Source organism: Eleutherodactylus coqui, chromosome 10 (genome assembly GCF_035609145.1).
Source record: "Eleutherodactylus coqui strain aEleCoq1 chromosome 10, aEleCoq1.hap1, whole genome shotgun sequence".
In the NCBI taxonomy this organism is placed as follows: Eukaryota; Metazoa; Chordata; class Amphibia; order Anura; family Eleutherodactylidae; genus Eleutherodactylus; species Eleutherodactylus coqui.
In genome coordinates this window covers 743,223-813,736 of record NC_089846.1, presented here as the reverse complement: position 1 = coordinate 813,736, position 70,514 = coordinate 743,223, and the positions used below count along the sequence as shown (strand labels likewise).

Genomic DNA, 70,514 nt, shown 5'->3' with positions numbered 1-70,514 from the left:
GGGGGGGTGTCTTTATGAATAAAGTTAGTTTTTGTCCAAGTCATCCTTGTGTAAATAGACCAGCCTCTCTTCCCGCGCTGCAGCATACTGCTTACAGGCTACAGCAGCCAATCCCGGAGCTCAGGACTCCATCCTCGCAGCCCCCAATGTTTGAGGATCCTGGTGGCGCCATACACTCAGCAGTGACAAATAATGGGACTGAAGGAAGTGGCCGCAGTCACAGGCCAAGGTTTACGGGTCCGACGGTCATCCAGGGCCAGACCGCGGGGTCGACTTACTTCCAGCTTCCTGGGTCCTGCACTCATGCAAGATGGAGCCCAACTCGCACCCCTCGGTGCCTCCACTGACCGGCAGGTCCACCACCTCGGTCTCCACCAGCCGGCACACAACTAACACACTTCAGCGTTATGGATCGCTCAAAGTATTAAAGGACGACTGATAAAGTTTTAAGCCTTATTCTAAGACCGCTCTCACAGACGCGCTGTTATACCGTGGCGCTTTCAACGCTCCCAGTGTGGTCAATGTGGCTCCGGGCATGCGACCAAACACTGCGTTTTCTAATGCGATTTTTGAGTGCTGTCTGCTCTATTTTACAATGCGTGAGCGGCCTGAGGGTCAGCAGCGATTAGAGAGACCTACAGAAGGGGGAGGAGCTGCAAATACACAAAACTGTATAAAAGACAAAAAAAGGGGGAAAATATGGGCCTTGGGGCTCATTCACGTGAGACAAGCTCAGGGGGTTCGTGTGTTGCCAGATACACAAAATTTGCATGAACAGGACTTTTAATTGGAGTTATTCACATGAGGATAAAAACCGCGGCTGGTTCTCTGTTTTGGCGCTCTCTTAGAACTCCTCGTCCATTGCTTTTAATGGGACCTGCATGATGCTGGCATGAGCAGTGTAGAGGCGAGGGCAGTAGCTACAACACAGTAAAGCACTAGCGGCTGCAGCACCGCCTGCGAGTCCTTCCTCCCTGTCCACATACTCTTTGGGCGCCAGAGCCCAACATCCCCCTCCTGTTATCTCTTTTTACTACAGACTTCATGGACAATGGGCAGTGAACAGCAACCTGGAGTGAGCCCCCGAGCGGTCAGCGCCAGACAGGGGTTTCCCACCTAAGTGCCATCCTTCGGTAAAGAGTCATTTGCACACTAGCCGACGTGTTCAGCACATTTTCAGTTACCGTGTTTAATGTTTCCAACCTGCAGCCATAAATTCAGGGGGCTTGGATGCGTCGGACGGTAGATGTATAAACACAGTCACTCCTTGCGGGCGTACATGAGCCGAGCCACCGCGGAGCCCGGGCCTGCAGAAGGAAGGCTGGAATTAACCCTTCCCAATCCACTGTCTGCCGTCTAAAGACATTCTGATTGAAGGCTGGAGAGCTCCGATGTCCGAAGACGTCCGGCAGGGTATTGTTACTGTATATTACTGGTTGTTCTGTTGTCAGGGGCCTCCCCAGCATGTCACATACTGCAGTACTGACTCTAGCCAGCAGATGGCACCATTGTATAATAGCAGAAAGAGAAAACCCCCGAGGAAACCCTGAATCCAAAATTGGATTGCAAAGGGTTAAAGGGGTTGTACCAAGATATCCCCTACCACGGGATATCCATAGCAGAGGGGTAACTTGCTGAGACCCTTGCCAATCTCCAGATGCAGGTGGTCCCATGTCCCTCGCCCTCCTCCCTATAGGGTCACTGCCCCCACCCTCACCCGCACAGCCAGCGCTGCCTTCCGGCTGCCGTCACTGTGGCAGAGATGCGACCCTGCAGTGACAGGTAGGAGTCATGGGAGACCCAGTTCTGTTCGCAGTGGTGCCCCCTATGGATAAGGAATAACTGCACACTTTGTACCCCTTTGACAAGGTAAATCTGGATTAGTTCTTTACAAACTGGGATCATTAAAGCATCTTTTTTCAGAAGCAGTGCCCCATCTGTCCATGGGCTGCGACTGGTACTGCATCTCATCTCCACAGAGGACAGTTTCCTTGCTCTCACATCCGGTACAAACCTCTGTAATAAACTGGGAACGCTTTCATTGAGGAAACCTCTTCCCTTCTGGGAGACCCCCTCAGTATTACTCTGTCAAGGCTCCCTGTAATGACGCCATTCCCACAAGGAGGTGTAAGTAGAGGAGAGGGCTGCGGGCAGGGCGGTGGCTGCGGGCAGGGCGGTGGCTGCGGGCAGGGCGAGGGCTGCGGGCAGGGCGAGGGCTGCGGGCAGGGCGAGGGCTGCGGGCAGGGCGAGGGCTGCGGGCAGGGCGGTGCCTGCGGGCAGGGCGAGGGCTGCGGGCAGGGCGAGGGCTGCGGGCAGGGCGAGGGCTGCGGGCAGGGCGAGGGCTGCGGGCAGGGCGAGGGCTGCGGGCAGGGCGGTGCCTGCGGGCAGTTGCTGAAGCTCAGCCTTGCACAGAGAGCGGCCGCCCAGTTCTGCAGAAAGTAGAAGGAGATTTATTGAAGCCATATATGGAAGCAGAGTGTTCATGGAGCTTTGGATCCTGGAGCCATGGGTGATGCCGAGCAGGCAAGCAGCCCCGTGTGTTGTACCCAGGGTCGGTCCTCATGGGCTCCGGGGGTCTCATCAGCTACTGGTGCAGATATTCCAGCCAGTCACGCAGAGACGGGTTCTCAGCAGGGGGCTAAATGACAGAGACAGAACATTAACTCCAATTCCGCGGCCACCATTGCGCTCCGTCCGCAGAGAAGCATCTGCAGCCTTGTACCTTAAGGTTGTCGGAGACGCTGCACGGTTCTGCTGGCAGCGGCCGGACGCCTCCGCTCGCAGGGTATCCCGGCTCAATCAGCAGGCTGTGGTGCTTGTTCCCTTTCAAAACCACAAGTCGTCTCTCCGTAGGGAGCCAGTCAATGGTGTAACTAGAATATGGCAGAAGGGTGCGGTAGTTTACACACGTTTCAGTAGGAAAGGCGCTACAGAAGCGTCACCGGCTACGCCTACCGCCACTCTCCATGTGTGTGCGCCGCGCTCCAGGCACTCAGGTACAACGTGCATCACTCACTCTAAATAGGTTTCCACCTCAGACACCGCATAGAATTAGGGGAGATGATGGGACCAGTCAGATCATGGCAGTGGGTCAGAACCCTACAAAGATCAGGCCTACCCATGTAACACAGAACAGGCAGCATATGACGAGATTCATGTAACGTTACCGCTCACGCAGCTCGCTCAGCTCCTCCAGCAGTCGGCCATGACTCTGATACCAGCACTGCAGCTCCAGGATGGTGGCAGCGATATGAGACGTAGAGCCACGCTGCAGCTCTGGCGGTGGTCGGGGCATGCAGGCTTCAATCTGCAGAAACATCACATATTTGGCCTTCAGTGTCCCCATTCTGAGCTGCCAGGAGTCGTGTGCAGCTACAGGTACGCCTTACAGCCAAGGAGCTCTAGGTGTGCGCGGTCTGGAATAGAATGGCTCCCCAGCAGCAGCGCACGCTAGGAGGAGAGAAACTGCCATCTGTGGCAGGATCCTCCGGGACAAGCCCTAAATCACTGATGGCATCTCTCATCGCGGGTCGGCCGCTGCAAACAGGCGGTCACGCATCTATGAGCTACTGGAGGCGAACGGCTGCAATGAGCTCCGCCGCCCCCACTCACTGAGCTGCCACGGTCGGCCCACGTAAAAGGGGCTACAGCTACTTCTAGAGTCCACAGGTCACCTTTAGTCACTTGTCAGTTACAGTTCATTTCCTGGACAGTTTTCGCTCACCTCCACCTGAAATTCTCCCTCAGACGTCCAATGCAGGTTAACCCTTAGTGGCGCGATCTCTGTCTTCTCACTGACATGTATATCTAGAACAAGTTCCTTATCCCCAACCGACACCAAGGACACTCCCTGCAGATGACTTAGGAGACCCGCGAGGCTGGAAGACCTGCAATAGGAAGAGACGGGTCACACTTCCTGGGCTTAGCCTCATGTGGCCTGAGAACGCCCCCCTCCCAGGGCAGAGCAAGGCCTGCCATCAGTGTTTTGGGGCCGTCGCTCACCTGTTGGCAGCGTGGATCCAGCGATCTGCCGCCTGCTCCAGGTTCCGGATCTCCTCCTTCAGCTGCTCCATCTGAAGCTGACATTTCTCTACCACCAGCTGCTGCTTTTGGAAAACTTCCTGCAAATGGCGCTCCGTCTCCTTGGCCTGGAACACAAGAAGGAGTGACGAGAAGATGAAAACTAGCGGCGCGTTCTCCGAGGACTGGAAAGAGTGCATGTAGAGGAGACGTTACCTTCTCATCCGCCATCACTGTCTGAAAGAGAACACAGAGGAGCCGTTAGTGGAATAGACAGACGAACGTCCAGCAGGGTCCTGCGTACCAAGTAGAGGCACGTGCGGCCAACCTGCTGCGGCGCCTCCATTCACCCTACATATATGAAGCCCATCCATCAGAGTAAGGGCTCATTCACACGGGCGTATTGTCACCGCATATTAAGCAATGTCTGTGCCATCCGTCCCCAGGCAGGCGCGGTATCTGCCGGTGGAGTGCATGGGCTGTGAGGTCTTGTACGCCTACGCCCGTGTGAACGAGCCCTGAGGCTGCACTCCTCACCCCTTCAGTTTGAATTAAATGTGTAAAGTCAGCGCCGTGTGAGCGCCCCCCGCAGTCTCCACACGGGACATATTTGCTGCAGAATGCCTGCAGTAGAAATCCACCTCAAAAACCATATTATGCAGAACGCAATCCGCACAAAATCGAAGGAGACAACCAGCATGCTCAAGGTTTGATAGTCTCATGCACCTAGCTGCCACCCAAATGCGGCGCCCGCGACCCTCAGCCTCCTCCCCCGAGCGTGGCACCCAAACCCCCCCCCCCGAGCGTGGCACCCAAACACCACACACCCCCCCCCCCCCGAGCGCGGCACCCAAACCCCCCCCCCCCCGAGCGCAGCACCCAAACCCCCCCCCCCCCGAGCGCAGCGCCCGCAGCCTCCTCCCCCGCGCCCACAGCCTCCTCCCCCGCGCGCACAGCCTCCTCCCCCGAGCGCGGCGCCCGTGCAGAGCCTCCTCACCTGAGCGCGGTGCCTGTGCAGAGCCTCCTCCAGCTGCGTCTTCTTCTCTTGCAGGAGCTGGAGCTTCTCCAGGAGTTGTGGGATCAGCTCCTCCACCTCCATCACCTTCTCCTGGTATTCAGATTTTAGAGACTTCCACTTCATCTTCACCTCTTCTACCTCTTGATCTGATAAGAGAAGTCTACAGGTGATGTGCTCCCTCACAGCCCCTCGTTCTTCTACACCTCCCATGCTTGTCCTCTCCCCCATACACCGTTATCAGATCTACCGCCCACCAGGTGCCCTCGTTATGCCCCATACAGACCCATGCCCAGATCACATGAGATCCAACATGTCTGATTCAGCTGTAATAAATGCCTCCGAGACTGAGTAAGTCATCCCTCTCTGGCTGCGCACCGGATGACCAGGACCCCGCCGGGGCACTCACTCAGCGTCTCCGGGCTCGTCTCCTCCCAGCTGGCACTGTCCGCTTCTTGGAGGAACTCCAGGAGGAAGCGCAGGACTTGCAGTTGGCTGCGCAGCATTTTCTGCTTTCTGCGTCTTTCCTGAAAAACAGCAGAACATTACTAGCGGTGGGGGCATGCCGTAGACCGCCGTCAGCCATGCCCGTCAACCCCTGCGATACTAGGGAGGGTGAACAGGCCGCTGCCCTCTAGTGGCCACTTCTCTCCACGTGGCCCCTTACTGCACACACGGGCTGCTGGCATGTCAGTGCGTGGACAAGCCTCCGTGTGCCATCTAAAGGCCTGGCGTACACAAGTTATAGGCAGGATGTTGTAAGACAAGAGCCTCATTGAACGGTCTAATATGATGCGAGAGCGCCGCTGAACCGACAGAACTAAGTGGGCAATGAGGAAGCTGGACTGTCACACATCCCTCCGAGGATTGCCCAACAGCGTCCCACTGTAACAAACGCTCGACTGTGGGCCAAGGGATTATTAACGCATGACAGCGCTACACCTCTCCGTGGGCTGTCCGAGGTATTGCAGCCGATTCCCATTCATTTCAGAGAAGACCTGCAATACCATAAAGAACCCACAGAGAGGTGTGGCGCTGTTTTTGGAAGAGCTGCCATGCGTTTCTAATCCCATACAATCACTTTTACAGGAAGCGTGTCGGTCCCTAAGGGCCCCGGCGGTGGGCTCGGCCACCACTTCTACATGTCATTGCCTGGTTTGGGGAAACATACTTGAGACTTGGCAGCAGCCGGCAGCGAAGAGCCTCAGTAATGGTCACTGCATGTACGCAGCGCCATCAGGGACCAGACAGGTCCTACAACCAGAGGTGTCCTCGATAACTGACAGTAATCAGAGATATGGACCATGGGCAGTAATCCAGATGACCGCAGACCGGGCACTCACCATGGAGTAATCCACCAAGACTTTAGTGGGGACCTCGCCATCGCCCTCCTCCTTCTGCCGCACGTCCAGACGAGCGCTGCTTGAGAGGGAGTCCAAAAGCCTGCAGAGCAGAAATCAGTGAATGCTTGGGAACACAAGGAACACACGGGGCTGCAAGTCCTCCATTTAGAATAGTACATATTAAAGAGCGCCACCTAAACCTGAAGTCAATTAAGTCACGCCCTATGGTCGCCTCACCAAACTCTACCATACTGAGGGGGGAAGGGCAGTAGAGCGTGCCAGGGAGCGGTGGAGACGCCCAAGGATGCGGGAAGAAAGACCATCACGTTCTACTGCCTTCCTGTTAGCTCTCAGGCTGCAGAATCATCGTCCTACAGCACTGCAGAACGGGAAAAGCAACCCTCGCCAGTCCGCACGCTCCGACACAGGGGGCCACGCAAGCTACCCCCCCCCCCCCCAGTCCGCGCGCTCCGACACAGGGGGCCACGCAAGCTACCCCCCCCCCCCCCCCATTCCACACACTCCGACACAGGGGGCCGCGCAAGCCCGCCCCCCCCCAGTCTGCGCGCTCCGACACAGGGGGGCCACGCAACCCCTCCCCCAGTCAATGCGCTCTGACACTGGGGGCCGCGCAAGCCTCCCCCCCATCTACGCGCTCTGACACAGGGGGCCGCGCAAGCCTTCCCCCCCCAGCCCGCGCGCTCCGACACAAGGGGCCGCGCAAGCCTCCCCACCCCCAGTCCACGCGCTCCGACACAAGGGGCCGCGCAAGCCACCCCCCCCAGTCCGGGCGCTCCGACACAAGGGGCCGCGCAAGCTACCCCCCCCCCAGTCTGCGCGCAACCCCCCCCCCCCAGTCAATGCGCTCTGACACAGGGGGCCGCGCAAGCCTCCCCCCCATCTACGCGCTCTGACACAGGGGGCCGCACAAGCCTCTCCCCCCCCCAGTCCACGCGCTCTGACACACGGGGCCGCGCAAGCCTTCCCCCCAGCCTGCGCGCTCCGACACAAGGGGCCGCGCACGCCTCCCCACCCCCAGTCCACGCGCTCCGACACAAGGGGCCGCGCAAGCCTCCCCACCCCCAGTCCGCGCGCTCCGACACAAGGGGCCGCGCAAGCCTCCCCACCCCCAGTCCGCGCGCTCCGACACAAGGGGCCGCGCAAGCCTCCCCACCCCCAGTCCGCGCGCTCCGACACAAGGGGCCGCACAAGCTACCCCCCCCCCCCAAGTCCGCGCACTCCGACACAAGGGGCCGCGCAAGCTACCCCCCCCCAGTCTGCGCGCAATACACAGCATATTAACACACACACACAAATAATATACTCCTTCTAGGGATGGCGGTGTTACTGACAGTGAGTGTATATATCAAAGACTCCTAGAATGGTAGAGTTGAAAGGGTCCTCCGGGGTCATCGGGTCCAACCCCCTGCTCAGTGCAGGATCACTAAATCATCCCAGACAGATGTCTGTCCAGCCTCTGAAGACTTTCATTGAAGGAGAACTCCCCACCTCCCGTGGTAACCTGTTCCACTCATTGATCCCCCTCACTGTCTAATATCTAATCTGTGTCTCCTCCCTTTCAGTTTCATCCAAGATGTTGAGAAAGCCAAACTGTTAAATTCCTATTTTGTATCTGTTTTCTCTCAGAAAGTAGATGTAGCATCAACTGATCTTCCCTGTGCCATTGGGGAAATTCAAGAATGCAGGCTATCTGCAAGCAGAGAGATGGTGAGGGAACACTTAGCTAACTTACATGAACCCAAGTCTCTAGGTCCAGATGAATTACATCCTAGGATACTAAAGGAAGCAGCGGAGGTAACTGCTGAACCACACGCCATAATCTGTGAGAATTCCTGGAGAACAGGAGAAGTCCCAGAAGATTGGAGAAGGGCAAATGTTGTCCCCATCTTCAAAAAAGGGAAGAAGGTGGATCCAGGAAACTACAGGCCTGTGAGCCTGACTTCTATACTGGGAAAGATCTCTGACCAAATTATTAAACAACATATATACAAGTACTTGGATGAGAATGGAGTAATTAACCAGAGCCAGCATGGGTTTGTAACAAATAAGTCATGCCAGACAAATCTGATTTCCTTCTATGACAGAATCACCGACCGGGTTGACCAGGGAAATGCGGTGGATATAGTATATCTTGGCTTTAGTAAAGCATTTGACAAAGTATCTCATACCAGACTTATTGATGAAATGACCAAATCTGGGATTGACAAGGCAACTGTTAGGTGGATTCACAACTGGCTGAGTGATCGTACTCAAAGAGTGGTCATAAATGGCTGCACATCCAAGGGGAAGAATGTATCAAGTGGGGACCACAAGGCTCTGTCCTAGGCCCAGTGTTGGTCAGCATGGTTATAAATGATCTGGAGGAGGGAATTGTGGGAAACTGATCAAATGTGCCGACGACACAAAGCTAGGGAGGGATAGCCAACACTAGGGAAGAGAGAGGATTCAAAAAGATCTAGAAAAGCCTGAACAGTGGTCGGCGACTAACAGAATGGTATTTAACAAGGAGAAATGCAAAGTCCTACATCTGGGCAAGAAAAATGAAGAAAGCACATACAGAATGTGAGGAATTGGGCTAAGCAGCAGCACATGTGAAAAAGACTTGGGGATACTAATAGATCATAGACTGAACATGAGTCAACAATGTGATGCAGCAGCCAAAAAGGCAAAACACAATTCTGGGATGTATTAAGAGAAGCATAGAGTCTAGATCACATGAGGTCATTATCCCCTCTACTCTTCCTTAGTCAGACCTCATCTGGAATACTGGGGCCAGTTCTGGGCACCCCACTTTATATTAGACATAGACAAACTGGTTCAAGTTCAGAGAAGAGTCACCAAGATGGTGAGCGGTCTGCAAATCATGTCCTATGAGGAACGGGTAAAGGATCTGGGGATGTTTAGCAGAAGAGAAGGCTGAGAGGAGACTTAATAGCCGTCTACAAATATCTGAAGGGCTGTCACAGTGCAGAGGGATCAGCCCTATTCTCATCTGTACAAGGAAAGACTAGAAGCAATGGGAGGAAACTGAAAGGGAGAAGACACAGATTAGATATTAGACAGTGAGAGGATCAATGAGTGGAACAGGTTACCACAGGAGGTGGGGAGTTCTCCTTCAATGGAAGTGTTCAGAGGCCGGACAGACATCTGTCTGGGATGATTTAGTGAATCCTGCACTAAGCAGGGGGTTGGACCTGATGACCCCGGAGGACCCGATGACCCCGGAGGTCCCTTCCAACTCTACCTTTCTAGGATTTTATGTGTGTGGCACGAGTCTAGGGAAATTTGACATTGTGAAACACAAAGTGACAAGACTTAGCATTGCTATTCTTGGGTTTAGTGTTTTTTATTGCACCGGATGGGTAATGGATATTTTCAGTCCGATGACATCACATTGCGCTATGCCGTACACGAGGAAATCAGGAGGAATGGATTTGCCTTTATTACAAATAAGCGGACTTCAAAGGGAGTATAAAGTTCTAAAACAATCAGCGACAGTATCATTGCTATCCGGATACGGGGTAAGCCAGTGAACATCTCCATCTTTTGTTCTATGCCCCAACGACGGATGCTGATGGGGAAACCATTGAAGGTTTTTATGCTGAAGTCCAGAAAACGCTAAACGACGAACCAAAGAAGGACATCATTGACATCATGACCGACTTCAATTCCAGAGTCGGCAGCCAGAAGCAACCAGCACAGGAATAGTTGGGCTTGGTGAAAAATGAAGCCGGTGATCGCCTGGTACTGCCAAGAAAATCAGCTCAGGACAGCCAACACATGGTTTATGCCACCTGAACGCCGACTGCCCACGCGGACACCCCCAATGGCCTCCATCAAAGTCAGACGGATTACATCTGGTGTCATAATTGTTGGTGAAGTTCAGTCATCGCTGATCAGGAACTCCTTGCAGCTAAGATCAAGAGCAAGTCCCATAGCATTAAGAAAGTCGCTCCATTGAGAAAATGTGACTCCTGTAAAATCCCCCAATCACACAGCATGGAGGTAGCAAACCGATGGGAACTGCGTGACCCATCAGAGGAGCTCCGGCCTGATATACATATGGAAACAGTCAGCAAGCATCTCACCTACAAGAAGCAGGACACACAACGCTACTGGTTGTCCGAGTGAACCCTGAGATAGCCGATAACAGAAGAGCAGTGAAGGCGGCCGGCAACAAACATGGAGATCGGCAACCAAATGCTGATGTTCAGCGAGAGGCAAGGAAATGGACTGCCAGGAGCGCTGGGAACCGGAAGCAGAAGCCATGAAGGCCGTATGTCAGGCCGATTCTCACAGGTCAAGATGGCCCGAAAACCCTTCATGGCATCAGCACAATCAGAGGCAAACATGGGCATGAACTGAATGACCAACAGAGCATCCAGGATGGGTGGAGGGAATACTCAGAGGAACTAGATGCCTGCAGCCACATACCTAGACCATCGTGTGTGGCGGAGCCGGTGGACTCAGAGCCTCCATTATGGAGTCACAAGTGGCTATGGCAATGAAGCAACAGGGCAACAATAAAAAGCACGGGGCATAGATAACATACCGGCAGAGCTGGTGCTGCCATCACAGTGCTGTGCCAGGCAGTATGGGCATGCACACCATGGCCACAGGACTGGGAAGGATCTGTCTTCACCCCTCCACCAAATACCAGTGACTCCCAGGATATCTCCAACTACCGAACCATCGCCCTCACTCCGCATGCAGGATTCTCCTCAGCATTACACAGGCAGACTGAGATCAGCAGTGGGAGCGGCGCCCCCTGAGGCCCAGGCAGCACCAGCGAGGGCGCGGCACCCAACGCCATATGGGTCATTCCGTGTCAGTTCAACCAACGCTCCCGGTCGACCATCTCAGATTTCAATGAAACTTTGCACAAAGATAGACCCTGACCCTAAACTAAGATAGCCAGAATATTAGGCTTCAGAGTGCTTTGGTTCACGAGCTACAGGTCTTAATCTAGGGGGTTGTCATGTGATTACAGCCTACAGGTCTTAATCTAGGGGGTTGTCATGTGATTACAGCCTACAGGTCTTAATCTAGCGGGTTGTCATGTGATTACAGCCTACAGGTCTTAATCTAGGGGGTTGTCATGTGATTACAGCCTACAGGTCCTAATCTAGGGGGTTGTCATGTGATTACAGCCTACAGGTCTTAATCTAGGGGGTTGTCATGTGATTACAGCCTACAGGTCTTAATCTAGGGGGTTGTTATGTGATTACAGCCTACAGGTCTTAATCTAGGGGGTTGTCATGTGATTACAGCCTACAGGTCTTAATCTAGGGGGTTGTCATGTGATTACAGCCTACAGGTCTTAATCTAGGGGGTTGTCATGTGATTACAGCCTACAGGTCTTAATCTAGGGGGTTGTCATGTGATTACAGCCTACAGGTCTTAATCTAGGGGGTTGTCATGTGATTACAGCCTACAGGTCTTAATCTAGGGGGTTGTCATGTGATTACAGCCTACAGGTCTTAATCTAGGGGGTTGTCATGTGATTACAGCCTACAGGTCTTAATCTAGGGGGTTGTCATGTGATTACAGCCTACAGGTCTTAATCTAGGGGGTTGTCATGTGATTACAGCGCGCAACCTGAAAAAAGTGGCGATTTCAATCCATTGCCAAGCCAGTTCCAATGACTCTAGAGCAATGAACCTTCACACACTAGGAGACCTTTTGGTGCTGAATCCAGCTAAGCTCCTCAGACTGCCCCTCTTATCATCATTCTGCCCCTCTTATCATCATTCTGCCCCTCTTATCATCATTCTGCCCCTCGTATCATCATTCTGCCCCTCGTATCATCATTCTGCCCCTCGTATCATCATTCTGCCCCTCTTACCATCATTCTGCCCCTCTTACCATCATTCTGCCCCTCTTACCATCATTCTGCCCCTCTTATCATCATTCTGCCCCTCTTATCATCATTCTGCCCCTCTTATCATCATTCCGCCCCTCTTATCATCATTCTGCCCCTCTTATCATCATTCTGCCCCTCTTATCATCATTCTGCCCCTCTTATCATCATTCTGCCCCTCTTATCATCATTCTGCCCCTCATCATCATTCTGCCCCTCTTATCATCATTCTGCCCCTCTTATCATCATTCTGCCCCTCGTATCATCATTCTGCCCCTCTTATCATCATTCTGCCCCTCTTATCATCATTCTGCCCCTCTTATCATCATTCTGCCCCTCTTATCATCATTCTGCCCCTCTTATCATCATTCTGCCCCCATCGCATGTCAAAGGAGCTGAAAAATTCTATTGCGCCAAATAAAACTCCTATTTTAGGCAGTAATAACTCCTAATCAATGCGATCCGACTCGGCTCTGAATGTATCAATGTGCACTCCATAGAAATGGTCCTCATTATTCACATTAGGGACCCAAAAGGATGCAGAGCTCTTAACATACAAGGAGTCAAAAATGGCAAAAAACACTTTTAGGCAAATTTTTACCTTTTTTCAGAGGCAAAAATCGGAATGTACTCCATTTTTATTTTCATTTTTGTTCTATTTGGAAGAGAATTTTTTGCTCTACAAGATTCGATGTTTTTCATTTTGTTCCCAGACCTTCTAGATGGGAGAATATCAATGCCTGTGAAGGTCCTATGCACTCGGAGGTCAAATAATAAAAGAAGTGGAAGTTTGGCATGGATGTATAATTAGTTTAGAAATCATGAGAAGGTAAATTATTTTTGGAATGAGACAACTTTTTGTGCTCAAGAAACTTATGTGATCACAAATTGCCTGACGAGTTCAGGTGAGCCCCAAGCTTTGGCCTAAGATGGTCAGAATATCATTGATTGTGGTATATTACAGTGATCACTGGGCTTATTTAGCACTCTATCCATATTGGATACTGAGATTATCTAAGGCTACAACTATAGTTTACAAGTGACTGATTGTGAAAAATGAGCAGAAAGGAAGCGCAACTGCTGGATGCCATGTCAAGCTGGAGCATGCCGGCTGATCAACAGCTTCATGACAAAACGCAAAACAAAAATCTCCCATCTAGAAGGTCTGGGAACAAAATGAAAAACATCGAATCTTGTAGACCAAAAAATTCTCTTCCAAATAGAACAAAAATGGGAAAAAAATAAAAATGAGTACATTCCGATTTTTGCCTCTGAAAAAAGGTAAAAATTTGCCTAAAAGTGTTTTTTGCCATTTTTGACTCCTTGTATCTTAAGAGCTCTGCATCCTTTTGGGTCCATAATGTGAATAATGAGGACCATTTCTATGGAGTACACATTGATACATTCAGAGCCGAGTCGGATCGCATTGATTAGGAGTTATTACTGCCTAAAATAGGAGTTTTATTTTGCGCGATAGAATTTTTCAGCTCCTTTGACATGCAATGGTGGCAGAATGATGATAAGAGGGGCAGAATGATGATAAGAGGGGCAGAATGATGATAAGAGGGGCAGAATGATGATAAGAGGGGCAGAATGATGATAAGAGGGGCAGAATGATGATAAGAGGGGCAGAATGATGGTAAGAGGGGCAGAATGATGGTAAGAGGGGCAGAATGATGGTAAGAGGGGCAGAATGATGATACGAGGGGCAGAATGATGATACGAGGGGCAGAATGATGATAAGAGGGGCAGAATGATGATAAGAGGGGCAGAATGATGATAAGAGGGGCAGAATGATGATAAGAGGGGCAGTCTGAGGAGCTTAGCTGGATTCAGCACCAAAAGGTCTCCTAGTGTGTGAAGGTTCATTGCTCTAGAGTCATTGGAACTGGCTTGGCAATGGATTGAAATCGCCCCTTTTTTCAGGCTGCGCGCTGTTATCACATGACAACCACCTAGATTAAGACCTGTAGGCTGTAATCACATGACAACCCCCTAGATTAAGACCTGTAGGCTGTAATCACATGACAACCCCCTAGATTAAGACCTGTAGGCTGTAATCACATGACAACCCCCTAGATTAAGACCTGTAGGCTGTAATCACATGACAACCACCTAGATTAAGACCTGTAGGCTGTAATCACATGACAACCCCCTAGATTAAGACCTGTAGGCTGTAATCACATGACAACCCCCTAGATTAAGACCTGTAGGCTGTAATCACATGACAACCCCCTAGATTAAGACCTGTAGGCTGTAATCACATGACAACCCCCTAGATTAAGACCTGTAGGCTGTAATCACATGACAACCCCCTAGATTAAGACCTGTAGGCTGTAATCACATGACAACCCCCTAGATTAAGACCTGTAGGCTGTAATCACATGACAACCCCCTAGATTAAGACCTGTAGCTCGTGAACCAAAGCACTCTGAAGCCTAATATTCTGGCTATCTTAGTTTAGGGTCAGGGTCTATCTTTGTGCAAAGTTTCATTGAAATCACAGAGGGTCGACTGGGAGCGTTGGTTGAACTGACACGGAATGACCCACATTGTAAACCTGCGAAGCACCAGGGGAAAAGCTGGAGAATATCTACATGTGCTCCACCGACTGCACCAAGGCCTCCGACTGCGCCGACCATGACACGCTACGGCGCCCCCTACAGGAGCCGGCCGTATCGGCAGTCAGCTGCTAACATCACTTTATACCATCTAGAGGCCGCAGTGAACACAGTATGGGGGCACAGATCGGTGAGGGGTCGGCAGAGGCGTCCGACAAGCCAGCATCCTCTCACCCCCCTGTTTAACCCATGTGGGAAGGGATCATGTGGTAAATGGGCCGAGGCGAGGGCACGTCATCTGCCATGTGAGCCTGAGCCTGGCTGGAGAGTCTATGCGGAGATATAACCTAGGGGAGCATGGGGCTAAACATGGAGATCTGAGGAGTAGGGATATCGGTTGGGGTGGCCGATTCACGGTCATTGGTTCTTTGGGGTGGCCGATTCACGGTCATTGGTCGTTTGGGTTGGCCGATTCACGGTCATTGGTCGTTTGGGGTGGCCGATTCACGGTCATTGGTCCTTTGGGGTGGCCGATTCACGGTCATTGGTCCTTTGGGGTGGCCGATTCACGGTCATTGGTCCTTTGGGGTGGCCCATTCACGGTCATTGGTCCTTTGGGGTGGCCCATTCACGGTCATTGGTCCTTTGGGGTGGCCCATTCACGGTCATTGGTCCTTTGGGGTGGCCCATTCACGGTCATTGGTCCTTTGGGGTGGCCCATTCACGGTCATTGGTCGTTTGGGGTGGCCCATTCACGGTCATTGGTCGTTTGGGGTGGCCCATTCACGGTCATTGGTCGTTTGGGGTGGCCCATTCACGGTCATTGGTCGTTTGGGGTGGCCCATTCACGGTCATTGGTCGTTTGGGGTGGCCCATTCACGGTCATTGGTCGTTTGGGGTGGCCCATTCACGGTCATTGGTCGTTTGGGGTGGCCCATTCACGGTCATTGGTCGTTTGGGGTGGCCCATTCACGGTCATTGGTCGTTTGGGGTGGCCCATTCACGGTCATTGGTCGTTTGGGGTGGCCCATTCACGGTCATTGGTCGTTTGGGGTGGCCCATTCACGGTCATTGGTCGTTTGGGGTGGCCCATTCACGGTCATTGGTCGTTTGGGGTGGCCCATTCACGGTCATTGGTCGTTTGGGGTGGCCCATTCACGGTCATTGGTCGTTTGGGGTGGCCCATTCACGGTCATTGGTCGTTTGGGGTGGCCCATTCACGGTCATTGGTCGTTTGGGGTGGCCCATTCACGGTCATTGGTCGTTTGGGGTGGCCCATTCACGGTCATTGGTCGTTTGGGGTGGCCCATTCACGGTCATTGGTCGTTTGGGGTGGCCCATTCACGGTCATTGGTCGTTTGGGGTGGCCCATTCCCGGTCATTGGTCGTTTGGGGTGGCCGATTCCCGGTCATTGGTCGTTTGGGGTGGCCGATTCACGGTCATTGGTCGTTTGGGGTGGCCGATTCACGGTCATTGGTCGTTTGGGGTGGCCGATTCACGGTCATTGGTCGTTTGGGGTGGCCGATTCACGGTCATTGGTCGTTTGGGGTGGCCGATTCACGGTGATTGGTCGTTTGGGGTGGCCGATTCACGGTCATTGGTTGTTTGGGGTGGCCGATTCACGGTCATTGGTTGTTTGGGGTGGCTGATTCACTGTGATTGGTTGTTTAGGGTGGCTGATTCACGGGGATTGGTTGTTTGGGGTGGCTGATTCACTGTGATTGGTTGTTTAGGTTGGCTGATTCACGGGGATTGGTTAAGGTTGCCCGAGTAGTGGTGGTGTGGAATAGGGATATATGCGAGCGGGTACGGCGAGGGAAGCGGAGAGGAGCATTGCAGCGCTGGAGCCGCTGCCTATGACCTGGACGGCGGGGGAAGCTGATAGCAGGGGGTGTTACTGTGTGAGTTATCATTTGCAGTTTCCCGCTGCTCGGACGCGGCTCACCTCCCGCAGCCCCGGCCCCTACTCACCGCTGCGCAACCTCCGCCATCCTCTCAGCGCTTCCCGCCCTCCAGCTATAAACGCTATTGGTCAGTCTTGCTCACTTATCTACATTCTTATTGGCCGCCGCACTGATAAGTCCCGCCTCTACCCAGAACACTTTGCGTGTGTCGTCTTGGAAACGACTCCCAGCTAATCCGGACGCCATGTTGGTGGAGGCAGTGCGCGGAGAATGAGCTGCCGTCACGGAGGATTACTGGTGTAAACAGCTTTACCCCCCCCCCTCCTATAGTACCCGAGATAGAAATAATGCCCCCTGCAGGCCCCACACAGTATTACTGGCCTATTTATGTGCCCCCTGCAGGCCCCACACAGTATTACTGGCCTATTTATGTGCCCCCTGCAGGCCCCACACAGTATTACTGGCCCCATTTATGTGCCCCCTGCAGGCCCCACACAGTATTACTGGCCCCATTTATGTGCCCCCTGCAGGCCCCACACAGTATTACTAGCCCCATTTATGTGCCCCCTGCAGGCCCCACACAGTATTACTAGCCCCATTTATGTGCCCCCTGCAGGCCCCACACAGTATTACTAGCCCCATTTATGTGCCCCCTGCAGGCCCCACACAGTATTACTAGCCCCATTTATGTGCCCCCTGCAGGCCCCACACAGTATTACTAGCCCCATTTATGTGCCCCCTGCAGGCCCCACACAGTATTACTAGCCCCATTTATGTGCCCCCTGCAGGCCCCACACAGTATTACTGGCCCATTTATGTGCCCCCTGCAGGCCCCACACAGTATTACTAGCCCCATTTATGTGCCCCCTGCAGGCCCCACACAGTATTACTAGCCCCATTTATGTGCCCCCTGCAGACCCCACACAGTATTACTGGCCCCATTTATGTGCCCCCTGCAGGCCCCACACAGTATTACTAGCCCCATTTATGTGCCCCCGGCAGGCCCACACAGTATTACTAGCCCCATTTATGTGCCCCCTGCAGGCCCCACACAGTATTACTAGCCCCATTTATGTGCCCCCTGCAGGCCCCACACAGTATTACTGGCCTATTTATGTGCCCCCTGCAGGCCCCACACAGTATTACTGGCCCCATTTATGTGCCCCCTGCAGGCCCCACACAGTATTACTAGCCCCATTTATGTGCCTCCTGCAGGCCCCACACAGTATTACTAGCCCCATTTATGTCCCCTCTGCAGGCCCCACACAGTATTACTGGCCCCATTTATGTGCCCCCGGCAGGCCCACACAGTATTACTAGCCCCATTTATGTCCCCTCTGCAGGCCCCACACAGTATTACTGGCCCCATTTATGTGCCCCCGGCAGGCCCACACAGTATTACTAGCCCCATTTATGTGCCCCCTGCAGGCCCCACACAGTATTACTAGCCCCATTTATGTGCCCCCTGCAGGCCCCACACAGTATTACTAGCCCCATTTATGTGCCCCCTGCAGGCCCCACACAGTATTACTAGCCCCATTTATGTGCCCCCTGCAGGCCCCCCACAGTAGTACTGGCCCCATTTATGTGCCCCCTGCAGGCCCCACACAGTATTACTAGCCCCATTTATATGCCCCCTGCAGGCCCCACACAGTATTACTAGCCCCATTTATGTGCCTCCTGCAGGCCCCACACAGTATTACTAGCCCCATTTATGTGCCCCCTGCAGGCCCCACACAGTATTACTAGCCCCATTTATGTGCCCCCTGCAGGCCCACACAGTATTACTGGCCCCATTTATGTGCCCCCTGCAGGCCCCACACAGTATTACTGGCCCCATTTATGTGCCCCCTGCAGGCGCCACACAGTATTACTAGCCCCATTTATGTGCCTCCTGCAGGCCCCACACAGTATTACTAGCCCCATTTATGTGCCCCCTGCAGGCCCACACAGTATTACTAGCCCCATTTATGTGCCCCCTGCAGGCCCACACAGTATTACTGGCCCCATTTATGTGCCCCCTGCAGGCCCCACACAGTATTACTGGCCCCATTTATGTGCCCCCTGCAGGCCCCACACAGTATTACTGGCCCATTTATGTGCCCCCTGCAGGCCCCACACAGTATTACTAGCCCCATTTATGTGCCCCCTGCAGGCCCCACACAGTATTACTAGCCCCATTTATGTGCCCCCTGCAGGCCCCACACAGTATTACTAGCCCCATTTATGTGCCCCCTGCAGGCCCCACACAGTATTACTAGCCCCATTTATGTGCCCCCTGCAGGCCCCACACAGTATTACTAGCCCCATTTATGTGCCCCCTGCAGGCCCACACAGTATTACTGGCCCCATTTATGTGCCCCCTGCAGGCCCCACACAGTATTACTGGCCCCATTTATGTGCCCCCTGCAGGCCCCACACAGTATTACTGGCCCATTTATGTGCCCCCTGCAGGCCCCACACAGTATTACTAGCCCCATTTATGTGCCCCCTGCAGGCCCCACACAGTATTACTAGCCCCATTTATGTGCCCCCTGCAGGCCCCACACAGTATTACTGGCCCATTTATGTGCCCCCTGCAGGCCCCACACAGTATTACTAGCCCCATTTATGTGCCCCCTGCAGGCCCCACACAGTATTACTAGCCCCATTTATGTGCCCCCTGCAGGCCCCACACAGTATTACTAGCCCCATTTATGTGCCCCCTGCAGGCCCCACACAGTATTACTAGCCCCATTTATATGCCCCCGGCAGGCCCACACAGTATTACTAGCCCCATTTATGTGCCCCCTGCAGGCCCCACACAGTATTACTAGCCCCATTTATGTGCCCCCTGCAGGCCCCACACAGTATTACTAGCCCCATTTATGTGCCCCCTGCAGGCCCCACACAGTATTACTAGCCCCATTTATGTGCCCCCTGCAGGCCCCACACAGTATTACTAGCCCCATTTATGTGCCCCCTGCAGGCCCCCCACAGTAGTACTGGCCCCATTTATGTGCCCCCTGCAGGCCCCACACAGTAGTACTAGCCCCATTTATATGCCCCCTGCAGGCCCCACACAGTATTACTAGCCCCATTTATGTGCCTCCTGCAGGCCCCACACAGTATTACTATCCCCATTTATGTGCCCCCTGCAGGCCCCACACAGTATTACTAGCCCCATTTATGTGCCCCCTGCAGGCCCCACACAGTATTACTAGCCCCATTTATGTGCCCCCTGCAGGCCCCACACAGTATTACTGGCCCATTTATGTGCCCCCTGCAGGCCCCACACAGTATTACTAGCCCCATTTATGTGCCCCCTGCAGGCCCCACACAGTATTACTAGCCCCATTTATGTGCCCCCTGCAGGCCCCACACAGTATTACTGGCACATTTATGTGCCCCCTGCAGGCCCCACACAGTATTACTAGCCCCATTTATGTGCCCCCTGCAGGCCCCACACAGTATTACTAGCCCCATTTATGTGCCCCATGCAGGCCCCACACAGTATTACTAGCCCCATTTATGTGCCCCCTGCAGGCCCCACACAGTATTACTAGCCCCATTTATGTGCCCCCTGCAGGCCCCCCACAGTATTACTGGCCCCATTTATGTGCCCCCTGCAGGCCCCACACAGTATTACTAGCCCCATTTATGTGCCCCCTGCAGGCCCCACACAGTATTACTAGCCCCATTTATGTGCCCCCTGCAGGCCCCACACAGTATTACTAGCCCCATTTATGTGCCCCCTGCAGGCCCCACACAGTATTACTGGCCCATTTATGTGCCCCCTGCAGGCCCCACACAGTATTACTAGCCCCATTTATGTGCCCCCTGCAGGCCCCACACAGTATTACTAGCCCCATTTATGTGCCCCCTGCAGGCCCCACACAGTATTACTAGCCCCATTTATGTGCCCCCTGCATGCCCCACACAGTATTACTAGCCCCATTTATGTGCCCCCTGCAGGCCCCACACAGTATTACTAGCCCCATTTATGTGCCCCCTGCAGGCCCCACACAGTATTACTAGCCCCATTTATGTGCCCCCTGCAGGCCCCACAAAGTATTACTAGCCCCATTTATGTGCCCCCTGCAGGTCCCCCACAGTATTACTAGCCCCATTTATGTGCCTCCTGCATGCCCCACACAGTATTACTGGCCCCATTTATGTGCCCCCTGCAGGCCCACACAGTATTACTGGCCCCATTTATGTGCCCCCTGCAGGCCCCACACAGTATTACTGGCCCCATTTATGTGCCCCCTGCAGGCCCCAAACAGTATTACCAGCCCCATTTATGTGCCCCCTGCAGGCCCCCCACAGTATTACTAGCCCCATTTATGTGCCTCCTGCATGCCCCACACAGTATTACCAGCCCCATTTATGTGCCCCCTGCAGGCCCACACAGTATTACTAGCCCCATTTATGTGCCCCCCTGCAGGCCCCACACAGTATTACTAGCCCCATTTATGTGCCCCCTGCAGGCCCCACACAGTATTACTAGCCCCATTTATGTGCCTCCTGCATGCCCCACACAGTATTACTGGCCCCATTTTTGTGCCCCCTGCAGGCCCACACAGTATTACTAGCCCCATTTATGTGCCCCCTGCAGGCCCCACACAGTATTACCAGCCCCATTTATGTGCCCCCTGCAGGCCCCACACAGTATTACTAGCCCCATTTATGTGCCTCCTGCAGACCCCACACAGTATTACCAGCCCCATTTATGTGCCCCCTGCAGGCCCCACACAGTATTACTAGCCCCATTTATGTGCCCCCTGCAGGCCCCACACAGTATTACCAGCCCCATTTATGTGCCCCCTGCAGGCCCCACACAGTATTACTAGCCCCATTTATGTGCCCCCTGCAGACCCCACACAGTATTACTAGCCCCATTTATGTGCCTTCTGCATGCCCCACACAGTATTACTAGCCCCATTTATATGCCCCCTGCAGACCCCACACAGTATTACTAGCCCCATTTATGTGCCCCCTGCAGGCCCCACACAGTATTACTAGCCCCATTTATGTGCCCCCTGCAGGCCCCACACAGTATTACTAGCCCCATTTATGTGCCCCCTGCAGGCCCCACACAGTATTACCAGCCCCATTTATGTGCCCCCTGCAGGCCCACACAGTATTACTAGCCCCATTTATGTGCCCCCTGCAGGCCCCACACAGTATTACTAGCCCCATTTATGTGCCCCCTGCAGGCCCCACACAGTATTACTAGCCCCATTTATGTGCCCCCTGCAGGCCCCACACAGTATTACCAGCCCCATTTATGTGCCCCCTGCAGGCCCACACAGTATTACTAGCCCCATTTATGTGCCCCCTGCAGGCCCCACACAGTATTACTAGCCCCATTTATGTGCCCCCTGCAGGCCCCCACAGTATTACTAGCCCCATTTATGTGCCCCCTGCAGGCCCCACACAGTATTACTAGCCCCATTTATTTGCCCCCTGCAGGCCCCACACAGTATTACTAGCCCCATTTATGTGCCCCCTGCAGGCCCCACACAGTATTACTAGCCCCATTTATGTGCCCCCTGCAGGCCCACACAGTATTACTAGCCCCATTTATGTGCCCCCTGCAGGCCCCACACAGTATTACTAGCCCCATTTATGTGCCCCCTGCAGGCCCCACACAGTATTACTAGCCCCATTTATGTGCCCCCTGCAGGCCCCACACAGTATTACTAGCCCCATTTATGTGCCCCCTGCAGGCCCCCCACAGTATTACTAGCCCCATTTATGTGCCCCCTGCAGGCCCCACACAGTATTACTGGCCCCATTTATGTGCCCCCTGCAGTCCCCCCACAGTATTACTGGCCCCATTTATGTGCCCCCTGCAGGTAATGACTGATACTAGCAGGGTGATGACTGGTACTAGCGGGGTGATGACTGGTACTTGTGGGGTAATGACTGGTACTAGCGGGGTGATGACTGATACTAGCGGGGTGATGATTGGTACCAGCAGGGTGATGACTGGTACTAGCGGGGTGATGACTGATACTAGCGGGGTGATGACTGGTATTAGCAGGGTGATGACTGGTACTAGCAGGGTGATGACTGATACTAGCAGGGTGATGACTGGTACTAGCGGGGTGATGACTGATACTAGCGGGGTGATGACTGGTACTAGCAGGGTGATGACTGGTACTAGCGGGGTGATGACTGGTACTAGCAGGGTGATGACTGATACTAGCGGGGTGATGACTGGTACTAGCAGGGTGATGACTGGTACTAGCGGGGTGATGACTGGTACTAGCGGGGTGATGACTGATACTAGCGGGGTGATGACTGGTATTAGCAGGGTGATGACTGGTACTAGCAGGGTGATGACTGATACTAGCAGGGTAATGACTGATACTAGCAGGGTGATGACTGATACTAGCAGGGTGATGACTGGTACTAGCGAGGTGATGACTGATACTAGCGGGGTGATGACTGGTACTAGCAGGGTGATGACTGGTACTAGCGGGGTGATGACTGGTACTTGTGGGGTAATGACTGGTACTAGCGGGGTGATGACTGATACTAGCGGGGTGATGACTGGTACTAGCGGGGTGATGACTGATACTAGCGGGGTGATGACTGGTATTAGGAGTGTGATGACTGGTACTAGCAGGGTGATGACTGATACTAGCAGGGTAATGACTGATACTAGCAGGGTGATGACTGATACTAGCAGGGTGATGACTGGTACTAGCGGGGTGATGACTGATACTAGCGGGGTGATGACTGGTACTAGCAGGGTGATGACTGGTACTAGCGGGGTGATGACTGGTACTAGCAGGGTGATGACTGATACTAGCGGGGTGATGACTGGTACTAGCAGGGTGATGACTGGTACTAGCGGGGTGATGACTGGTACTAGCGGGGTGATGACTGATACTAGCGGGGTGATGACTGGTATTAGCAGGGTGATGACTGGTACTAGCAGGGTGATGACTGATACTAGCAGGGTAATGACTGATACTAGCAGGGTGATGACTGATACTAGCAGGGTAATGATTGGTATTAGCAGGGTAATGATTGGTACTAGCGGGGTGATGACTGATACTAGCAGGGTGATGACTGATACTAGCAGGGTGATGACTGATACTAGCAGGGTAATGATTGGTATTAGCAGGGTAATGATTGGTACTAGCGGGGTGATGACTGATACTAGCACGGTGATGACTGATACTAGCAGGGTAATGACTGATACTAGCAGGGTGATGACTGATACTAGCAGGGTGATGACTGATACTAGCAGGGTAATGATTGGTATTAGCAGGGTAATGATTGGTACTAGCGGGGTGATGACTGGTTCTTGTGGGGTGATGACTGGTACTAGCAGGGTGATGACTGGTACTAGTGGGGGTAATGATTGATACTAGCAGGGTGATGACTGGTATTAGCAGGGTGATGACTGATACTAGCGGGGTGATGACTGATACTAGCGGGGTGATGACTGGTTCTTGTGGGGTGATGACTGATACTAGCAGGGTGATGACTGGTACTTGTGGGGTAATGACTGGTACTAGCAGGGTGATGACTGGTATTAGCAGGGTGATGACTGGTACTTGTGGGGTAATGACTGGTACTAGCAGGGTAATGACTGGTTCTTGTGGGGTGATGACTGGTTCTTGTGGGGTGATGACTGATACTAGCAGGGTGATGACTGATACTAGCAGGGTGATGACTGGTATAAGCAGGGTAATGACTGGTACTTGTGGGGTAATGACTGGTTCTTGTGGGGTGATGACTGGTACCAGCAGGGTGATGACTGATACTAGCAGGGTGATGACTGGTATAAGCAGGGTAATGACTGGTACTTGTGGGGTGATGACTGGTTTTTGCAGGGTAATGACTGGTACCAGCAGGGTGATGACTGATATTAGCGGGGTGATGACTGGTATTAGCAGGGTGATGACTGGTACTAGCAGGGTGATGACTGATACTAGCAGGGTAATGACTGATACTAGCAGGGTGATGACTGATACTAGCAGGGTAATGATTGGTATTAGCAGGGTAATGATTGGTACTAGCGGGGTGATGACTGATACTAGCAGGGTGATGACTGATACTAGCAGGGTAATGACTGATACTAGCAGGGTGATGACTGGTACTAGCGGGGTGATGACTGATACTAGCGGGGTGATGACTGGTACTAGCAGGGTGATGGCTGGTACTAGCGGGGTGATGACTGGTACTAGCAGGGTGATGACTGATACTAGCGGGGTGATGACTGGTACTAGCAGGGTGATGACTGGTACTAGCGGGGTGATGACTGGTACTAGCGGGGTGATGACTGATACTAGCGGGGTGATGACTGGTATTAGCAGGGTGATGACTGGTACTAGCAGGGTGATGACTGATACTAGCAGGGTAATGACTGATACTAGCAGGGTGATGACTGATACTAGCAGGGTGATGACTGATACTAGCAGGGTGATGACTGGTACTAGCGGGGTGATGACTGATACTAGCGGGGTGATGACTGGTACTAGCAGGGTGATGACTGGTACTAGCGGGGTGATGACTGGTACTTGTGGGGTAATGACTGGTACTAGCGGGGTGATGACTGATACTAGCGGGGTGATGACTGGTACTAGCGGGGTGATGACTGATACTAGCGGGGTGATGACTGGTATTAGCAGGGTGATGACTGGTACTAGCAGGGTGATGACTGATACTAGCAGGGTAATGACTGATACTAGCAGGGTGATGACTGATACTAGCAGGGTGATGACTGATACTAGCAGGGTGATGACTGGTACTAGCGGGGTGATGACTGATACTAGCGGGGTGATGACTGGTACTAGCAGGGTGATGACTGGTACTAGCGGGGTGATGACTGGTACTAGCAGGGTGATGACTGATACTAGCGGGGTGATGACTGGTACTAGCAGGGTGATGACTGGTACTAGCGGGGTGATGACTGGTACTAGCGGGGTGATGACTGATGCTAGCGGGGTGATGACTGGTATTAGCAGGGTGATGACTGGTACTAGCAGGGTGATGACTGATACTACCAGGGTAATGACTGATACTAGCAGGGTGATGACTGATACTAGCAGGGTAATGATTGGTATTAGCAGGGTAATGATTGGTACTAGCGGGGTGATGACTGATACTAGCAGGGTGATGACTGATACTAGCAGGGTAATGACTGATACTAGCAGGGTGATGACTGATACTAGCAGGGTGATGACTGATACTAGCAGGGTAATGATTGGTATTAGCAGGGTAATGATTGGTACTAGCGGGGTGATGACTGGTTCTTGTGGGGTGATGACTGGTACTAGCAGGGTGATGACTGGTACTAGTGGGGGTAATGATTGATACTAGCAGGGTGATGACTGGTATTAGCAGGGTGATGAATGATACTAGCGGGGTGATGACTGATACTAGCGGGGTGATGACTGGTTCTTGTGGGGTGATGACTGATACTAGCAGGGTGATGACTGGTACTTGTGGGGTAATGACTGGTACTAGCAGGGTGATGACTGGTATTAGCAGGGTGATGACTGGTACTTGTGGGGTAATGACTGGTACTAGCAGGGTAATGACTGGTTCTTGTGGGGTGATGACTGGTTCTTGTGGGGTGATGACTGATACTAGCAGGGTGATGACTGATACTAGCAGGGTGATGACTGGTATAAGCAGGGTAATGACTGGTACTTGTGGGGTAATGACTGGTTCTTGTGGGGTGATGACTGGTACCAGCAGGGTGATGACTGATACTAGCAGGGTGATGACTGGTATAAGCAGGGTAATGACTGGTACTTGTGGGGTGATGACTGGTTTTTGCAGGGTAATGACTGATACTAGCAGGGTGATGACTGATACTAGCAGGGTGATGACTGATACTAGCAGGGTGATGACTGGTACTAGCGGGGTGATGACTGATACTAGCGGGGTGATGACTGGTACTAGCAGGGTGATGACTGGTACTAGCGGGGTGATGACTGGTACTAGCAGGGTGATGACTGATACTAGCGGGGTGATGACTGGTACTAGCAGGGTGATGACTGGTACTAGCGGGGTGATGACTGGTACTAGCGGGGTGATGACTGATGCTAGCGGGGTGATGACTGGTATTAGCAGGGTGATGACTGGTACTAGCAGGGTGATGACTGATACTACCAGGGTAATGACTGATACTAGCAGGGTGATGACTGATACTAGCAGGGTAATGATTGGTATTAGCAGGGTAATGATTGGTACTAGCGGGGTGATGACTGATACTAGCAGGGTGATGACTGATACTAGCAGGGTAATGACTGATACTAGCAGGGTGATGACTGATACTAGCAGGGTGATGACTGATACTAGCAGGGTAATGATTGGTATTAGCAGGGTAATGATTGGTACTAGCGGGGTGATGACTGGTTCTTGTGGGGTGATGACTGGTACTAGCAGGGTGATGACTGGTACTAGTGGGGGTAATGATTGATACTAGCAGGGTGATGACTGGTATTAGCAGGGTGATGAATGATACTAGCGGGGTGATGACTGATACTAGCGGGGTGATGACTGGTTCTTGTGGGGTGATGACTGATACTAGCAGGGTGATGACTGGTACTTGTGGGGTAATGACTGGTACTAGCAGGGTGATGACTGGTATTAGCAGGGTGATGACTGGTACTTGTGGGGTAATGACTGGTACTAGCAGGGTAATGACTGGTTCTTGTGGGGTGATGACTGGTTCTTGTGGGGTGATGACTGATACTAGCAGGGTGATGACTGATACTAGCAGGGTGATGACTGGTATAAGCAGGGTAATGACTGGTACTTGTGGGGTAATGACTGGTTCTTGTGGGGTGATGACTGGTACCAGCAGGGTGATGACTGATACTAGCAGGGTGATGACTGGTATAAGCAGGGTAATGACTGGTACTTGTGGGGTGATGACTGGTTTTTGCAGGGTAATGACTGGTACCAGCAGGGTGATGACTGATATTAGCGGGGTGATGACTGGTATTAGCAGGGTGATGACTGATACTAGCGGGGTGATGACTGGTACTAGCAGGGTGATGACTGATACTAGCAGGGTAATGACTGATACTAGCAGGGTGATGACTGATACTAGCAGGGTAATGATTGGTATTAGCAGGGTAATGATTGGTACTAGCGGGGTGATGACTGATACTAGCAGGGTGATGACTGATACTAGCAGGGTGATGACTGATACTAGCAGGGTAATGATTGGTATTAGCAGGGTAATGATTGGTACTAGCGGGGTGATGACTGATACTAGCAGGGTGATGACTGGTACTAGCGGGGTGATGACTGATACTAGCGGGGTGATGACTGATACTAGCAGGGTAATGATTGGTATTAGCAGGGTAATGATTGGTACTAGCGGGGTGATGACTGGTTCTTGTGGGGTGATGACTGGTACTAGCAGGGTGATGACTGGTACTTGTGGGGGTAATGATTGATACTAGCAGGGTGATGACTGGTATTAGCAGGGTGATGACTGATACTAGCGGGGTGATGACTGATACTAGCGGGGTGATGACTGGTTCTTGTGGGGTGATGACTGATACTAGCAGGGTGATGACTGGTACTTGTGGGGTAATGACTGGTACTAGCAGGGTGATGACTGGTATTAGCAGGGTGATGACTGGTACTTGTGGGGTAATGACTGGTACTAGCAGGGTAATGACTGGTTCTTGTGGGGTGATGACTGGTTCTTGTGGGGTGATGACTGATACTAGCAGGGTGATGACTGATACTAGCAGGGTGATGACTGGTATAAGCAGGGTAATGACTGGTACTTGTGGGGTAATGACTGGTTTTTGCAGGGTGATGACTGATACTAGCAGGGTGATGACTGATACTAGCAGGGTGATGACTGGTATAAGCAGGGTAATGACTGGTACTTGTGGGGTAATGACTGGTACCAGCAGGGTGATGACTGATACTAGCAGGGTGATGACTGGTTCTTGTGGGGTGATGACTGGTACTAGCAGGGTGATGACTGGTATTAGCAGGGTGATGACTGATACTAGCGGGGTGATGACTGGTTCTTGTGGGGTGATGACTGGTTCTTGTGGGGTGATGACTGGTTCTTGTGGGGTAATGACTGGTACCAGCAGGGTGATGACTGGTACTTGTGGGGTGATGACTGATACTAGCGGGGTGATGACTGGTTCTTGTGGGGTGATGACTGATACTAGCAGGGTGATGACTGGTTCTTGCAGGGTAATGACTGGTTCTTGCAGGGTAATGACTGATATCAGCAGGGTGATGACTGGTACTAGCAGGGTGATGACTGGTACTTGTGGGGTGATGACTGGTATTAGCAGGGTGATGACTGGTTCTTGTGGGGTAATGACTGGTTCTTGTGGGGTGATGACTGGTTCTTGTGGGGTGATGACTGGTTCTTGTGGGGTGATGACTGGTTCTTGTGGGGTAATGACTGGTTCTTGTGGGGTGATGACTGGTTCTTGTGGGGTGATGACTGGTATTAGCGGGGTGATGACTGATACTAGCAGGGTGATGACTGGTTCTTGCAGGGTAATGACTGGTTCTTGCAGGGTAATGACTGATACCAGCAGGGTGATGACTGGTTCTTGTGGGGTGATGACTGGTATTAGCAGGGTGATGACTGGTTCTTGTGGGGTAATGACTGGTTCTTGTGGGGTGATGACTGGTTCTTGTGGGGTGATGACTGGTTCTTGTGGGGTGATGACTGGTTCTTGTGGGGTAATGACTGGTTCTTGTGGGGTGATGACTGGTTCTTGTGGGGTGATGACTGGTATTAGCGGGGTGATGACTGATACTAGCAGGGTGATGACTGGTTCTTGCAGGGTAATGACTGGTTCTTGCAGGGTAATGACTGATATCAGCAGGGTGATGACTGGTACTTGTGGGGTGATGACTGGTATTAGCAGGGTGATGACTGGTTCTTGTGGGGTAATGACTGGTTCTTGTGGGGTGATGACTGGTTCTTGTGGGGTGATGACTGGTATTAGCAGGGTGATGACTGGTTCTTGTGGGGTAATGACTGGTTCTTGTGGGGTGATGACTGATACTTGTGGGGTGATGACTGGTTCTTGTGGGGTGATGACTGATACTTGTGGGGTGATGACTGGTTCTTGTGGGGTGATGACTGGTATTAGCAGGGTGATGACTGGTAGTAGCAGGGTGATGACTGGTACCAGCAGGGTGATGACTGGTACTTGTGGGGTGATGATTGGTACTAGCAGGGTGATGACTGGTTCTTGTGGTATTATGTGATCGGCACTCACGAAGACGTCTTGTAATACCTATGTGAGACTACAATAAAATGGCGCCCGAATCCCGACACGAATGCGCGCGCCTCTTCCCTCTGGTGTCCGCTTTTTTTTTCGCTCGCCGACTACATCCCGCCTCTTGCTTGCGATTGGTTTCAGCAGGCAAGGACAGTTTCTGATTGGTGAAGGCTGTGGAGCGAGCTGACCAATGGGACGTGCAGGCCGCGGTTATGACGTCACCCTGGAGTCGGGCGGATGGGTCTTCCGGCGGAGCAGGTGAGTCTGGTTAGAATGTTGCTGGCCCCGGCGGGTCACTGGGGTGTAGCGCCCCCTATGGATGTAGTCTGGTTAGAATGTTGCTGGCCCCGGCGGGTCACTTGGGTGTAGCGCCCCCTATGGATGTAGTCTGGTTGGATTGCTGCTGGCCCCGGCGGGTCACTGGGGTGTAGCGCCCCCTATGGATGTAGTCTGGTTGGATTGCTGCTGGCCCCGGCGGGTCACTTGGGTGTAGCGCCCCCTATGGATGTAGTCTGGTTGGGTTGCTGCTGGCCCGGCGGGTCACTTGGGAGTAGCGCCCCCTATGGATGTAGTCTGGTTGGATTGCTGCTGGCACCGGCGGGTCACTTGGGAGTAGCGCCCCCTATGGATGTAGTCTGGTTGGGTTGCTGCTGGCCCCGGCGGGTCACTGGGGTGTAGCGCCCCCTATGGATGTAGTCTGGTTGGATTGCTGCTGGCACCGGCGGGTCACTTGGGAGTAGCGCCCCCTATGGATGTAGTCTGGTTGGGTTGCTGCTGGCCCCGGCGGGTCACTTGGGTGCAGCGCCCCCTATGGATGTAGCCTGGTTGGGTTGCTGCTGGCCCCGGCGGGTCACTTGGGTGTAGCGCCCCCTATGGATGTAGTCTGGTTGGGTTGCTGCTGGCCCCGGCGGGTCACTGGGGTGTAGCGCCCCCTATGGATGTAGTCTGGTTGGATTGCTGCTGGCCCCGGCGGGTCACTTGGGTGTAGCGCCCCCTATGGATGTAGTCTGGTTGGGTTGCTGCTGGCCCGGCGGGTCACTTGGGAGTAGCGCCCCCTATGGATGTAGTCTGGTTGGATTGCTGCTGGCACCGGCGGGTCACTTGGGAGTAGCGCCCCCTATGGATGTAGTCTGGTTGGGTTGCTGCTGGCCCCGGCGGGTCACTGGGGTGTAGCGCCCCCTATGGATGTAGTCTGGTTGGATTGCTGCTGGCACCGGCGGGTCACTTGGGAGTAGCGCCCCCTATGGATGTAGTCTGGTTGGGTTGCTGCTGGCCCCGGCGGGTCACTTGGGTGCAGCGCCCCCTATGGATGTAGTCTGGTTGGGTTGCTGCTGGCCCCGGCGGGTCACTTGGGTGTAGCGCCCCCTATGGATGTAGTCTGGTTGGGTTGCTGCTGGCCCCGGCGGGTCACTTGGGTGTAGCGCCCCCTATGGATGTAGTCTGGTTGGATTACTGCTGGCCCCGGCGGGTCACTTGGGTGTAGCGCCCCCTATGGATGTAGTCTGGTTGGGTTGCTGCTGGCCCCGGCGGGTCACTTGGGTGTAGCGCCCCCTATGGATGTAGTCTGGTTGGGTTGCTGCTGGCCCCGGCGGGTCACTTGGGTGTAGCGCCCCCTATGGATGTAGTCTGGTTGGGTTGCTGCTGGCCCCGGCGGGTCACTTGGGTGTAGCGCCCCCTATGGATGTAGTCTGGTTGGGTTGCTGCTGGCCCCGGCGGGTCACTGGGGTGTAGCGCCCCCTATGGATGTAGTCTGGTTGGATTGCTGCTGGCCCCGGCGGGTCACTTGGGAGTAGCGCCCCCTATGGATGTAGTCTGGTTGGATTGCTGCTGGCAGCGGCGGGTCACTGGGGTGTAGCGCCCCCTATGGATGTAGTCTGGTTGGGTTGCTGCTGGCCCCGGCGGGTCACTTGGGTGTAGCGCCCCCTATGGATGTAGTCTGGTTGGATTGCTGCTGGACCCGGCGGGTCACTTGGGTGTAGCGCCCCCTATGGATGTAGTGTGGTTGGGTTGCTGCTGGCCCCGGCGGGTCACTTGGGTGTAGCGCCCCCTATGGATGTAGTCTGGTTGGGTTGCTGCTGGCCCCGGCGGGTCACTTGGGTGTAGCGCCCCCTATGGATGTAGTCTGGTTGGGTTGCTGCTGGCCCCGGCGGGTCACTTGGGTGTAGCGCCCCCTATGGATGTAGTCTGGTTGGATTGCTGCTGGACCCGGCGGGTCACTTGGGTGTAGCGCCCCCTATGGATGTAGTCTGGTTGGGTTGCTGCTGGCCCCGGCGGGTCACTTGGGTGTAGCGCCCCCTATGGATGTAGTCTGGTTGGATTGCTGCTGGACCCGGCGGGTCACTTGGGTGTAGCGCCCCCTATGGATGTAGTGTGGTTGGGTTGCTGCTGGCCCCGGCGGGTCACTTGGGTGTAGCGCCCCCTATGGATGTAGTCTGGTTGGGTTGCTGCTGGCCCCGGCGGGTCACTTGGGTGTAGCGCCCCCTATGGATGTAGTCTGGTTGGGTTGCTGCTGGCCCCGGCGGGTCACTGGGGTGTAGCGCCCCCTATGTATGTAGTCTGGTTGGATTGCTGCTGGCCCCGGCGGGTCACTTGGGGTGTAGCGCCCCCTATGGATGTAGTCTGGTTGGGTTGCTGCCGGCCCCGGCGGGTCACTTGGGTGTAGCGCCCCCTATGGATGTAGTCTGGTTGGGTTGCTGCTGGCCCCGGCGGGTCACTTGGGTGTAGCGCCCCCTATGGATGTAGTCTGGTTGGGTTGCTGCTGGCCCCGGCGGGTCACTTGGGTGTAGCGCCCCCTATGGATGTAGTCTGGTTGGGTTGCTGCTGGCCCCAGCAGGTCACTTGGGTGTAGCGCCCCCTATGGATGTAGTCTGGTTGGGTTGCTGCTGGCCCCGGCGGGTCACTTGGGTGTAGCGCCCCCTATGGATGTAGTCTGGTTGGATTGCTGCTGGCCCGGCGGGTCACTTGGGTGTAGCGCCCCCTATGTATGTAGTCTGGTTGGGTTGCTGCTGGCCCCGGCGGGTCACTTGGGTGTAGCGCCCCCTATGGATGTAGTCTGGTTGGGTTGCTGCTGGCCCCGGCGGGTCACTTGGGTGTAGCGCCCCCTATGGATGTAGTCTGGTTGGATTGCTGCTGGCCCGGCGGGTCACTTGGGTGTAGCGCCCCCTATGTATGTAGTCTGGTTGGGTTGCTGCTGGCCCCGGCGGGTCACTTGGGTGTAGCGCCCCCTATGGATGTAGTCTGGAAGAGGGGGTCCCGTTGTTGTTAGTGCGGATGAGACTGAATGGGGAGTGCTGCGATACCAGAGCGGCACATGGATGGAGGATCATGTGTAATAGTGGTACAACCCCCTAATTAGCTGTTGGGGGAGGGGTGGCCCTGGCTCCGGGATCGGGGACTCCTGTGAAGGCGTACAGATTTTAGGATGTTCCATCAGGCACCATTCTCCCAAACCCTTCACAAACCATTTTTCTTTTCGCTGAGCGTAAACGGCGCCCCCCTGTATCCATGGGTTGTGTCTGGTATTGCAGCTGGACTGAGCTGTAACAGGAGACCAGCGCTGGCCGGGGGGCTGCCTCCTGGGATTAATGGGAATCCTTTGTGCCCCTTCTAGGGTCTGCCCGTCCTTCGGCGCTGAGAGCTGCAGTGGAATGGCTGCTGTGTGGCAGCAGGTTCTGGCCGTTGATGCAAGGTAAAGCCCGTGGTGTTGGCGTGTCGCCCGCTGTGTACCATGCAGTAACCCTCTAACGCTTCCCCAGGTACAACGCCTACCGCACGCCCGCACACCCGCAGTTCCGCACTCAGTACATCCGGAGACGCAGCCAGCTCCTTCGGGAGAATGCCAAGGCCGGGTATGACCCGCAGCTGCGGCGGCAGTACTTGAAGCTCCGCAGCCAACTGCTGGCGCAGCGGTACGGACCCCTGTCTGAGCAGAGCAGCTTCCGGGCGCACAGTAACAGCATCCGCAGCTCCCGCACCACCCTGGACCGCATGGAGGTGAGACCCCACGGGGATGTCGTAGAGCCCTCCGGGGCTGGAGACACACAGCTGGCGGCACGGCTTCTCTCTTATGTACGCTGCAGCCATCTTTGTTTCTGCAGACCTGTTAGGGGGCCACGGGGCCAGTGGTCATTAAGGTGCAAACTGGCTCAGTCATGAAGGGGTTAAGGAGTAGCTGCATGATCATTGGGGGTCCTCGCCTGAGCGCTGTGCCCCTTCGGCTGTCTTTGTTGCTCTTGGGGTCCTTCCCGCAGCTGAAGCTGCCTAGAGAAAGCGGCGCTGGCCCGGGGTCTCAGCAGCGGGCCCCCACTGATCCGTCAGAACATGCCACCCTTGTAATATGCCCACACAAGCCATGATGGTGCCAGTAACCTCACTTCTGACTCGCCTGCAGGATCTAGAAGAGGAGCCACGGTCCCAGGGGTCACGAGGGCACAGGCGGTCTGTAAGCCGGGGCTCCTACCAACTGCAGGCGCAAATGAACCGCGTGGCACAAGAGGAGAGGTGAGGAGACTGGATTACAGGAGCGGCGGGTGGGCGCTGTGGCTAATGCTGTGTCTCACCCACAGGGCTCCTGGCAGCTTGGTGCCCACTCCCCTGGCTGAGGCCAGCAGGGCGATGGCGGGTGACACCACACTAAGTGAGAACTATGCCTTCGCTGGAATGTATCACATATTCGACCAACACGTGGATCAAGCTGGTGAGTAGCAGGGAATCTCTCCGACGCCTGATGTAAGAGCGTGGGCATATGGCTGTGCCCAGGAGCCTGGCAGAGCCATGGGAGACGTACAAACTGCACATACAGCTGCAATCAGAATGATCCCCCCAGCCTGCAACGTGGCAAGACGTTCCCTAGACCCCGGACACCGCAACCTCCTGCCCTCGGGGAGCAGGTAGAGGGGCTTCTCAGGCCGCCATATTTGTGGGCTGGCTTTCCACATCTACAGCAGTGTCTGGAACGCGATCTGCAGGCGCTGCACACAGCGGGCCCTGCGAGGGCGCCATCATGACCTGCAGCCCTAGACCTCTTGCTTGTGGTGTCTGCTACACCCGTGCTGGAGCTCTGCGGCCTGGGACTTCCTACTGGACGGATATCTGGGGACAAGGTACCTTATTGCTACATCACCGGCTCTTACCCCGGGTGCCCTCGGTCACCTACTTCTGTATGGAAACTTGCCCTCCGGTGCCTTTTATTTACTGGAGAGCATCTACAGGATTCCACAAGGCTGCGATTGTGGGGACTGTCGCTTCTGTCTTAAAGGGGACCTGCCCTAATTTTTACTGACTTGCGGTATCGGGTCTTTGCTCTCAGGGCTGAGGGGGCGAGGGTACCTTCTTACATAAATGGTGGAACTGCCCCAGGCCTCGTCTGGACTCCTAAACCTGCATCGGTCTCCTTGGGAGGAGCTTCTAGGTAGGTGGACTCCCCACATCTAGGTGGGTCTTCCTGCGTTTCCTCTCTGCTTGTATCGCCATAGCCCCATCCTGGTGGAAATCGCTCAGTATTGACCTTGCCATAAGTAAACTGTCGTGGATAATGGCGAGTGAGAAGCTGATAACGTGGATTCGCCAATACTCACGATGCGATTACGAAATCCCTCAATCCCATTCAAGCCTCGTGTAAACCAAAATTATTCCCCCCCCCCCCCCCCCCCCCCACTATAAATGCAGCTTAACTGCCAAATTCACAACTTTTCAGGTTGTTGCAGAAACCAAATAGAAAACAAACAATTTAGATGGCTCAACACAAGTGAGCTGCGGCGCCCGCGCATGTATTGTGGGGTCCCACGGAGCTGCGGCGCCCGCCAATGGATTGTGGAGTCCCACGGAGCTGCGGCGCCCGCCAATGGATTGTGGAGTCCCACGGAGCTGCGGCGCCCGCGCATGTATTGTGGAGTCCCACGGAGCTGCGGCGCCCGCCAATGTATTGTGGAGTCCCACGGAGCTGCGGCGCCCGCCAATGTATTGTGGAGTCCCACGGAGCTGCGGCGCCCGCCAATGTATTGTGGAGTCCCACGGAGCTGCGGCGCCCGCCAATGTATTGTGGAGTCCCACGGAGCTGCGGCGCCCGCCAATGTATTGTGGAGTCCCACGGAGCTGCGGCGCCCGCCAATGTACTGTGGAGTCCCACGGAGCTGCGGCGCCCGCCAATGGACTGTGGGGTCCCACGGAGCTGCGGCGCCCGCGCATGTACCGTGGGGTCCCACGGAGCTGCGGCGCCCGCGCATGTACCGTGGAGTCCCACGGAGCTGCGGCGCCCGCGCATGTACCGTGGAGTCCCACGGAGCTGCGGCGCCCGCGCATGTACCGTGGAGTCCCACGGAGCTGCGGCGCCCGCGCATGTACCGTGGAGTCCCACGGAGCTGCGGCGCCCGCGCATGTACCGTGGAGTCCCACGGAGCTGCGGCGCCCGCGCATGTACCGTGGAGTCCCACGGAGCTGCGGCGCCCGCGCATGTACCGTGGAGTCCCACGGAGCTGCGGCGCCCGCGCATGTACCGTGGAGTCCCACGGAGCTGCGGCGCCCGCGCATGTACCGTGGAGTCCCACGGAGCTGCGGCGCCCGCGCATGTACCGTGGAGTCCCACGGAGCTGCGGCGCCCGCGCATGTACCGTGGAGTCCCACGGAGCTGCGGCGCCCGCGCATGTACCGTGGAGTCCCACGGAGCTGCGGCGCCCGCGCATGTACCGTGGAGTCCCACGGAGCTGCGGCGCCCGCGCATGTACCGTGGAGTCCCACGGAGCTGCGGCGCCCGCGCATGTACCGTGGAGTCCCACGGCCAGCCCTGTTGTCGCCGGTAGACATGTTGTATCAGGATTGATGGCCCTGTGCTGTATCAGACGAGAGGCCTGCAATGCGCTGGCCAAGGCTCGCAGCCACAGTTTGCGCTCATGGCTGGGACCGCACGAGATTTGTGTGGACTATGAAATTCATTCTTTTAATGGAGTCGTATGTCAGCGGTTTTCTCCCGCGGAGCAGAAAAAATCAGGGCATATCCTATTTTTGGGCGTTCCCTCGGACGCCTCGCCCATTCTTTTCAATGAGTCGGAAAAGCTTGCGCAGCGTGGGATGTCCACGAGGGTGCGATGCACCGAAAACAATAGGAAACCCTTGTAGATCCTTTCAACTGCACCAAAGGCAACTCCAGTGGAGTGATGGGAGGTGTGCTTGTCACAAACACCTCGCAGCTGTGCGGACATCGCACCCAACCGCATGAAACTAGCCGAAGGGCTCTTTCACACAAGCGTATATCAGCTGCGGTTTTCCCGGCCAATATACGCAATGATGTGAGATGCAAAAACTCAAACGGGCACAAATCTATCATTTGTGCACCCATTCAGAATGCATGGGCCTCCGGCCCATATATGCCGAGGCCATCATGCCGTTGCCCCTACCGTCCCCCTCGCTGGCTCACCTCCTCCCTGGCTGTTTGCAATGGGAGGGGGTGGGGCGTGGGTAGAGCAAGGCTCTTGACTAGGGTAGGGGGCAGCATCCAGCAATGGGAGGAGGCGGGCTGGCACTTAGCTCCGCCCCTCCCATTGCAATCAGTCGGAGGGGAGGAGAGAAGAGGGATGGAGTTTAGCAGTCACGTTGCTAAACTCTCTCCCACCTCCCTTCTCCGGCTGCTGTCGGTGGCTCCCATAGGAGCCCATGCAGCGGCCGACTTATTCCGGCCCAAAAGATAGTCCTGGAACTATCTTTTTTTTATTCACGGAGACAGTGGGGTTCTAGTATTGTATAGATTCACTGAAAAGGACCCACTAGAAAATCTAATTTTTATTATTAAAAAATAACTTATTTATCCTATTAAAAATTGACAAACATATGTGACAACAAAAAAATATAAAAAAATCATGCCTCCGTTATCAGTGCTGTGTCAGCAAAGAATAACAGGAATTTGGATATTTATTTCTTTTGTGGAGGTATAAAAGTGTAATAGGGAACACCCTGAGATTGGTCTGTTACCCAGAGATACAAGGGGCACAGAGTAACCAGTTGGCCCAGATTCGGCCTTGACTGTATTAAGGAATAAACCGAAGGTCTCCTATAATTATTCCACTACTTTGGTGCAGTTTATTATAATTTGTTGAAACTGGTACACACGTAGTTATTCTCAAAAAAACGTGGATATTTAGGAAGATATCGCACTCCTAAGGCGCAATGATTGATAGTTTTTTGCAATCGATGCGCCTTCTTTTGTTAAAACGATCGACGCGTTTCCTCGGCTCCTAATTATTTAGCCGATTCATCAGGATCAGAGTATCATGTGGTATTATTGTCCACTCAGGGATATATAACTGGGTGTTTACAAGATCGCACGAGGGGCGTGATGCTCAAATTACCATAAAGAGCAGTTAATTTTCCTAGCAGTAATAGCCCACTTTGGTTACCAAGTTAGAGGCTACTTTACTGGAAAAGGAGATGTTTGCTCAGATACAGATATGCGATTGAGTCTATGATGACGTCTGATGAGTTTAGGGCGCAATCATAGAAACATGTAATGCACTGCGGTGCTGTCATGCGTGTTATGTTTGCCGTTAAAGAGGCAATTATAGATGAGTGTATATGTCTCCACCATATAGTGCTGTAAGGTTATTCAAACGCCGAGAATGAGCTGAGGTAGCTGAATGAGCTGAGGTAGCTGAATGAGCTGGATAACATTGCTCATTAAAGGTCAGCAAACCACTATGTAGCTCATTGCGATTGTTCAAGTGTTCTGCATCAGCTGAGGTAGCTGCATGAGCTAGGTGATATTGCTCATTGGGGGTCAGCTCACCACTATATAGCCCATTGAAGTTATTCAAGTGCTATGAAACAGCTGAGGTAGCTGACTGAGCTAGATAACATTGCTCATGGAAGGTCTGCCAGAATATCATGAGACAGATCTCAGCGGTTGCTCTGCGACTGTGTGTGTGTATGTGGGTACATTTGGAGTGGGCAACATCAAGCTAAACACTCCAAACGTTTGCATAGGCACGAATCAACTTAGGAGGTTAGCTGCTTTCCAATGAGCAATGTTATTTCAGGGTGTTCCCTATTACACTTTGATACCTCCACAAAAGAAATAACAAATATCCAAATTAGTTATTCTTTGCTGACACAGCATTGATAACGGAGGCATGATGTTGTCATATATGTTTGTCAATCTTTAATAGGATAAATAAGTTATTTTTTAATAATAAAAATTAGATTTTCTAGTGGGTCCTTTTCAGTGAATGGAACTATCTTTTGGGCCGGACATAAAAATGCTCGGCGCTATATTGGCCCGGCTGGCGCCTTTACGTTGCAGGAATACGACCATGTGATCTGATACATTGGAATCTAATGCATCAGCTCATAGCGCATATTGGCCGACTGTGAAAACGGCGGGCCGATATATCTTTGTGGGAAGGAGCCTTAAGGCTGCTAGTGGCACCTGAACCTGTCACATTACGCGTTCAGGTGTCAGCTGCAAATAGCATTCCTCCACCTTAGTCTTACTTGGGAGAACCGCTTGTGTAATAGCATCCTAATTTAACGAGCGGTTTCCCCAAATTCACCACCAAATGCCACCGGCTGCTGCAGGCTCAGAATTATCCCCTTCCTACAAGTAGAATCCCTCATAGGATGGCACATCCGGCGTGATCTCAAACACACTTGGTGCCACTAATCAGGGGCTTCATTAGTTGCATCAGTTGTGCTTGATATAAAAGGCATCAGATACCTGGAGCAGCGAGGGCTTTGATTGCATGTTAGAAATACGGCTACGACATGAGTGCGGTCCAAAAAGGCTTCTACAAACAAGAAGGATAAAAGAAGAGGGAAAGCAGTTTACAAGTGGAGTTACAGGAACACTCGCTGCACTACGTGAACATGGCAGTAAGAGGGCGCCATCACTGGCTGCCACCAGATTACTGACGAGGTAGGTGGTCAAAAACCCTGCAGTGACTGCAGAAGACCCGCAGCGAGATCTGGTGGCGGCAGGCAGAGGAAGGTGCCGGACACTGAAGGTCTCCATGTCCGGACGCCAAGACGTCCTCTCTACGGATCCGAAAGAAAAGACTCCCCCTCCCCCCTCGATATGCTGCAAAATAAGCACAGGAAGGGATTCTAGAACTTTTTGTTCCTCTCAGTGGTGTAGTGGGAGGAGGGCGCGGCGGAGGCCGGCGATGACCTGCCGCCACTTACATTGTTCTTGTTTGTTTGTAACTGTGGGGGACTAATCATTTTGTCTTCAGTCCCGAAGGTCCAGTTTGCCAATGACGACAAGCACCTCCTGGCCTGCTGCTCTCTCGATGGCACAATATCCGTGTGTCAGCTGGTTCCCACGCCCCCGGCCGTCCTACAGACCCTACGAGGACACAACGGTCCGGTCAGCGACTTTGCCTGGTCCTTGTCCAATGACATCATTGTGTCCACCTCTCTGGATGGTAGCATGTGCATTTGGAACACCCACGATGGCCGCTGCATCCGACAGATTGCTGACCCCGACTCGGCCCAGATGCTCTGCTGCACCTTCCAGCCCATCAATAACAATCTGACGGTGGTGAGTGTGATCCCGCCGCGGTGGGGTCCTAGGCCACACCCCTTACTGGAGACCACCGCTGCTCAGGTAACGGAAGCTTCTTTCTAGGTTGGTAACAGCAAACACAACATCCACGGTGTGAATATTTCTACCGGTAAGAAGGTGAAGGGAGGAAGCAGCAAGCTGACCGGCCGCGTGCTGTCCCTGTCCTTCGACTCTGCCGGACGCATCCTGTGGGCTGGCGATGACCGTGGCAGTATCTTCTCCTTCCTGTTTGATATGGCCACAGGTGAGTGCGACCCGATCAGATGTGGCCGGCTGTTGTAAAAACAAACCACACGAAAGAAAGTGCGAAAATGCCAAAATATACACAAAAAGAGAAACTTTATTAAACAAGCAAAAAGCCCAAACCCAAAGGAGCGGCGTGTAATGGCAGGATGTAGTGATCTGCACGGAGCAGGAGGTCGCACCGCCCCCGGAGGACCCGTCCATCTCTACCTGGCGCTGCCCTCTGGGTGACGCCCCCGATCAGTATCTGCTAGGTGGGAGCTCAATGGTTCTTTGCTCCAAGTGTTTGCACATATCGCCTTCTAGATCGTAGGCTGCGTGCTAACATGGTGTATTGGGCCACCGGGGGGGTGTTATTACATGGCACTCCCTGTGGTTTGGATGTTTGAATGTTTTTAATTTGTTTAATAAAGATGATCTTTTTATGTATTCGGTATAGCTGCTGCCACTAGGAGGCGACACTAAGCACAAAAACAAGTACCTCCTGCTCTGTAGCCTCTGTACTCCCTTTTGCCCCTCCAGGGGGTGTCTGGGGTTGATCTTACCTGGTGGTGGGAGGGAGAGCGGCACTGTTACTCCCTCCTCCAAGGCAAAGCGGAAGAGAGCTGACCTACCCGCTCCGATGCCCGCCGCTGTCCTTGGATAGTGCAGTGATTCCAAGCTGTGTCAGTTTTCACCAACCCCTTTTATGGCAGAAGTAGCTATCCAACTGCGAGCCGCCTGTCACATGGCAGAGTGATGCTGTGCAGTAACTGTATTCTTCGCCCATGACTAGAGGGCATGATGCCCCCTCACTGATCGGGACGTTCTGCCACTTCCTTAAGTGTCTTATCCCTTCTCTTGGTAGTCGTCATGCAGTCTGTAAATGGGATAGTAGGAGTTAACCACTGCCAAACTCGGTATCGGACTTCATCCGAAGGTGGGTACCAGGCGCCATCCTTGTGGCCTCCGTAGGTCAGTAAGACTGCTGCTCATTGCTGTAGTCGAGCGCTTCAATTATGTCGCCTCCTTCCAATCTCCACCAACCACATTCTCCAGCCTTTGATCCGTAACCGTTTCTTTGCCATTGGTCAGTGCTCGTCACCATCTTCTTCCTGCACAGAGGAGTATCTGGCCGCAGTACCTCCATTCTGTATAGTAGGTTCACACGTTGGGGGGACGTCAGTTGGCCTCATGATTCCCTCTAAGGCCTCGTTGTGCATTGGATCCACTAGCTTCCATTTCGCTTTTGTTCGGCTCTTCTGGCTGAATAGCTAGAGGGATAATGGCATCCCGTTGGTCCACGTCACGTGGTTCTGCCACGCATCTGTATCAGCGCAGGTTATGACCAGTGGTTTATGAAGGCCGCTGGTTCCTTACTTCCACACTGTAGGTTGTCATATGCCTACTCTGACGGCTTACTCAGTCTCATCCGCCATACAAACTCACTAAACGCCTCCTGGGAGGGGGGTACTTGCGTCACGATTCTCGGTAGCGGCAGTTCTTCACTTTCTCACTCCCCTTCCGTCAGGCAGTTGTGCGCGGCCCGTTGTCCTTCCTCGTATGTGGTTATTCACACTAGTAGAGATCATTAATCCTTTACTTCTCCACTACATATCACTGTATGCCCGAAGTCGTGGTAGCACAGTAGCCGGGGCCACACGGTACCATGGGACGCCTTGATTTCCATTCCTACCTTCGACAAGATTGGATTCTTGAGCCTCTTCCAGTAGGCAGATCTTTGGTGAAGACTGCCCTCTGTTGATCACTAAGGGACCCAACTCCAGTTTTGGCTTCCGATGTCTATGGGCAGCCTATACGCTGCTGAAGTATACCTGACGGCTACAATCTTCTATGCCCACGAGGTCGCTCCCCCTACTTGTCATACTGTTTTCATTGCTTATTGCCAGTGCTAATTGTCAAACCCGTATCTCTCCTAGGGGGTAAAACTAGGTCTAGGCCTCACCCTGCTTTCTCCAGGCTTACTACCCCGGCAGATCCCACACGCACCCACTCTGCAATCGTTTCAGTTCTTCTCAGTACCATTCTGTCTTGCAGCCGGCTTCCCGATTAGTTGATTATCCGCTCTAGGCCACTCGAAGCCGATTGGAGCAGGAGCATACCTAGCCCCCAGGCTGACCATAGAATAAAGGTTTGCTCCGCCGGCATCCAGCGCTGAGCTCGGTGCCACCTTACAATTCGACATGTAGCTGGAGCGCCACGCACACCTCGGCCCAAGGCCTGCGATTCTGAAGGCCGTCAACATGGAAGTTCTTATTTGGCTCCCGTTCCTTACTAAAAGCTTCCGGATAACCCTGCATGCTCCTCTTGCGTCCTTCCTCTATCCAACAGCCCCTTTGGAGGACAGAATGTCTCTCCCCTCAACTCTTAGTAATAAGTTGTCCTTAAGAAACGGGTCTCTTCCTGTTCCGATCGCTGCCTCGTCTGTCCATAGCTGTCCTCAGCAGGGCGGAGCTCTTGTCCGACAATGGCATCGCCCCTTCTATTTTTTAGTGCCACCCTACAGAACTTATACGTGTTTTCTTCTAGGAACGCATTTCAGCCTTCATTGTCCAAGTGCTACAAAAACATTATCTGGCCGGTGTCGGAGCGCCGATCACTCGCCTTCTTCCCCCTACAATATTGCTCTAGAACGTTCCAAGGTCTACTGTACCCCCCCCCGACACAGACCAGAAAATAGGAGGTAACAAACATCGCTCCTCAGCCCGCTCCTTGGGGGCCGGGCCCCGGCCCCATAGGTCATTCCCTACTAGAACAGCTGGCCCTTTCTATCACACTCCGGCCTCGCTTTGTCTAGTATCATTTTTGTGTTCCGCTCTGTATTTGTCTGTTAGGCAGTAGGAGAGAAACAGAATATGTGCAAACTGACTTCGCCCCCATGCCTGCAGGAGGGGTACAGCGGCGTAGTCGCCTCCTAGTCGCAGCAGGTATAACTAGGTCTGCTGTGTCCCCAATGAACGAGACGAGAAAGGCAGTTAACGGTCAGTAACAAAAATCCTGTCTTTCCGGTGGCTATGGTTGACGTGTGCGTGTGGCCATTGCTACTTGTCTAAAGCCCCATTTACACGCAAAGATGATCGTTCAAAATTTGTCAAACTGACCGTTTTGAGTGATCATTTGCATTCGGCACTAATGTAATTGGTATGTTAGTTCAATTACATGTAGCTAGAGAACAGCAGGTGGTCTGTTCTCTAAATACATCTGCTTTGTTCCACCACGGGCTGTATACAATGCCATCAGTGCTGCCCTCGGAGAACACAGCGTGTGGTCCCTCTCATCAGGGACGAAGGATTTTATGCTGACTTGAAGTTAGCGATGAACGAAGAATACATGATGGGCGCTCATTTACACGCAATAGCTGTCGCTCAGAAAAATTGAGCGATAATCGGTGCGTGTAAATGGGGCATTAGTGGTAGTGCCAGCCATACGTGTTCCTCCTCACCAGCAGCAATAGCTGCAATATACAACAAATGCAGACGGAAGGCGCCATCCACCCTCCCTCAGGGTGCTGCCCTTTAGCAGCTCGCAGTAATGGTGACCGTGTTCTTGTCTCCTGCAGGTAAGCTGACCAAAGCCAAGCGCCTGGTAGTGTCAGAAGGCAGCGCCATCACCAGCATCTCTGCCCGCTCCTGGATCAGTCGTGAAGCTCGGGATCCTTCCTTGTTGGTCAATGCGTGTATTAATAAGCTGCTGCTATACCGGTACGGACCTGTAGCCCTCCTGCTCCTCTGCCCCGCGTGAAGTAGGTGCGCCGCCAAAAACTCAGATTTTAATGCTGCGCTTGGACTCCAGAGTGACCCCAGGGGGCGGCCGGGTGCGGCGGTTTTAACCTTTGTAATGGCGCCCTTTTGGGTACACCCGTTTCCCCCCTATTGTTCCTGATGCCGATCAGCAGTTCCGCCGGTTTTGTCGCCGTCTTCGACCGCAGATTTTTTACTTTTTCTCTCTAAAAACTCAGTTTATCTTCAAAAAAATTTCCTGTCCGCCATATTCAGAGCCGCAGCGGAGCGGCCGATACCGCTGTGCATCACCTTGTCTTTCAGAATGCTCAGAAAAAAAACTCCAAACCCGGAGTCGGTGGTTTTCTTACATCGTTCAGTCGTCGTCCGCGAGGAGAGACTTTGTAGGCAGAACCGGGTTTTCCCCCCTTTTAACCTATTCGTACGTCTGCTTCCTACTAAGACTTGGCAATCTCAGATTCATGCAGTGCACGGCCACAGGTAGGGGGCGCTCACAGATCGCCAGTTTGTGGACTTTGGTGCAGATTTCACCCCTTCAATTTGAATTCAATTGAAAGGGTGAAATCTGCTGCAGAGGCGCCGCATGTTAAACGCAGTCTTGGGCCGCTTCACGTTAACCCCTTGTGTGCAAGCATGTAGAGCGCATGTGCATGCTCAAAAAATAAGCAAGCTGCTCCCGCTGTGAGATATGAGCTGTGTGTGCACAATACGCACGAACATGGAGCCTGATTGGTCCTGTGGATTTGGGGCTTTTAGGGGGTGTAGCAGGCAGGACCAGTGTTCCGGACCATCGATGTGCGCTCCCATGCTTATACAGAGAGCTGCAGATCATTCCGGCCAGCCACGGTAAACAGGCAGTTCATAGAGGCAGGGCCGGGGGATCGGAAGCTGAACCCGCCCATCAAGTAGAGCAGCGCCATTTAAATACCCCAATCAGAGTCCAACGGCCTCCTGCGATAAGTTTTCTGAAAGGCAATCTGCCATGGAGATGAAGGCATGCCTGTGGCCCGTCCCATCGCAGTATTACTTTACACTGCAGGCAGGAGCCAGCCATCACAAGTTCTTGTCCGCGATCGGGGCAAAAAAGCGTAATTTAAAAAATTTTTTTTTTTGTTTAATTAGAAAAATTTGAAGGAGATATTAAGTTTAAAAACCTTTAAAAAAACAAAGCAATTTGGGGATAAATACGATTTTTTTTTTTGAGTTGAGATTTTATTTAACCCATTAAGGACCAGGCGCGGTAAATCTACGGTGCCTGGTCCCAGGCTTAGAACCCCGCCGATAGTAAAATTACAGTGGGACTTTAAGACTTCTGCAATCAAAAAGAGGCAGAACAGGCTGACAACGCAGAGGAGGAGGCAGGAGGAGTTTTTAACCCTTTCTGCATTTTCCTTCCCTGAGTACACAGTGCTCAATGAGCGGTGTCTACTAGAAAGTGGAAGGGTTTCTTCCACGGGGGGAGCCTGGGGATCCTGCTACAGCAGAGCTGCAGGGTCATACTAGACCCAAGCCAGCTCTGCCAGTGACTGATGTCACTACAGGGGTTGTTTTCTCCTGTAACTGGGGCTTCTATGGATGCGGCCCCTATGGACGCCCCGGCTACAGGGGGAAAGTGTCATAAAAAAAACCATGTGACTGCCCCCAGCGGTCTTACATGACGTCACGGAACATGGAGAGGAACACACAGCATTCCATCCATCAGCCAGACAAAACTACGGAATAAACAGTATATACAAAGCCGACGCCCACTAAAACCGTCGCCGTATGCGCCCTGTAAACAAACAGAGGAACCCGTTCTCATACTTTATGCTAAAATAATTATACTAAAAAGAAAAAATGAATGTTAAACTACTTTTTTTTTAGCATTTTACCCCCAATAAAAATAAAAATAATTAAAAAAACGGAAAAAAGTCAGTCATGGAAAACGCAGCAAAAATAATTGTGTTCACTAAAGGAAGCCAAATCCAGCAGTAAAGCCACCCGATGGGTGAAATCCCTAAAGTGTCTGGTCCTCAAGGGGTTAAGGTGTTCAGACACCATGCAGCAGCGCCCCATTGTTGTATGGCTGCCCCGACATCACGCAGGCCGCTGCAGCGATTTGCACAATCACCCCTTGTAGAAGCAGCTGCTCTCTTGCCTGGCTGCCATGGGGAAACCACATCTAAAGGGTTAATAGTCCTGGACAGAGTCCTCACGGTACAGCAGCTTGTAGTGCCCATGATGTACTGGAACACAGGGCGGCAGGGGTTAACGCAAACGGGAACGGCGATGTGGGCTGAGACGGAGCCGAGGAGTAAGAAACCCCTTTGACAAAGGCCATACTTGCCTCTGCTGTCCGTGGACTTCATGGAGTGACTGACTTGTCTTCCCAGGGTTGTGGATAACGAGGGAGCGCTGCAGTTGAAGCGAACGTTTCCAGTCCAGCAGATGAGCCACGCACTGGGAAGCATCTTCTGTCCGCTCATGTCCTTCCGCCAGGGCGCCTGCGTCGGTGCGTATGTCTTGTGCCATAGGTGCCAGTAATGGGCTCCCGGCGCCCACTAATCCTCCGTGTCTTGCTTCCTCCACAGTGACGGGCAGTGAAGACATGTGTGTCTACTTCTTCGACGTGGAACGGGCCACCAAGGCCATTGTGAACAAGCTCCAGGGACACAGCGCCGCCGTTCTAGGGGTCAGTTTCAACTGCGACGAAAGTCTCTTGGCCTCCAGCGACGCTAAGGGAATGGTGATCATCTGGAGGAGGGAACAGAAGTGACACTGTCCCCCGTGCAGCACCCCCACCCCCCGTGCAGCACCCCCACCCAGCGGCCGCCCCTCCCCCCTTATTTATAGTTTCTCTGTCTTCTGCAATAAACGTCTCTGACCGCGGCCGCAGGATTCTTCTCGTGCCTCGAGTCACTCATCATAAAGCTGCATGGTTAAATGGCATGGAGCGCCAGGCTTAACCCTTGCTGGGTGGCGTGGCCCGCTTGCAGCCGGACCGCCACCTTATTGTTACACTTCTCGTTGCTTATACAAGGTGGCAGTTTGCTTGTTAGAGTCAGTTTAGTCAGCGGCTCCTTCACGCCAGCGTTGGGGGTTCAGTCTTCCTGCTCTGTTCACCCCCTGGCCAAATGGATCCCTCTTATGATGGAACCAAAGCCTATCCAATTACCTAATGGAGTCCATTCTGTTTCCAGTAGCGCAGCGTCCGGCACCATTGTGTGACGGTGGCCCCGTGCGGCCCTCAGACTCCAGCTCGCTCTTCTTGGAGGACAGTTTTGTAGCTTTTCATGCTCGTTGTTTTAGGGGTTTTCGAGCACCTGCCTGCACTGTCGGCTCACCTAGGGGGGCAGCGTGTATAGCAAGAATAGGGCCAGGACAAATGAGGTGAAGTCACCATGTTGGTCCTTCTTACCACTCTGCATGTAAGCCCACAGCGCTCTGGCCACGGGGGCCGGGCTTACTGCTTCTGCCCTGGATTTAGGCCACCATGATGCAGCAAGGCTTCGGCATACTTACTTAAACCACCAAAGAATGTCAGTGAATATTTAACTACAGAAAGCCACCGGCAGCACGGAGACGACACGGCCATGAGTCAGGCCATAGGGGTCCATGGGGAGGCTGTATGCTGGACAATAAGCAGGGACACCATTCATCCTTGATTACATCAGTGTTTGTACAGACAAAAGGCTAAAAAGATAAAACCAGTATTTCATTATAAAGAAAGAAACCCCAAATCAGCGGGAGCCGGAGCGGACACTTCAAGTAATAGCAACTCTGGAGGGCGGCGGCGCCAGCAGTCCCGTTAATCTGACATGAAAAGTTAAAAACAATGATATAGCACCATATTTTGGGGGAGCGAGAGCCCCTCACATCCCAGGGCCCGTAAACACTACTTCTCCCTGGTAACAGTTATTCAAGTGCAGTGGGAGCAAGCTGCCGGTCCACGAAGAGTTAATGGCGGTCAGAAGAGGTATTTACGACACCGATCGGAGCCACATTTGCATTCCACCCGGATCCTTTTTTTGGGTGATCCAGGAAGGCCAGCCAGCCCGAAATTAGAGTCCATCTTCGTGCTTTCAACATCAACTGGATCCACTGCAAAAGGAAAAGACAAGCAGGTCAGCCGCCAACTCACGGTCCGCAGCCCTCTACTGTGAGGCCCATGGCCAGCGCGCGGTCCGCAGCCCTCTACTGTGAGGCCCATGGCCAGCGCGCGGTCCGCAGCCCTCTACTGTGAGGCCCATGGCCAGCGCGCGGTCCGCAGCCCTCTACTGTGAGGCCCATGGCCAGCGCGCGGTCCGCAGCCCTCTACTGTGAGGCCCATGGCCAGCGCGCGGTCCGCAGCCCTCTACTGTGAGGCCCATGGCCAGCGCGCGGTCCGCAGCCCTCTACTGTGAGGCCCATGGCCAGCGCGCGGTCCGCAGCCCTCTACTGTGAGGCCCATGGCCAGCGCGCGGTCCGCAGCCCTCTACTGTGAGGCCCATGGCCAGCGCGCGGTCCGCAGCCCTCTACTGTGAGGCCCATGGCCAGCGCGCGGTCCGCAGCCCTCTACTGTGAGGCCCATGGCCAGCGCGCGGTCCGCAGCCCTCTACTGTGAGGCCCATGGCCAGCGCGCGGTCCGCAGCCCTCTACTGTGAGGCCCATGGCCAGCGCGCGGTCCGCAGCCCTCTACTGTGAGGCCCATGGCCAGCGCGCGGTCCGCAGCCCTCTACTGTGAGGCCCATGGCCAGCGCGCGGTCCGCAGCCCTCTACTGTGAGGCCCATGGCCAGCGCGCGGTCCGCAGCCCTCTACTGTGAGGCCCATGGCCAGCGCACGGTCCGCAGCCCTCTACTGTGAGGCCCATGGCCAGCGCACGGTCCGCAGCCCTCTACTGTGAGGCCCATGGCCAGCGCACGGTCCGCAGCCCTCTACTGTGAGGCCCATGGCCAGCGCACGGTCCGCAGCCCTCTACTGTGAGGCCCATGGCCAGCGCACGGTCCGCAGCCCTCTACTGTGAGGCCCATGGCCAGCGCACGGTCCGCAGCCCTCTACTGTGAGGCCCATGGCCAGCGCACGGTCCGCAGCCCTCTACTGTGAGGCCCATGGCCAGCGCACGGTCCGCAGCCCTCTACTGTGAGGCCCATGGCCAGCGCACGGTCCGCAGCCCTCTACTGTGAGGCCCATGGCCAGCGCACGGTCCGCAGCCCTCTACTGTGAGGCCCATGGCCAGCGCACGGTCCGCAGCCCTCTACTGTGAGGCCCATGGCCAGCACTCCGGCACACAGTTGGAGGATGTTCCATGAATATGCCAACCCCCCCCTAGTGAACTCAAAGGCCTTGGAGGAACCATAAGAGCGGGGTGTCTGGGGGAGGGGGTCTGGTCAGTTTATGGTTAATTTGAGAGAGGAAAAAAGCCTCACCTTGCATGTTATAGTCAAACGTAAGCTCTTCCCCGGTACGTATCGTGCGGGTAGCGAAAAACGCGATGCGAGGTAACCGTTCATCCTGATTGTCGATGAAGACGTTGTAGACTTGCAGGTTCGGCTTACACTGCAACAAAAACACGTGTGAATCCACAGGTGAGAGGTTATTAGAGCCACCCTGCGGCAGGAACGGCTTCCCGTGTGCGCCAATGTGGCAGCCGCGCTTCCATCTGGTTTCTAGGCGTCACAGCCAAACTGAATTTAATCCCACTTTGGGCACACAGCCGCCCTCGCCCGCAGCGGGTCTACTTACACTGTGGTTTACAAAGTGCGATATGTTTCCATAGCGGGCAGCGTCTACAGTGTACACATCTTCCACGTAATCCAGATCAAACAGGTAGGTGGCTCCTTGCCGGTCGTAGATTTGTCCCCGGCGTTCAGCCTCATCCGATGTGATTATCTGAAAAGTGGTAGCACAGAAAAGTAGATGGAGGTAAGTCACATACAAGACTACAAGGGGTAAGCAGTTCACAGTAATCCGGCGGGACTGGCAGGAGGGTGTGAGCTCCCGCCGGGGCTCTCCTAGCTCTCTGGTCCGGGCGGCCCTACAACAGGCTACCTGACCAGTACTATACCAATAAGGAGGACTCCCGACCCGCGACTCACCTCACCAACGTACTCCATGACAAAGCTGCTCTTGCGGATCTTCTCCAGGGTTCGGACCCCCCAGCCCCTTCCATCGGGGGTCCTGAAGATGCAGAACTTGTACTGGATTCCCTTCTGCACGACGCGATTTGGGCAGGACGGGCCGCATCCACACAGCGAGTTACACTCATAAATGGGAAAGCCGGGTTTGACCTTCACCTCTCCGTATTCATTGTAAGCAAATCTGTGCTGAAAGCCTCCCGGACAGCAGCCGCGCTCGTCCGCAAAACAGTCCCGGCACTTGCAGCCGACCGCCGACTGTGTAATGGTTAACCCCTTCCCCACCTTGTACTCGTTAATGTACACAAAGTCTTTGGGAGGCCCCTCCAGGTCCACTTCGTTCTCCACCAAGATGAGGCCGGGGTGGGCGCGCTTGGCATTCAGTTGCTGCTCCCACAGGCGCAGCCGTTGTCTCTGTTTAGCCTTTAGTACTACGTGGTGGGAGAGGCTGGAGTCGAGGCGCCGCGGGCACCGCGCCAGAGCCTTCTTACTCGTAGCGTTCCCCTTCGCCCGGCGGAGAAGCTCTCGCTCCAAGTCACGGTGAAACTGCTTTACAAGGTGGAAGCACTTGAGGTGATGACGAGGTTCCCACGAACAGTCAGAATCGGGGTACCCCTTCCACTTCACGAGGTACAACTCCTCGTCCTGCAGGAACAGCAAGGATTAGAAGGGTAGAAACCGCAACACGTGAGCAGCAGAATACACGCCGCTTCCCCTCCTCCCAGCGCTGCCGCTTCAGCTCATCCCAGCAGCCCTCAAAACCGCCGGCCAGCTCGGACCCGACATCTTTTGGCCACGCCCCCTGCAAATTCAGGATGACTTTTCGTGAAGAATGAAGAAGAGTTGCAGATTTTTGTGCAAACACCTCCCGCTGTACGGGGAGCTATTCTAACGTCAGTCCTGCAATATCTGGGATAGGAGCAGCAGGGGGCGCTATTCTAACAGTCCTGTAATATCTGGGATAGGAGCAGCAGGGGGCGCTATTCGAACATTAGTTGCTAAACTCAGCTGGCTAGTCAATTGGAACCTGATTAGCCCCTCCCATTTGTTTCCTAGTTTTACCTTAACTTTCATTATAAAATTTATGTAAGCATGTATGCCACGCGGGTGGCTGCCTCGTGAATATGAGCTATTATGAAGTATGTTATGTAGTTCGACAGAGCAGGAGACAGGTAGGCCACAAACTGTGCCTCAATGCCTTACACATCACAGCTATCACCTCTGTTCTCATCCTTGCTCTCAGTTTCAGAACCTCTCTCCAACGCCCACCTCTGGGGCACTCTATTCACATCAGCCCCTCTCTCCTGTCCTCCCCTATGCACAGCTCGCATGCACTCTACTTGCTTACTCAGCCTCAAACCCCCTAATGCCACTAACAAACATAACAGCCGCCCTCATAAATCTCCTAACCATCTGCTCACCCTCGCGATCTTGCTGCTACTAGCAGCTAAGTATATCTCTCCCAATCCTGGCCCCCCTTTTATTACTCCTGACTATTAGCCCCTACCCAACTCACTAAGACAACCCTCAGCCCAACTGCTAGCCCATGCGAACCCTCCCTGACTCCTTCAAATACGCGCTCTGGAACTGCCAGTCAGCATGTAATCAACTCCCCACCATCCACCACTTCTTCACTTGTAAATCTCTAAACCCGCTCGCTCTCACAGAAACGTGGATCCAGCAGTCTGACACGGCCTTCCAATGGCCTGCAGTTCTTCCATACCCAGAGACTGAAAGATAGGTGTGGCGGAGGAGTAGGTGCTCTTCTCTCCCCAAATTGTACCTACCAGGTCATCCCCCCTGTACCCTCACTCACTTTCCCATCTTTGAGGTACATACGCTACGGCTTTTCCGCCCGCTGTCCATGCGAGTAGCAGTCATCTATCGCCCCCCAGGTGCTGCTCACCTGTTTCTGGACCATTTTGCTGCCTGCTCCCCCACTTGCTATCCTGCGAAATTCCAACCCTCATCCTAGGAGACTTCAACATCCCCACTAATGACCCCAACTCCCCATCTGCCTCTCAGCTTCTTTCGCTCACCTCCTCCCTTGGTCTCACAACTCACAGGGATGGCAATACTCTTGATCTGGTCTTCTTCCGTCTCTGCTCTGTTTCCAACTTCACTAACTCCCCTCTCCCGCTCTCGGATCATGACCTCCTCTCTTTCTCTGACACGCTCCTCAACATCTCTCCAGACCCACCTACCTACAGTACCTACAGGAACCTTAAGGCCATTCACACCCAGGACTTTGCTGAGTCCCTACAGTCCTCTCTGTTCCCTATCTCTCTCCTCTCCTGCCCCAACCTGGCTGCCGCTCACTACAACACCGCTCTCAAACATGCCCTGGATGAAGCGGCGCCCCCCAGGACCCGAGCCATCCGATGTAGACCACGGCAACCCTGGCTCACGCCTCAAATGCGCTTCATCCGGCGGTGCTCTAGAAGTGCTGAACGGCTGTGGAGGAAATCGCAAACGGCCGCAGACTTCCTCCACTACAAATTCATGCTCAGAACCTACAACCTCGCCCTCCACCACGCCAAACAAGTCTACTTCACCTCTCATCTCCTCATTATCGCACAACCTTTCACTCCCTTCTTAGCCCTAAACCGCAGCCCCCAGTGACGGATCTCAGGGCTGTGGAGCTGGCTGCTTACTTCAAAAAGAAAATAGACGACATCCGTCAGGAAATAACTTCCCAATCCCAGACTAGCCCTGACCCTAGTCTTGTCAGCACTGCATCTAGCTCCTGCTCACTGTCTGTACTCAGACCAGCGACAGAGGAAGAAGTCTCCAAACCTGCTCTTCTCTGCTCAACCTACCCCCTCCTCCGCTCCCTCTCCCCTCACCCCTCACCCCCTCCTCCGCTCCCTCTCCCCTCACCCGCTCCCTCACCCCCTCCTCCGCTCCTTCTCCCCTCACCCCCTCCTCCGCTCCTTCTCCCCTCACCCCCTCCTCCGCTCCTTCTCCCCTCACCCCCTCCTCCGCTCCTTCTCCCCTCACCCCCTCCTCCGCTCCTTCTCCCCTCACCCCTCACCCCCTCCTCCGCTCCTTCTCCCCTCACCCCTCACCCCCTCCTCCGCTCCTTCTCCCCTCACCCCTCACCCCCTCCTCCGCTCCTTCTCCCCTCACCCCTCACCCCCTCCTCCGCTCCTTCTCCCCTCACCCCTCACCCCCTCCTCCGCTCCTTCTCCCCTCACCCCCTCCTCCGCTCCTTCTCCCCTCACCCCCTCCTCCGCTCCTTCTCCCCTTCTCCCCTCACCCCCTCCTCCGCTCCTTCTCCCCTCACCCCCTCCTCCGCTCCTTCTCCCCTCACCCCTCACCCCCTCCTCCGCTCCTTCTCCCCTCACCCCCTCCTCCGCTCCTTCTCCCCTCACCCCCTCCTCCGCTCCTTCTCCCCTCACCCCCTCCTCCCCTCACCCCCTCCTCCGCTCCTTCTCCCCTCACCCCCTCCTCCGCTCCTTCTCCCCTCACCCCCTCCTCCGCTCCTTCTCCCCTCACCCCCTCCTCCGCTCCTTCTCCCCTCACCCCCTCCTCCGCTCCTTCTCCCCTCACCCCTCACCCCTCACCCCCTCCTCCGCTCCTCCCCTTCTCCCCTCACCCGCTCCCTCACCCCCTCCTCCGCTCCTTCTCCCCTCACCCCCTCCTCCGCTCCTTCTCCCCTCACCCCCTCCTCCGCTCCTTCTCCCCTCACCCCCTCCTCCGCTCCTTCTCCCCTCACCCCCCCCTCCGCTCCTTCTCCCCTCACCCCCCCTCTGCTCCTTCTCCCCTTCTCCCCTCCTTCTCCCCTTCTCCCCTCCTCCGCTCCTTCTCCCCTCACCCCCTCCTCCGCTCCTTCTCCCCTTCTCCCCTCACCCCCTCCTCCGCTCCTTCTCCCCTTCTCCCCTCACCCCCTCCTCCGCTCCTTCTCCCCTCACCCCCTCCTCCGCTCCTTCTCCCCTTCTCCCCTCACCCCCTCCTCCGCTCCTTCTCCCCTTCTCCCCTCACCCCCTCCTCCGCTCCTTCTCCCCTTCTCCCCTCACCCCCTCCTCCGCTCCTTCTCCCCTTCTCCCCTCACCCCCTCCTCCGCTCCTTCTCCCCTTCTCCCCTCACCCCCTCCTCCGCTCCTTCTCCCCTTCTCCCCTCACCCCCTCCTCCGCTCCTTCTCCCCTTCTCCCCTCACCCCCTCCTCCGCTCCTTCTCCCCTTCTCCCCTCACCCCCTCCTCCGCTCCTTCTCCCCTTCTCCCCTCACCCCCTCCTCCGCTCCTTCTCCCCTTCTCCCCTCACCCCCTCCTCCGCTCCTTCTCCCCTTCTCCCCTCACCCCTCACCCCCTCCTCCGCTCCTTCTCCCCTTCTCCCCTCACCCCTCACCCCCTCCTCCGCTCCTTCTCCCCTCACCCCTCACCCCCTCCCTCTCCCCTCACCCCCTCCTCCGCTCCCTCTCCCCTCACCCCTCACCCCCTCCCTCTCCCCTCACCCCCTCCCTCTCCCCTCACCCCCTCCTCCGCTCCCTCTCCCCTCACCCACTCCCTCTCCCCTCACCCACTCCCTCTCCCCTCACCCCCTCCTCCGCTCCCTCTCCCCTCACCCCCTCCTCCGCTCCCTCTCCCCTCACCCCCTCCTCCGCTCCCTCTCCCCTCACCCCCTCCTCCGCTCCCTCTCCCCTCACCCCCTCCTCCGCTCCCTCTCCCCTCACCCCCTCCTCCGCTCCCTCTCCCCTCACCCCCTCCTCCGCTCCCTCTCCCCTCACCCCCTCCTCCGCTCCCTCTCCCCTCACCCGCTCCCTCTCCCCTCACCCCCTCCTCCGCTCCTTCTCCCCTTCTCCCCTCACCCCTCACCCCCTCCTCCGCTCCTTCTCCCCTCACCCCCTCCTCCGCTCCTTCTCCCCTCACCCGCTCCTTCTCCCCTCACCCCTCACCCCCTCCTCCGCTCCTTCTCCCCTCACCCCCTCCCTCTCCCCTCACCCCCTCCCTCTCCCCTCACCCCCTCCCTCTCCCCTCACCCCCTCCCTCTCCCCTCACCCCCTCCCTCTCCCCTCACCCCCTCCCTCTCCCCTCACCCCCTCCCTCTCCCCTCACCCCCTCCTCCGCTCCCTCTCCCCTCCTCCGCTCCCTCTCCCCTCACCCCCTCCTCCGCTCCCTCTCCCCTCCTCCGCTCCCTCTCCCCTCACCCCCTCCTCCGCTCCCTCTCCCCTCCTCCGCTCCCTCTCCCCTCACCCCCTCCTCCGCTCCCTCTCCCCTCCTCCGCTCCCTCTCCCCTCTCCCCTCCTCCGCTCCCTCTCCCCTCTCCCCTCCTCCGCTCCCTCTCCCCTCACCCCCTCCTCCGCTCCCTCTCCCCTCACCCCCTCCTCCGCTCCCTCTCCCCTCACCCCCTCCTCCGCTCCCTCTCCCCTCACCCCCTCCTCCGCTCCCTCTCCCCTCACCCCCTCCTCCGCTCCCTCTCCCCTCACCCGCTCCCTCTCCCCTCACCCCCTCCTCCGCTCCCTCTCCCCTCACCCCCTCCTCCGCTCCCTCTCCCCTCACCCCCTCCTCCGCTCCCTCTCCCCTCACCCCCTCCTCCGCTCCCTCTCCCCTCACCCCCTCCTCCGCTCCCTCTCCCCTCACCGGCTCCCTCTCCCCTCACCCGCTCCCCTCACCCGCTCCCTCTCCCCTCACCCGCTCCCTCTCCCCTCACCCGCTCCCTCTCCCCTCACCCGCTCCCTCTCCCCTCACCCGCTCCCTCTCCCAAGTGGTCATCTCCCATCTCACCACTATATCCAACCTCTCTCTGAACTCTGGCATCTTTCTCTCTTCTTTCAAAACACGCCATCATATCCCCACTGATAAAGAAGCCGACTCTGGACGCGACTGATGCTGCCAACTACCGACCCATCTCTAATCTCCCCTTCACCTCCAAACTATTGGAACGCCTAGCCTACTCCCGTCATGTAAGCTATCCATCAGAGCATTCTCTCCTCGAACCCCTACAGTCTGGCTTTCGACCTCAACACTCGACAGAAACTGCCGTGAACCCTTACAAGAGTATCCAATGACCTCCTGACAGCCAAATCAAGGGGCGATTACTCCCTACTGATCCTCCTCGTCCTCTCCGCAGCATTCGACACTGTTGACCACAAACTCTTCCTCAGTATGCTTCACGGCCTAAAGGACACTGCTCTCTTCTGGTTCTCCTCCTACCGTGTTTCCCTGAAAATAAGACACTGTCTTCTAATAATTTTTGCCCCAAAAAGGGCACAGTGTCTTATTTTCGGGGAAGGGGAGGCCTTATGCTCACCTGGTCCGCGGCGTCCCGATGCTCTTCGGCGGTGGTGCTGCGGTATACTTCATCCTCCTTGTCTTACAGCTGATGTCATTCACTGAATGGCTGTGATTGGTTCATCGAGCGCTGGCTGTGATCGGCTGCTGGCGCTCGATTAGCCAATAACAGCACACGCTTTGCTGGAGGCGGGGTATTCAAAGCCCCGTCACCAGCAGAAGCTCAGCTGTGAGACAAGGAGGACAAAGTTTACCGCAGCTCCGCTGGAGGCCATCGGGACAGTACGGATCAGGTGGGTATTGTTTTTTTTCCCGGGAGCACTTTAGCTAGGTCCTATTTTTGGGGAGGCCTTATATTTCAAGCCTCCCCCGAAAACCCGATAGGTCTTACCATCGGGGTAGGACCTATTTTCGGGGAAAGACGGTACCTATCCGGCCACTCCTTCAGCCTCTCCTTTGCTGGCTCTACTTCCCCTCCTCTTCTCCTTGCTGCTGGGGTCCCCCAGGGCTCGGTCCTCGGCCCCTCCTTTTCTCCAACTACACAGCCCCTATTGAACAAACCATCAGGAGTTTGGGCTTCCAATACCACCTGTATGCTCACGACACCCAGCTATACACCTCTTCCTGTGACATCACAGCGCCGATCCTCCAGAGCACCACCGACTGTCCGCTGTCTCTACCACTATGCCCTCTCTGTACCTAAATCTGAACCTCTCTAAAACAGACCTGCTGGTGTTTCCACCCTCCACTAACCGACCTCATCCTGACATCTCCATCTCAGTGTGTGGCACCATAACTCCCAGCACGCCCGCTGCCTTGGGGTCATATCCGACTCTGATCTCTCCTTTACCCCCTACATCCAATCTCTGGCCCGAACAGGTCAGCCGCACCTCAAGAACATCGCAAGAATCTGCTCTTTTCTCACCGCGGACACGCTAAAAACGCTCACTGTCACCCTCATCCACTCCCGGCTCGATTATTACAACTCGTTGCTGATCGCCCCCCACCCCCCCCCCCCCCCCGCACCAGACTCTACCCTCTCCAATCCATCCTGAATGTGGCAGCCTGGCTCATCTGCCTGTCCAGCAGCTACTCGGACGCCTCTGCCCTGTGTCAATTTAAATTCATTACCGCCCCGCCCTACATTGTATCCCTCATCCACAGCCCCGCCCAACATTGTATCCCTCATCCACAGCCCCGCCCAACATTGTATCCCTCATCCACAGCCCCGCCCTACATTGTATCCCTCATCCACAGCGCAGCGCCGCCCTACATTGTATCCCTCATCCACAGCGCAGCGCCGCCCTACATTGTATCCCTCATCCACAGCCCCGCCCAACATTGTATCCCTCATCCACAGCCCCGCCCTACATTGTATCCCTCATCCACAGCGCAGCGCCGCCCTACATTGTATCCCACATCCACAGCACCGTGCCGCCCTACATTGTATCCCTCATCCACAGCACTGCGCCGCCCTACATTGTATCCCTCATCCACAGCACCGCCCTACATTGTATCCCTCATCCACAGCCCCGCCCTACATTGTATCCCTCATCCACAGCACCGCGCCGCCCTACATTGTATCCCTCATCCACAGCACCGCGCCGCCCTACATTGTATCCCTCATCCACAGCACCGCGCCGCCCTACATTGTATCCCTCATCCACAGCACCGCCCTACATTGTATCCCTCATCCACAGCACCGCCCTACATTGTATCCCTCATCCACAGCACCGTGCCGCCCTACATTGTATCCCTCATCAACAGCACCGCGCCGCCCTACATTGTATCCCTCATCCACAGCCCCGCCCTACATTGTATCCCTCATCCACAGCGCAGTGCTGCCCTACATTGTATCCCTCATCCACAGCACCGCGCCGCCCTACATTGTATCCCTCATCCACAGCACCGCGCCGCCCTACATTGTATCCCTCATCCACAGCACCGCGCCGCCCTACATTGTATCCCTCATCCACAACACCGCCCTACATTGTATCCCTCATCCACAGCACCGCGCCGCCCTACATTGTATCCCTCATCCACAGCACCGCGCCGCCCTACATTGTATCCCTCACCCACAGCCCCGCCCTACATTGTATCCCTCATCCACAGCGCAGTGCTGCCCTACATTGTATCCCTCATCCACAGCACCGCGCCGCCCTACATTGTATCCCTCATCCACCGCGCCGCCCTACATTGTATCCCTCATCCACAGCACCTCCCTGCCCTACATTGTATCCCTCATCCAAAGCGCCGCGCCGCCCTACATTGTATCCCTCATCCACAGCGCAGCGCCCCCCTATATTATATCCCTCATCCACAGCCCCGCCCTACATTGCATCCCTCATCCACAGCCCCGCCCTACATTGCATCCCTCATCCACAGCCCCGCCCTACATTGCATCCCTCATCCACAGCCCCGCCCTACATTGCATCCCTCATCCACAGCCCCGCCCTACATTGCATCCCTCATCCACAGCCCCGCCCTACATTGCATCCCTCATCCACAGCCCCGCCCTACATTGCATCCCTCATCCACAGCCCCGCCCTACATTGCATCCCTCATCCACAGCCCCGCCCTACATTGCATCCCTCATCCACAGCCCCGCCCTACATTGCATCCCTCATCCACAGCCCCGCCCTACATTGCATCCCTCATCCACAGCCCCGCCCTACATTGCATCCCTCATCCACAGCCCCGCCCTACATTGCATCCCTCATCCACAGCCCCGCCCTACATTGCATCCCTCATCCACAGCCCCGCCCTACATTGCATCCCTCATCCACAGCCCCGCCCTACATTGCATCCCTCATCCACAGCCCCGCCCTACATTGCATCCCTCATCCACAGCCCCGCCCTACATTGCATCCCTCATCCACAGCCCCGCCCTACATTGCATCCCTCATCCACAGCCCCGCCCTACATTGCATCCCTCATCCACAGCCCCGCCCTACATTGCATCCCTCATCCACAGCCCCGCCCTACATTGCATCCCTCATCCACAGCCCCGCCCTACATTGTAACATTGTCTTCATTTGGCCTTACGAACTATGTTACAATGTAGGGCGGTGCGGTGCTGTGGATGAGGGATACAATGTAGGGCGGTGCTGTGGATGAGGGATACAATGTAGGGGGGCGCGGTGCTGTGGATGAGGGATACAATGTAGGGCGGCGCGGTGCTGTGGATGAGGGATACAATGTAGGGGGGCGCGGTGCTGTGGATGAGGGATACAATGTAGGGGGGCGCGGTGCTGTGGATGAGGGATACAATGTAGGGGGGCGCGGTGCTGTGGATGAGGGATACAATGTAGGGGGGCGCGGTGCTGTGGATGAGGGATACAATGTAGGGCGGCGCTGCGCGGTGGATGAGGGGTACGAGGTAGGGCGGCGCGGTGGATGACGGGTACGAGGTAGGGCGGCGCGGTGGATGAGGGGTACGAGGTAGGGCGGCGCGGTGGAGGGGGTACGAGGTAGGGCCCCCGCCATACCGTGCCCATCTCCAGCCCCCGCCATACCGTGCCCATCTCCAGCCCCCGCCATACCGTGCCCATCTCCAGCCCCCGCCATACCGTGCCCATCTCCAGCCCCCGCCATACCGTGCCCATCTCCAGCCCCCGCCATACCGTGCCCATCTCCAGCCCCCGCCATACCGTGCCCATCTCCAGCCCCCGCCATACCGTGCCCATCTCCAGCCCCCGCCATACCGTGCCCATCTCCAGCCCCCGCCATACCGTGCACATCTCCACCTCGCCATACCGTGCACATCTCCACCTCGCCATACCGTGCACATCTCCACCTCCCCATACCGTGCCCATCTCTAGCCCCCGCCATACCGTGCACATCTCCACCTCGCCATATCGTGCACATCTCCACCCCGCCATACCGTGCACATCTCCACCTCGCCATACCGTGCACATCTCCACCCCGCCATACCGGGCACATCTCCAGCCCGCCATACCGTGCCCATCTCCGCCCCGCCATACCGTGCCCATCTCCACGCTCCCATACCGTGCACATCTCCAGCCCCCCATACCGTGCACATCTCCACCCCACCATACCGGGCACATCTCCAGCCCGCCATACCGTGCCCATCTCCGCCCCGCCATACCGTGCCCATCTCCACGCTCCCATACCGGGCCCATCTCCAGCCCCCCATACCGTGCACATCTCCACCCCGCCATACCGTGCACATCTCCAGCCCCGCCATACCGTGCCCATCTCCAGCCCCTTTACCTTCTGTATCACCCCATTACTTGTAGTATGTAAGCTCGTTGGAGCCGGACCCGCACCCCTATTGTTTCCATCAGCTGATTACTATGTAACCGCGGTTCTGTAATGTCTTTTGTCTTTCTGTATCCCCCGTCTATGTAAGCGCTGCGGGATATGTTGGCGCCATACAAATACAGATTGTTATTAGTCTTGCAATATCTGGAGATATTAAAAAATGGCTGAGAGGGAAAAAATGAAAACAAGTTTGCGGGATTTCAGCAGAAGCCATACTTTTCCCGAACGCCCCTTTAGCGCCCGCCTCACACTAGTATTAGGCTTTCATCCTGGGTCGTCCGGTCCGGCGATGACAAAAACAAAGGGATACTGCTATACTGCAGGCTGGTTCCACGGGAGCGCCAAGGGAGGTATGTGCGGCGGCTGGGTAGAGGCTGGCCACCAGTATAAGAAATGAGGCCCCCTGAAGGCCAGGTCCCCCACTTGTTAACCCCTGCGACGCAGCCACATCCATCCAACAATCACTGGCCTCAGCGGCGAGCCCACAAGGTGCCTCATCGCTGCAGCACATGGCGTTGGGGCATCTAAAGGGGGCCCGGGTACATCCACGGGGGACAAACGGCTGCTTTCACAGATGGCAAGAAGTGTAATGCGCCGTACGCCACCAGCGGAGTAACGCGGCTTACAAGGGCTTTTACACACAGCGTCTCATATATAGGGGGAGTCGGTACCCCGCCGGGTCCATTTACTCCACGAGGGGCAGTCAGTGGCGCTCCAACCAGGGGCGGGCGACCGTCAGCGGCGCTCCGTTCTTACCTGCACTCTCTTGTAGTCACACAGATATTCCACCTCAAAGTTGCAGATATTCTTGCGGTTCACCCCGAGCGGCGTGCAGCAGACGTGCTGGATGCGACAGAGTTCTTGGAGATGAGACTCCGAAGAGAGACCCCGCACTGAACAACCTGCAAGACAAGCGCTGAAGGTGAGCGACAGGCACTGAAGGTGATCCCGGGCAAGCGCTGCGGCAGAGGCACCTCCCAACCCCCCCCCCCCCGGGCGCTGGGGCAGAGCAGCCTCCTCCCCCCCCCCCCGGGCAAGCGCTGCGGCAGAGCCACCTCCCGGGCAAGCGCAGCGGCAGAGCCATCTCCCCCTCCGGCAAGCGCTGGGGCAGAGCCATCTCCCCCTCCGGCAAGCGCTGGGGCAGAGCAACCTCCCCCTCCGGCAAGCGCTGGGGCAGAGCAACCTCCCCCTCCGGCAAGCGCTGGGGCAGAGCAACCTCCCCCTCCGGCAAGCGCTGGGGCAGAGCAACCTCCCCCTCCGGCAAGCGCTGGGGCAGAGCAACCTCCCCCTCCGGCAAGCGCTGGGGCAGAGCAACCTCCCCCTCCGGCAAGCGCTGGGGCAGAGCAACCTCCCCCTCCGGCAAGCGCTGCGGCAGAGCAACCTCCCCCTCCGGCAAGCGCTGCGGCAGAGCAACCTCCCCCTCCGGCAAGCGCTGGGGCAGAGCAACCTCCCCCTCCGGCAAGCGCTGCGGCAGAGCAACCTCCCCCTCCGGCAAGCGCTGGGGCAGAGCAACCTCCCCCTCCGGCAAGCGCTGGGGCAGAGCAACCTCCCCCTCCGGCAAGCGCTGGGGCAGAGCAACCTCCCCCTCCGGCAAGCGCTGGGGCAGAGCAACCTCCCCCTCCGGCAAGCGCTGGGGCAGAGCAACCTCCCCCTCCGGCAAGCGCTGGGGCAGAGCAACCTCCCCCTCCGGCAAGCGCTGGGGCAGAGCAACCTCCCCCTCCGGCAAGCGCTGGGGGTGGGCCATACCCTACCAAGACAAAACAGCGCCAGTTATGTGTCGACCGCCGTGGCCCTCTCCTCTACTGGAGACCTTCTTCCCCCATTGGTTCTAGCACCACAGCCCTCTACTGCCGGCCGTGCCTTCTAGAATGTGCCCAATAAGACGCTCCCTTCAGATCCCCACAACCCTATGTGAACTAAGCCACAGCAGGGGCCAACTCTAACCCCTTAGTGACGCGGCCCACTCACAGCTTCACTTTTTGTTTTTCCCGCAGACTTTCAAAAAAAGAAAAAAAAATTAACTCTAATTTTACAACTTTATTCCTCTTTCATCTGTTGCACGAGAGCGGCCTGCAGCTGCTATAGGTGCCACGGGGGACATATAATGAGAGGTTACTGGGCGCACTCTGGGGGACGCAATGTGTTGGAGAAGTTATTGGCCGCACTCTGGGGGACACATAATGTGTTGGAGAGGTTACTGGCCGCACTCTGGGGGACACATCATGTGTTGGAGAGGTTACTGGCTGCACTCTGGGGGGACATATAATGTATTGGAGAGGTTACTGGCTGCACTCTGGAGGACATATAATGTGTTGGAGATGTTACGGCTGCACTCTGGGGGACATATAATGTGTTGTAGATGTTACTGGCCGCACTCTGGGGGACATATAATGTGTTGGAGATGTTACTGGCTGCACTCTGGGGGACACATCATGTGTTGGAGAGGTTACTGGCTGCACTCTGGGGGGACATATAATGTATTGGAGAGGTTACTGGCTGCACTCTGGAGGACATATAATGTGTTGGAGATGTTACGGCTGCACTCTGGGGGACATATAATGTGTTGTAGATGTTACTGGCCGCACTCTGGGGGACATATAATGTGTTGGAGATGTTACTGGCTGCACTCTGGGGGACATATGTGTTGGAGATGTTACTGGCTGCACTCTGGGGGACATATAATGTATTGGAGATGTTACTGGCCGCACTCTGGGGGACATATAATGTGTTGTAGATGTTACTGGCTGCACTCTGGGGGACATATAATGTGTTGGAGATGTTACTGGCTGCACTCTGGGGGACATATAATGTGTTGGAGTTGTTACTGGCTGCACTCTGGGGGACATATAATGTGTTGTAGATGTTACTGGCTGCACTCTGGAGGACATATAATGTGTTGGAGATGTTACTGGCTGCACTCTGGGGGACATATAATGTGTTGGAGATGTTACTGGCCGCACTCTGGGGGACATATAATGTGTTGTAGATGTTACTGGCTGCACTCTGGGGGACATATAATGTGTTGGAGATGTTACTGGCCGCACTCTGGGGGACATGAGTATTTTGTTACACTGTTACTAAGGGGTTATGGGGCCACACAGGGGGACGTGTTGGTCATTCTGCCCCCTTTGACCGAGCATGGTAACACATGCTAGGAAGATCAGCTGGAATGTCTGTTTATTACGCTGCAATCTGAAGTTGAAAGCAGCTTTCAAAGACGGCGCCTCTGTGCTGCCTTCCCACAATGCCCTGCGCTTCCCCCGTGTGCGTTCCCGATGACAGCAGGACGTACTGCCTGAAAAGCAGTCTGCCCCAACCCCGCCCACCTACACTGACCTATTGGGCGGGGCTGGGCTAGACAGCCTGGTAGGTCAGTGTAGGTGGGCGGGGCTGGGCTAGACAGCCAGGTAGGTCAGTGTAGGTGGGCGGGGCTGGGGTAGACTCGGGGTCAGTATAGGATAAGAAATGTATGTACACTGTGACTCCAGCAGTAGAATAGTGAGTGCAGCTCTGGAGTATAATACAGGATGTAACTCAGGATCAGTACAGGATAAGTAATGTATGTACACAGTGACTCCACCAGCAGAAGAGTGAGTGCAGCTCTGGAGTATAATACAGGATGTAACTCAGGAGCAGTACAGGATAAGTAATGTATATACACAGTGACTCCACCAGCAGAATAGTGAGTGCAGCTCTGGGGTATAATACAGGATCAGTACATGATAAGTAATGTATGTACACAGTGACTCCACCAGCAGAATAGTGAGTGCAGCTCTGGGGTATAATACAGGATGTAACTCAGGATCAGTACAGGATAAGTAATGTATGTACACAGTAACTCCACCAGCAGAATAGTGAGTGCAGCTCTGGAGTATAATACAGGATGTAACTCAGGATCAGTACAGGATAAGTAATGTATGTACACAGTGACTCCACCAGCAGAATAGTGAGTGCAGCTCTGGAGTATAATACAGGATGTAACTCAGGATCAGTACAGGATAAGTAATGTATGTACACAGTGACTCCACCAGCAGAATAGTGAGTGCAGCTCTGGAGTATAATACAGGATGTAACTCAGGATCAGTACAGGATAAGTAATGTATGTGCACAGTGACTCCACCAGCAGAATAGTGAGTGCAGCTCTGGGGTATAATACAGGATGTAACTCAGGATCAGTACAGGATAAGTAATGTATGTGCACAGTGACTCCACCAGCAGAATAGTGAGTGCAGCTCTGGGGTATAATACAGGATGTAACTCAGGATCAGTACAGGATAAGTAATGTATGTAGACAGTGACTCCACCAGCAGAATAGTGAGTGCAGCTCTGGGGTATAATACAGGATGTAACTCAGGGTCAGTACAGGATAAGTAATGTACGTACACAGTGACTCCACCAGCAGAATAGTGAGTGCAGCTCTGGAGTATAATACAGGATGTAACTCAGGATCAGTACAGGATAAGTAATGTATGTAGACAGTGACTCCACCAGCAGAATAGTGAGTGCAGCTCTGGGGTATAATACAGGATGTAACTCAGGGTCAGTACAGGATAAGTAATGTATGTACACAGTGACTCCACCAGCAGAATAGTGAGTGCAGCTCTGGAGTATAATACAGGATATAACTCAGGGTCAGTACAGGATAAGTAATGTATGCACACAGTGACTCCACCAGCAGAATAGTGAGTGCAGCTCTGCAGTATAATACAGGATGTAAGTCAGGATCAGTACAGGATAAGTAATGTATGTACACAGTGACTCCACCAGCAGAATAGTGAGTGCAGCTCTGGGGTATAATACAGGATGTAACTCAGGATCAGTACAGGATAAGTAATGTATGTACACAGTGACTCCACCAGCAGAATAGTGAGTGCAGCTCTGGAGTATAATACAAGATGTAACTCAGGAGCAGTACAGGATAAGTAATGTATGTACACAGTGACTCCACCAGCAGTATAGTGAGTGCAGCTCTGCAGTATAATACAGGATGTAACTCAGGATCAGTACAGGATAAGTAATGTACACAGTGACTCCACCAGCAGAATAGTGAGTGCAGCTCTGGGGTATAATACAAGATGTAACTCAGGAGCAGTACAGGATAAGTAATGTATGTACACAGTGACTCCACCACCAGCAGAATAGTGAGTGCAGCTCTGGGGTATAATACAGGATGTAACTCATGAGCAGTACAGGATAAGTAATGTATGTACACAGTGACTCCACCAGCAGAATAGTGAGTGCAGCTCTGCAGTATAATACAGGATGTAACTCAGGATCAGTACAGGATAAGTAATGTATGTACACAGTGACTCCACCAGCAGAATTGTGAGTGCAGCTCTGGAGTATAATACAGGATGTAACTCAGGAGCAGTACAGGATAAGTAATGTATGTACACAGTGACTCCACCAGCAGAATAGTGAGTGCAGCTCTGGGGTATAATACAGGATGTAACTCAGGATCAGTACAGGATAAGTAATGTATGTACACAGTGACTCCACCAGCAGAATAGTGAGTGCAGCTCTGGGGTATAATACAGGATGTAACTCAGGAGCAGTACAGGATAAGTAATGTATGTATACAGTGACTCCACCAGCAGAATAGTGAGTGCAGCTCTGGGGTATAATACAGGATGTAACTCATGAGCAGTACAGGATAAGTAATGTATGTATACAGTGACTCCACCAGCAGAATAGTGAGTGCAGCTCTGGGGTATAATACAGGATGTAACTCAGGAGCAGTACAGGATAAGTAATGTATGTACACAGTGACTCCACCAGCAGAATATTGAGTGCAGCTCTGGGGTATAATACAGGATGTAACTCAGGATCAGTACAGGATAAGTAATGTATGTACACAGTGACTCCACCAGCAGAATAGTGAGTGCAGCTCTGGGGTATAATACAGGATGTAACTCAGGAGCAGTACAGGATAAGTAATGTATGTACACAGTGACTCTACCAGCAGAATAGTGAGTGCAGCTCTGGGGTATAATACAGGATGTAACTCAGGATCAGTACAGGATAAGTAATGTATGTACACAGTGACTCCACCAGCAGAATAGTGAGTGCAGCTCTGGAGTATAATACAGGATGTAACTCAGGAGCAGTACAGGATAAGTAATGTATGTACACAGTGACTCCACCAGCAGAATAGTGAGTGCAGCTCTGGGGTATAATACAGGATGTAACTCAGGATCAGTACAGGATAAGTAATGTATGTACACAGTGACTCCACCAGCAGAATAGTGAGTGCAGCTCTGGGGTATAATACAGGATGTAACTCAGGGTCAGTACAGGATAAGTAATGTATGCACACAGTGACTCCACCAGCAGAATAGTGAGTGCAGCTCTGCAGTATAATACAGGATGTAACTCAGGATCAGTACAGGATAAGTAATGTATGTACACAGTGACTCCACCAGCAGAATAGTGAGTGCAGCTCTGGGGTATAATACAAGATGTAACTCAGGAGCAGTACAGGATAAGTAATGTATGTACACAGTGACTCCACCAGCAGAATAGTGAGTGCAGCTCTGGAGTATAATACAGGATGTAACTCAGGACCAGTACAGGATAAGTAATGTATGTACACAGTGACTCCACCAGCAGAATAGTGAGTGCAGCTCTGGGGTATAATACAGGATGTAACTCAGGAGCAGTACAGGATAAGTAATGTATGTACACAGTGACTCCAGCAGCAGAATAGTGAGTGCAGCTCTGGAGTATAATACAGGATGTAACTCAGGAGCAGCACAGGATAAGTAATGTATATACACAGTGACTCCACCAGCAGAATAGTGAGTGCAGCTCTGGGGTATAATACAGGATGTAACTCAGGGTCAGTAAAGGATAAGTAATGTATGTACACAGTGACCCCACCAGCAGAATAGTGAGTGCAGCTCTGGGGTATAATACAGGATGTAACTCAGGGTCAGTACAGGATAAGTAATGTATGTACACAGTGACTCCACCAGCAGAATAGTGAGTGCAGCTCTGGGGTATAATACAGGATGTAACTCAGGATCAGTACAGGATAAGTAATGTATGTACACAGTGACTCCACCAGCAGAATAGTGAGTGCAGCTCTGGAGTATAATACAGGATGTAACTCAGGATCAGTACAGGATAAGTAATGTATGTACATAGTGACTCCACCAGCAGAATAGTGAGTGCAGCTCTGGGGTATAATACAGGATGTAACTCAGGGTCAGTACAGGATAAGTAATGTTTGTACACAGTGACTCCACCAGCAGAATAGTGAGTGCAGCTCTGGGGTATAATACAGGATGTAACTCAGGATCAGTACAGGATAAGTAATGTATGTACACAGTGACTCCACCACCAGCAGAATAGTGAGTGCAGCTCTGGGGTATAATACAGGATGTAACTCAGGATCAGTACAGGATAAGTAATGTATGTACACAGTGACTCCACCAGCAGAATAGTGAGTGCAGCTCTGGAGTATAATACAGGATGTAACTCAGGATCAGTACAGGATAAGTAATGTATGTACACAGTGACTCCACCAGCAGAATAGTGAGTGCAGCTCTGGGGTATAATACAGGATGTACTCGGGGTTGTGTCGCTCACACCGCCCGGTAAGGGGACTGGAAGCTTTCGCTGAAGTTCTCCTGCGGGAAGCAGTAAGTGAAGCGCCCCCGTCCGCCGCTCCCCACCCCGCCGCTCCCTCTCTCACCCGGACCGGTCACTCACCACGCACAGCGTTTAAATTCTCCGCCATGTCGCGCGGGATAGGCAGCGGACTCTGGATCGCGGTTCTTAATCTCATTGGTCAGCTGGAGCCGGCGCGGGCAGCATGGCGACACCCTGATTGGCTGAGAGATGGGTGACGTCAGCTTTGAGGTGGGTCCTTAAATTGCGCGCCATTTCCCAAAGACTCGGGCGTCGATCGGTGTTAGTAGTTTACCTCAGCCGCCGTGAGAGGACGAAGAGTCGGCGGTCTGCGGAGAGGCCGCCATGTCGGCGGTCTGCGGAGAGGCCGCCATCTTACTGTGGTCCATATCGCCATAGTGAATGGGGAAGTGTCTACGGCATGATGGCTGCCGCTGAGGACATAGTGTAAGACGAGAGTGCTGTCATGTATTGCTCTCTAGTGCTGGGCAGTGACGCCGCGGCTTCTGTCAGGCGGAGAGGTGGAGGCGGTCAGTCATGGATCTCTGGGGGGGTCTGTGCCCTCGGCTGGCGGGTGAGAACTGGGCGCACACGTGACTCGGCGGTTAATAAACGTGTGGCTGCCCCCTAGTGTTGTGCCGCACCGTCCCTCAGAGGAGCCTCTAAGACCTCTGCTTGCTGTAGGTGAATGAGCCGACTGCAGCTGGCGGAGTCCATGTGGATGTTAGGCCCCGTGTCTGCGGGTGTGGTCCCCAGACAGTGCAGCATGCGCGGTGCTCCCGCTGCAGTCCATGGCCACCGTCCGGAGATGGTGTACGCACGGTGGAGCCCGCGGCGGGCCCTGTGCGGACGGCTTACATGGCCGTCATTGGAAGCCGCCCGTCTGCTATGGTATAGCGTGAATACGCGCCAACCGCGTCATGTGACCCTGCCGGCGGGGCTCTGGGGGTAAGTATGGGGCCTTTGGGGCCCGCTGCAGTAATCCGCTCGTGGAGCCGCCGTCTGCATAAGGCCTAATGAAGAATAAGGGGGTGTGAGGCTCGCTGCCCGCCCAGCACACCCCACGGAGAGGAGCGCGGCGCCCCCGCAGGTGAGCAGGCTGGGTGTCCGTGGGGCCTCACCGCGGCGGAGATCAGCGTACAGCCCCTGTCACCGCGGAAACCGAGAGCGCCATGGCTGACAGCGCTAAACTGGGCCTGAGGACCCCCAATATATACATCCCCATGGCACACCCGGTGTATATACACCCTATATATATGTACACCCGGTGTATATACACCCTATATATATATATACACACACACACCCCCATGGTACACCCTATATATATATATATATATATATACACACCCCCATGGCACACCCGGTGTATATACACCCTATATATATGTACACCCGGTGTATATACACCCTATATATATATACACACACCCCCATGGTACACCCCATATATATGTACACCCGGTGTATATACACCCTATATATATGTACACCCGGTGTATATACACCCTATATATATATATACACACACCCCCATGGTACACCCCATATATATACACCCTATATATATATATATATATATATATATATATATATATATATACACACACCCATGGTACACCCGATGTATATACACCCCATATATATATATGTACACCCGTTGTATATACACACCCCCATGATACACCCGGTGTATATACACCCTATATATACTGTATATACACACCCCCATGATACACCCGGTGTATATACACCCTATATATACTGTATATACACACCCCC

General features: G+C 54.4%; 3 protein-coding genes across 5 annotated transcripts; 1 reads left to right on the top strand and 2 right to left on the bottom strand.

Annotated features, from left to right (window-relative positions):
- Window positions 1-2,427: 2,427 nt before the first annotated feature.
- Window positions 2,428-16,904, bottom strand: ZWINT (ZW10 interacting kinetochore protein). Of its 2 annotated transcripts, XM_066579940.1 has the most exons (10): window positions 16,793-16,903; window positions 6,379-6,478; window positions 5,445-5,562; window positions 5,018-5,184; window positions 4,237-4,257; window positions 4,003-4,148; window positions 3,725-3,887; window positions 3,168-3,307; window positions 2,723-2,873; window positions 2,428-2,638 (listed from the first exon to the last, which is right to left on the bottom strand). In XM_066579940.1, the coding sequence occupies exons 1-10, from the start codon at window positions 16,810-16,812 to the stop codon at window positions 2,585-2,587; spliced, it is 1,080 nt and encodes a 359-aa protein (XP_066436037.1). In that variant the 5' UTR covers window positions 16,813-16,903; the 3' UTR covers window positions 2,428-2,584. The 2 variants fall into 2 exon arrangements, with proteins under 2 accessions (XP_066436037.1, XP_066436038.1); XM_066579941.1 differs by lacking the exons at window positions 2,428-2,638; window positions 3,168-3,307 and having other exon boundaries at window positions 2,729-2,873; window positions 16,793-16,904.
- A 13,226-nt stretch (window positions 16,905-30,130) lies between these two features.
- WDR13 (WD repeat domain 13) lies at window positions 30,131-47,360 on the top strand. Of its 2 annotated transcripts, XM_066579937.1 has the most exons (10): window positions 30,133-30,221; window positions 33,574-33,651; window positions 33,719-33,956; window positions 34,354-34,463; window positions 34,529-34,659; window positions 40,178-40,485; window positions 40,573-40,753; window positions 44,312-44,453; window positions 46,865-46,983; window positions 47,063-47,360. In XM_066579937.1, the coding sequence occupies exons 1-10, from the start codon at window positions 30,154-30,156 to the stop codon at window positions 47,245-47,247; spliced, it is 1,560 nt and encodes a 519-aa protein (XP_066436034.1). In that variant the 5' UTR covers window positions 30,133-30,153; the 3' UTR covers window positions 47,248-47,360. The 2 variants fall into 2 exon arrangements, with proteins under 2 accessions (XP_066436035.1, XP_066436034.1); XM_066579938.1 differs by lacking the exon at window positions 46,865-46,983 and having other exon boundaries at window positions 30,131-30,221; window positions 47,063-47,278.
- A 765-nt stretch (window positions 47,361-48,125) lies between these two features.
- SUV39H1 (SUV39H1 histone lysine methyltransferase) lies at window positions 48,126-68,900 on the bottom strand. The gene is made up of 6 exons (XM_066579939.1): window positions 68,814-68,900; window positions 61,857-62,002; window positions 50,547-51,230; window positions 50,194-50,340; window positions 49,878-50,007; window positions 48,126-48,572 (listed from the first exon to the last, which is right to left on the bottom strand). Exons 1-6 carry the CDS (start codon window positions 68,887-68,889, stop codon window positions 48,439-48,441), a joined length of 1,317 nt encoding a protein of 438 aa, XP_066436036.1. The 5' UTR covers window positions 68,890-68,900; the 3' UTR covers window positions 48,126-48,438.
- Between the last annotated feature and the right edge of the window lie 1,614 nt (window positions 68,901-70,514).

Coding starts and splice junctions, on each gene's coding strand:
- ZWINT (XM_066579940.1), bottom strand. CDS start 16,812: ATGGCGGAGGTTGCGCAGCG. Junction 6,479..16,792: donor ATGGCGGAGGTTGCGCAGCG/GTGAGTAGGGGC, acceptor TCTGCTCTGCAG/GCTTTTGGACTCCCTCTCAA. Junction 3,308..3,724: donor AGGGAGAATTTCAGGTGGAG/GTGAGCGAAAAC, acceptor ATGTTTCTGCAG/ATTGAAGCCTGCATGCCCCG.
- WDR13 (XM_066579937.1), top strand. CDS start 30,154: ATGGGACGTGCAGGCCGCGGTTATGACGTCACCCTGGAGTCGGGCGGA. Junction 33,652..33,718: donor GTTCTGGCCGTTGATGCAAG/GTAAAGCCCGTG, acceptor ACGCTTCCCCAG/GTACAACGCCTACCGCACGC. Junction 34,660..40,177: donor CCAACACGTGGATCAAGCTG/GTGAGTAGCAGG, acceptor TTTTGTCTTCAG/TCCCGAAGGTCCAGTTTGCC.
- SUV39H1 (XM_066579939.1), bottom strand. CDS start 68,889: ATGAGATTAAGAACCGCGATCCAGAGTCCGCTGCCTATCCCGCGCGAC. Junction 62,003..68,813: donor GAATTTAAACGCTGTGCGTG/GTGAGTGACCGG, acceptor CTTGTCTTGCAG/GTTGTTCAGTGCGGGGTCTC. Junction 50,341..50,546: donor TCATGGAGTACGTTGGTGAG/GTGAGTCGCGGG, acceptor ACCACTTTTCAG/ATAATCACATCGGATGAGGC.